Source organism: Medicago truncatula, chromosome 1 (assembly GCF_003473485.1).
Source record: "Medicago truncatula cultivar Jemalong A17 chromosome 1, MtrunA17r5.0-ANR, whole genome shotgun sequence".
Taxonomy (NCBI): Eukaryota; Viridiplantae; Streptophyta; class Magnoliopsida; order Fabales; family Fabaceae; genus Medicago; species Medicago truncatula.
Window position 1 is genome coordinate 17,305,310 of NC_053042.1, and position 71,422 is coordinate 17,376,731.

The 71,422-nt window shown below is 32.0% G+C and overlaps 8 protein-coding genes, 1 long non-coding RNA gene and 3 other non-coding genes across 13 annotated transcripts; 4 read left to right on the forward strand and 8 right to left on the reverse strand.

Moving 5' to 3' along the window:
* The first annotated feature begins 570 nt into the window (after nt 1-570).
* LOC25483026 (putative uncharacterized protein DDB_G0277255) lies at nt 571-5,400 on the forward strand. Its single transcript, XM_013611667.3, has 5 exons — nt 571-926; nt 2,886-3,680; nt 4,399-4,587; nt 4,686-4,805; nt 5,025-5,400. The coding sequence occupies exons 1-5, from the start codon at nt 876-878 to the stop codon at nt 5,130-5,132; spliced, it is 1,263 nt and encodes a 420-aa protein (XP_013467121.3). The 5' UTR covers nt 571-875; the 3' UTR covers nt 5,133-5,400.
* A 4,795-nt stretch (nt 5,401-10,195) lies between these two features.
* LOC112418639 (uncharacterized) lies at nt 10,196-19,093 on the reverse strand. Of its 2 annotated transcripts, XR_003008716.2 has the most exons (3): nt 18,869-19,093; nt 11,192-18,183; nt 10,196-10,631 (listed from the first exon to the last, which is right to left on the reverse strand). It is a non-coding gene; the product is annotated as an uncharacterized lncRNA (long non-coding RNA). The 2 variants fall into 2 exon arrangements; XR_005646418.1 differs by having other exon boundaries at nt 10,196-18,183; nt 18,869-19,085.
* On the reverse strand, nt 17,471-17,555 carry LOC112418819 (small nucleolar RNA U31b). The gene has a single exon (XR_003008899.1). It is a non-coding gene; the product is annotated as a small nucleolar RNA U31b (small nucleolar RNA).
* LOC112418818 (small nucleolar RNA U31b) lies at nt 18,280-18,364 on the reverse strand. Its single transcript, XR_003008898.1, has one exon. It is a non-coding gene; the product is annotated as a small nucleolar RNA U31b (small nucleolar RNA).
* LOC112418771 (small nucleolar RNA Z195/SNORD33/SNORD32 family) lies at nt 18,726-18,801 on the reverse strand. The gene has a single exon (XR_003008859.1). It is a non-coding gene; the product is annotated as a small nucleolar RNA Z195/SNORD33/SNORD32 family (small nucleolar RNA).
* Nucleotides 19,094-20,912: 1,819 nt separating the features above from the next.
* On the forward strand, nt 20,913-22,667 carry LOC11421208 (acid phosphatase 1). The gene is made up of 3 exons (XM_003590108.4): nt 20,913-21,326; nt 21,845-22,054; nt 22,307-22,667. Exons 1-3 carry the CDS (start codon nt 20,914-20,916, stop codon nt 22,482-22,484), a joined length of 801 nt encoding a protein of 266 aa, XP_003590156.2. The 5' UTR covers nt 20,913; the 3' UTR covers nt 22,485-22,667.
* A 1,779-nt stretch (nt 22,668-24,446) lies between these two features.
* On the forward strand, nt 24,447-28,058 carry LOC11434979 (eukaryotic translation initiation factor). Its single transcript, XM_003590109.4, has 5 exons — nt 24,447-24,690; nt 26,078-26,246; nt 26,355-26,480; nt 27,646-27,711; nt 27,786-28,058. Exons 1-5 carry the CDS (start codon nt 24,479-24,481, stop codon nt 27,828-27,830), a joined length of 618 nt encoding a protein of 205 aa, XP_003590157.1. The 5' UTR covers nt 24,447-24,478; the 3' UTR covers nt 27,831-28,058.
* Nucleotides 28,059-28,704: 646 nt separating this feature from the next.
* LOC11434471 (protein PROTON GRADIENT REGULATION 5, chloroplastic) lies at nt 28,705-30,156 on the reverse strand. The gene is made up of 2 exons (XM_003590110.4): nt 29,720-30,156; nt 28,705-28,970 (listed from the first exon to the last, which is right to left on the reverse strand). Exons 1-2 carry the CDS (start codon nt 29,996-29,998, stop codon nt 28,866-28,868), a joined length of 384 nt encoding a protein of 127 aa, XP_003590158.1. The 5' UTR covers nt 29,999-30,156; the 3' UTR covers nt 28,705-28,865.
* Nucleotides 30,157-36,686: 6,530 nt separating this feature from the next.
* Nucleotides 36,687-37,802, reverse strand: LOC11421207 (putative F-box/LRR-repeat protein 23). Its single transcript, XM_003590106.1, has 2 exons — nt 37,444-37,802; nt 36,687-37,185 (listed from the first exon to the last, which is right to left on the reverse strand). Exons 1-2 carry the CDS (start codon nt 37,800-37,802, stop codon nt 36,687-36,689), a joined length of 858 nt encoding a protein of 285 aa, XP_003590154.1.
* A 9,456-nt stretch (nt 37,803-47,258) lies between these two features.
* Nucleotides 47,259-48,319, reverse strand: LOC25483027 (putative F-box/LRR-repeat protein 23). Its single transcript, XM_013611668.1, has 2 exons — nt 47,964-48,319; nt 47,259-47,766 (listed from the first exon to the last, which is right to left on the reverse strand). The coding sequence occupies exons 1-2, from the start codon at nt 48,317-48,319 to the stop codon at nt 47,259-47,261; spliced, it is 864 nt and encodes a 287-aa protein (XP_013467122.1).
* A 9,933-nt stretch (nt 48,320-58,252) lies between these two features.
* Nucleotides 58,253-59,128, forward strand: LOC11425486 (uncharacterized). Its single transcript, XM_003590101.3, has one exon. The coding sequence runs from the start codon at nt 58,253-58,255 to the stop codon at nt 59,126-59,128; it is 876 nt and encodes a 291-aa protein (XP_003590149.2).
* Nucleotides 59,129-60,803: 1,675 nt separating this feature from the next.
* LOC25483028 (actin-related protein 2/3 complex subunit 2B) lies at nt 60,804-66,556 on the reverse strand. Its single transcript, XM_013611670.3, has 10 exons — nt 66,406-66,556; nt 64,927-64,993; nt 64,505-64,709; nt 63,880-64,046; nt 62,979-63,056; nt 62,763-62,895; nt 62,228-62,319; nt 62,072-62,128; nt 61,624-61,687; nt 60,804-61,199 (listed from the first exon to the last, which is right to left on the reverse strand). Exons 1-10 carry the CDS (start codon nt 66,462-66,464, stop codon nt 61,021-61,023), a joined length of 1,101 nt encoding a protein of 366 aa, XP_013467124.2. The 5' UTR covers nt 66,465-66,556; the 3' UTR covers nt 60,804-61,020.
* Nucleotides 66,557-71,422: the final 4,866 nt, after the last annotated feature.

Sequence of the window (71,422 nt, forward strand, 5' to 3'; positions counted from 1 at the left end):
GCGGGCTTGGCTTGGTGTCGAAGGGGTCGATTCTCATACTATGTCAGATCACTTTGTGCAATTTATTGAATATGCAGGTGGCTTGACATCGTGTCAATCATTATTTCATTTGATTTGGTTTCAATGTGTCTCGATTTTATGGAAAGAACGGAATGATAGGTTATTTCAGAATCGTCATAGTTCTATATCACTATTGCTAGATAAAGTAAAATCAAATACCTTGTGGTGGTTGAAAGCTAGTAACATAGTATTTATTTTTGGTACACATAGTTGGTGGTCGAGCCCGCTTCTATGTTTGGGCATTGACTATCCTTGATGTAATTTTGACTGTGTTGTAATCTTTTTGTGATTGTTTTGACACGTCTTGTGCTTCAACAATTACAGTGTTTTTAGTAATATATTCCATTTTTGTTTGTTTAAAAAAAAAATGTCTGTATAGACATTATTATTATTATTATTATTATTATTATTATTATTATTGAAGAAAGGCAAATGAGTGAATGAATGGGCCAGCGGAAGTGTCGCCTTGACACCCCATTTCCATGTCTATATATGCACATAACTAATTTTCTCTGTTTTTGACACCCTCATACTCTCCATCATCTTAGCTAACTACTCTCTTAACTTCTTTCTCTCTCTTCCCTCCTTAAACCATTTCACATTAATTCTCTCCTTCTATATATCCTTACATATTTCTCACTTTCTCTCCTTCCTTCCCTTTTTTATTTATCATGCATTCTTTTAAGTAGCCAAATTCTATCTAGCTTAGGAACACTTGTGTGAAACATTTCACCAAATCAAGCATATTATATTAATTTATTTGTACATATACCTAATATTCATTTCCTCCAATCCATTCAAGAAGATTCATCACCATGTTGCAAGATGTTATCCACCCTCCATCACATGATGATCAACTATCCATTGTAATTTCCTCAACCTTGTTAATTATATATTTTATCTCAATAATCTTACATGCATGCATGCGTTGGAATGGAACTATATGTTATCTTTAATTTTATCATGCATGCATGCACCTTCTCAACAGTTAATTTGTTTGAAAAGAGGGTTGTTTTTCCTTAGGGTTACTCTTAAATTTTGGTAGCCAAAGTAGTTGGTTATTTATGTCTTCTTTCAATTTATTCTATTTACATGCATTAGAATCATGCATGAATCATGAATATAGTTTTCTTATGTTTCTTACATGTTTCATGTTAATTAATTTAATTTGTCTCTCAATCAATAGTTTGAATGTTTGTTAGTTATAAGTATTAATTACTAATATTTATAGCAAAACCAGAAGCCATATACATACATACCCTCACAATTTATTGGACTATTATGTCTTCTTTCCTCTATTTATATGGTTGGCAAGCATAATATTTTCTTTGACTGGAAACAAATAAGAAGGAATCAAAGACTCCGTGAGAGTAAGGCTTTGTTCTTTCAAATACTTATCCTATTCAAGACAATGCCCTTACCATCAAAATGTCATTTTCTAAGGACAAAATAGTAAAATGGTGTAACATTTCCTTGATAGTCATTTTAGACATAGCTTTCAGTTCCTGTGGAATATATATCTCTTTGGAGCTTCATTTGTAAGCTTTCCTAATATTGATATTCTTTATTCAGTTAGATGGGAAGAAAGAGCTAAATAATGTAATGACAAAAAAAGTTCATATAGGCATAGCATTATGAAAGTGTTCCTTTAAGTGGCTTTTCATTCCCATTGAAGGACAAATTTCCATTTAATGAAAAGAAAAATAACATATAGCATGAGGTTCTTTCTTTGTTTTTACTTTGTTGTGTTTTGATGTTATTAACATTAGGTAATTTGGTTCCAAAGACACATGAAGCATAGATACAATTGCACATTTCTTTTTCACAATAAATAACTTGAAAAAGAAATCACTTTTTGAAGAATTTCTTATATGTCTATTACCAATTATGGACAATGACTGACTAGACTATGCAACCAACTAGTTATATGTAGAATGCCCCAATAAGGCTTTGCATATTGCTTTGTTTTGTTTTCTTCTTGACAATGAAGGACTAGTATTGTGTGAAAGCTATGTAACATTGACAGCTAGGATGAAAGTGTGTCTCGTGTTCGATACGTGTTAGTGTCTAATATTACTATTGAAAAAATTGTATTTTCGGACGGAACATACTATGTCGTAAGTTACATTAAATTTTAAAACATATTTATGATAAACTCGAGATGGAATAATTATTTTTTTTAATATCTATATAAAATTCGTCCGAATATTTGAGAAATATTTAGACAGATTTTAGATAGGAAGTAATAATTTTCATAATTTAAATATTTTAGCATGTACTTTCTTAAATCCATCAAAAAGATCGAGATGGAAATTAGACGTAGTAAATAACTATTTTTTCATGACATCGACACATGTTACATTCAATTACTTCCATTTTTTAAAATTATTCTCGGTGTCTACGTATCAGTCTTGTATTCGGTGTTTGAGCAGGTAGTTCATCGTGAGAAAGATAGATACAAAGATAATTGTGTTAATTGCCTTGTTTTTCACTTAAGAATACCTACTAATTGATGAAGACATTTTCAAACCAAACTTTCAATTCGATTAGAGAATATTATTAGCTTTTGAAATTTGAACTTCTATTATGTTCCAAGTGATCAGATCAGACTCATGTCTATCAACAAAAAGGGGAATTGGAATTAGATTCAGTTTTCAAACTCCATAATGAATAGAGAATCACGTATCTACCTTATGTTTTTATATACAAGCCTTTTGTTTGTTACATGCTAAACCTTGTGTGTTCAATAGTTTTTAGTAACATCCTTCAAAAAAATAGTTTTTAGTAACATGTTGCTTACATTGTTTTTATGTCACACACTGCAGGATGAAATTTCAAGTCCAATTAGTGCACAAATTTTTGAACTTTGTGACCCTAATTTGTTCCAAGACTCTCTACAACAAAATTCTGATGTAACTTCAAGCTCAAATTGTTGTCATGAAGAAAACAACAACAATTCTTCATATACCTTAAACAACATATCTCAAGCTTTAGATTTAGACAATAACATCAATAGCAATAACAATAGCAATAGCAATAGTACTGCAACAACTACTAGCACAACAAGCCCTACCACAAACAACGTTAACAACATCAACACAACAAATACCAATAATAATAACAACCTTTCCATTATCTTTGATTCACAAGAAGATCTTGACAATGACATTTCAGCTTCTATAGATTTCACATCATCACAATCTTTTCTCGTTCCGCCGCTTCTTCCATTAACAACTCATCAAGAACAACAATTTGATTTCTCTTCAACACAAACTCATCATCTTTCTGGTTTGAAAGGGCTACCACAATATCAAACTGATCCTATTTCTTCGGCAGCGCCGCTTATGAGTGCTTCATTCCCTTCTGTATTTGAAGATGATTGCATATCTTCAATTCCTTCTTATTCTCCTTCTTGTTCTTATCTTAGTAATGGCTTAGGTGTCTATATGCCTCATGGAAATCTTGCTACTGCTTTATCTGCTGATAGTTCTAGCTTATTTGGTGGAGGGATTCTATTAGGTTCTGAAATGCAGACACAAGATTTGGATTATCAAGGTGAAAATGGTGGAATTTATTGTACAGATTCTGTTCAACAGGTTTTTAACCCTCAAGATTTTCAGGTATGATCAATACTCAAACTATACTACCTTGTTAAGTTCTCCTTGGTTGCTTATTATAGAAGATATTATTGAAGCTTTTGAAATTGCATTTTGATAATAAATTGAGTATTCTGAAAAATGTCAAATATTTTTTTTAGATTTCATCTTCTCTCTATCACAACATAAAAAGTAAAAATTGAAAATGTATTCATTGTAAAGTGTGAAGTAAAGTTGTTAAAAAATTAGAAGATGCTATATCAGAAGTGTAGTTTTTGGTTAAAGCTCATACTCCAAAAATATCTTAAGCTGAAAACTCATAGGTGCCAATATACATCAAATAATAGATAGCATATAATATAAGTCCTTTTATAAAGTTAGCTGCATTAAAATAATACTTTTGATTTGGCTTAGTAGAAAGGAATAACCACTTTAAGTTAATAATAAAAAACAAAAGATAATATAGACAGCAGCATCATTAGAAAAGACCATCTTCATGATTGGTTCTATGTGTATATCTCTTTCTACAGTCTTTAATAAAAGTAGTATTTTATTACTACGAAGCACACAGACACTGACACGAACACCAAACGTAACACTGACATTGAGACTCAAATGTTGAATGTAACCACATATGTTGATGTTAGGCACTGATACATGTTGGACACAGGACACATCATCGATTTGAATTATCTGTGCTACATGTTATAATTGATCTTTATAATTGTATTTTCTTTTATAGGCACTTGGTAATGAGAATCACAAACTAGTATCTGGTGCTGGAAGTTGTTCTGCCACTTTGGCACCAGAAATTTCACACTTGGAGGACTCTAGTTTGAAAGTTGGAAAACTTTCTGTTGAGCAAAGGAAAGAGAAGATTCATAGATATATGAAGAAGAGAAATGAAAGAAATTTCAGCAAGAAAATCAAGGTATACTATATGATACATAGATTTCAATACATTCATCTATAAAAATTCATTTATATTTTCAAAATTCAGCTAATGATGCAAAAAAAATACATGTGCAGTATGCTTGTCGAAAAACTTTAGCGGATAGCCGGCCGCGAGTTAGAGGAAGGTTTGCAAAGAATGATGATTTTGGAGAGAATCATAGGCCAGGTAGGAGCAACCATGAAGATGATGATGAAGTAAGATTCCCTAGCCAAATTTATTTAACAAAACGATATTAATAATCATTTTACAACCGTTGTCGATGAGACTTAAACTTTAACCCTAGACTCCGAAATGTTCAACTTACTTTAGTCAATAAAAAAAATACCACATCACTTTCAAGCTTTTTTTTTCCTTTTCAATTATTTGATGGTATAATTCTTTAATTTAAGATTCCTTTCATTTTGTACTTGCAGATAGCTGTTAAAGAAGAAGATGATATGGTTGATTCCTCAGATATCTTTGCACATATCAGTGGACTTAACTCCTTCAAATGCAACTATTCCATCCACTCATTGATTTGAATTAATTAATTAATATAGTTTGACTAGTATATGTATATCTATAATATAATATAATATATATTTAGCTTGTGTAGATTTTTGTAGGGCCCTTTACCATCTTCAGGGCTTGATGGCATAAGGAAAGTGAATAATTGGGGTCCAAAATATTATATATCAATAAGTGAGTTAGGAACACACAGAAACTAGAAAATGTATACATTTTTGCAGATATTGTCTTTTTCTATGTTGTTGTAACTATGAACTAGTTGTATTTACCACATGAAAAAAATTCGGTTGCCCCTACAAAACTTGTATTTGGTTCTGTTTTGAATGACATGTTATGATTTTCTTCTTTTATTCTAAAAAAAAAAAAACACAGAGAAACATAATATTTTCTCTAATATAACCAATGATTTGGGTTAATTTACAGCATTAGTGTGCCATGGATCTGATTTGGGTGCTCATGATTTGGATCAAGGTATGAATGCATAAAATACTATTAAGTGTATAATTTTTTTTCTCTAGTGTAAATAAATAGAGAAGGTACATATACTTCAATATTCAAGGGAAATATTTTCACAAAGGCTCCTCAAATAGAGACATTTTCTATTGAGAAGTATCCATGTACAATTTTGATAATTTCTTGTCCTATTTTTGAACCTTCTCGCGCTCTCCATTCGGATTATAAAATTTGAAAAAATGGTGTATTTGAGGGTGTTTTAACATGTTTTGAAGGATGTTTTATGTTTTTCAGATTATATAGTCTGAAGTTCAAGTTCATAGGACGTGCGAGAAATCAATAAGATTGAAAAAACAATCTACTATTTTTTTTCTTCAATTTGTGGGCCTAACATGTTTTTGTGGGGCCAACTCTATTTAATTTTGGATACTGTTCCATACATGATTATTTTCATCCATACCCATGATTAAACACTTTTTTATATGTAAATATCAGTACCAAATTGTTGTGATATGAGTGGAAAGCAACTCAAATTTTTTAATTACATCGTCATGAGTTTTATCTCTAACTAATATATATGAAATTTCACAATTAAGAAGAAGCATCTCTTAAATGTATCATGCTTTAACTCCTTAAATAGATTAATCTATGCATTTGCACTTTCTTCTCTTCTAGTGCTTCTTTTTATTCTCCGTGTGGACATTTGACTACTCTCAACTAGGGGTCCACAAGGGATTGATACAGTTATACTTCTATTCAAATAGATTTAGTATATTTAATTTGCAATTTCTGACTAAAAACTTGAGAATAAGTTGTGCAATATATATAGCATAAATTCTCTGTCCTCGTGAGCTTAACTCAGTCGGTGGAGACAATACATAATATATGTAAGATTTGGGGTTCAAACCTCGACCACCACAAAAAAATAGCTCAAATTCTCTTAGAATGAATTGAAAACACACAGAACAAAATCATCCAATAAACAAGGAGATAATGTATAGATAAAAGAATGCAGGGGGGAGAAAAGATTAATCAAATGGTGGGCATATAGTTTTGTCGTTGGTGCAAACTCATGTGAGATTTTTGGAAATGAATTTTCTCATGTGTAATTTATTTATACATGATAGAATAAAATGTGGTCTCTCATCATTCATCAAGAGTGAAACATACTAGGAATTTAGTTATTGAGGAACTTTTTTTTTTTTAGCAAAGTTATAGAGGAACTTAAATGACAAGAGATAATACTTTATTCATATGAAAGAATAAAATGTGATATTCCACAATTCGTCAAGAGAGAAAAAACATATGTATAATTTAGATAAATAAATTTGAATAGTGAGATATTACACTTTTATTCCTTCATGTGTAAGTTACACATAATAAAATCCATTCCCTAAATTTTTTGGTATCAACAAGCATTTTTTTCCATGAAAAACCGTTTTCTTTTTATAATTTTTCATTCACTTAAAAGATGTTTTTTTTTACTAAAATTCCTGAATTGTATATCCTTATTTATTAATTGATATTTTTTCGGCCAAATATTTAATTTTATTCCTTTTTTTTAAAACATTTTAGTTCACCTTCCTTTTATGCCAGCCAGATGATTGTAGTGAAGATTCTTTCGGTATATTTGAGTCAATATTAGAATACAAGTAAAAAAAAAAAAGTATATGTTACAAGTTCCATAACTCAACCTTTCAAAAAAAAAAACCATAACCCAAAGAAATTTTATGAAGTGATCCATATAACATTTAAGTTTTCTCTCTAAGATCTTTATTTTCTTTTTATTATTTACCATGTTTCATGTACTATGAATGCAATAATAGCATATTTCATAGTTGATAGTTTGACTCACTTTTCTCTTCTTCTAAATATATTTTCAAATACATGTATGTTTTTTTCTCTTGTGATGATATATATATGTTTAGATGAAACACGGACACTGACACGGGCACTGGACATGACACTGACACGGACATGTCGATACCGATAAAATTTTGAAAAAAATAACACAATTCAATGTAATCACAAATGGCAAGTGTTGGCGTCGTGTGGTGTCGCACACGATACGTGTCGGACACCAGAACACTCCTTCAATTAAAAGTGTCCATGCAACATAGACCTAGACAAGTTATGATGATATGTATTGATTTATTTTATTTTCAGGATACTAATCTTATACTGCTTGTAGTAGTTTCTAGTTGAAGGAAGATTTAATCTAAGAGAGGTTTCTACCATTTGATGCAAATAGTTTGATTGATATATACTAGATGGAAATTAATCATTATAAGGGCCATGATGAGAAGGATACATTGTCCAAAGAAAATTCACCATCTAAGTTAAAAATGTTGGTTCATCGTGCATTCATTAGAAACTTTGTCCACCCACAAAATAGTAGTTTTTTATTCAAGGGTTTATTTTTCCTAATGTATCATGGTCACAATCGGAGTCCAAAGTATATGGCTAATGCTGATGAAATATATGCTCGTCACTGCTTGGAATTAGCACACAAAAGTTCATTGGAAACTATGTTAACTTCGGAAAAAACCTTGAATGTAGCTAACCTTATTGGTGGTGACCAATGTGATAATCTTAACAATTTGATATGTTATGATTCAAAAGTCTTCTAGTGGATTTGGTTTCTCTTCACCATATCAATTAGAAATGGAACCACCAATGATGCAAAACCATAACTTAAGTAGTTGTTTAAGTTGTTTTTCTTTTGGTTTTGGTGTCTCTTTGGGACTAACTAAAGGAACGTTTCAATGCATTTGGAATCAAAGTATCCCTCATTTTGTATTTTGTGCTGATAAGAATGAAATTTATGTAGCCAAATTGAATGAAATAGAGCCAAAAGATGATGAATCTTTGGATTATGTCTACTTGATTTATTTGACCAAAGGGAGTAAAAAGGGCAATAAGATTTTTGATAGTGATTTACAACAACTTGTTGGTAAGTTGAATGTATCAACAATTTTCACTCTTTGTTCTAACAATTATATAATGATGGAAACACATTTTTTGTTATTTGGTGACATTCAAATTCATGACAAAGAAATGCACACTTCAAAGAAAGTAGGGAAAGTGTTGAGAACATGTTCATATGGTCTAAGTGAGAACAATTTATTAGGAAAAAATGTTCCAACAAATTTTGAGGTTGGTGCTATTGTTGTCAAAGAACATGTTCCATTTAATTGTCTTGAAAAAGTAGGAGGTTGGGGATCAAAATTTCTCAACAAATTGCCTAGTGAATGTTATGGTGGAAAAAATGAGGATTATTCAAATAGCATGAATATTGTTATTCCAGGTGAGATTCATGGTGGACCTAAAAGTAGAGATGGTGGGCCAGGGCCATCTGGTCTTATAGATAGATGGAAATCTGGTGGATGTTCCAAGAAGATGAGCATGGAGACTGCAAGACACTTGATATAGTTTCTCAGGTAAGTTAATCTTCAATATGTAGTAGTTTATCCTTGTTCTCTTTGAGATGCTTAACCTATGAAGCACGGACGCTCTTTGGATTATGCGTGTTTCGTGTCGGATATGTTCGTATCTGACACCAACATATATAATTACACTGAATTATATGATTTTTTCAAATTATTAGCTATGCCGACGTGTCAGTGTCTGTGTCGTGTTTGATGTCTGTGTGTATCCGTGCTTCATAAGCTTAGAGTTAAGAGTTTTTTTTATATATAGAAAAGCTGAAAATAATTCTTAGTGGCAGTGCTATGCTAGTGTGTAGTATAAGATTCTTATACAAAATATTACATGAGGAAACTAATGAATGGTTGGCAACTACATCTAGAGAATTGTTTAGCTCATACAAAATCACGAATGGTTGAAATATCACTCCATTTTTTCTTACTTTATATAAAATAAACCAAAGTTTGTTTCCATTAAATTTTTAAAGTACACAATTTTTTAGGAGGAAAAGGATAAATCTAAGAAGCATAAACTTGAAGCACGAAGAGCAGAACAATGGCAGCAGTGAGAAAAAAAAAAACTTAGGGTTTATAGTTTGTTAAGTGTGAGAAGTGAAATGTATTGTATTGATGAATGTGTTAGAAATGACTACCAAGTTTAGGGTTTGTGGTTTTACTTGTGTTGTTTGTTCTTTTGGTGTTAGAGTGTATTAGTAAAATGCTGAGTCTCAGCTAAGTCGAAGTGGACTGGGTAAGCTTAATAAACATATCGGTCCAGTTCATCAGTTAATTAAATTTTAAAATTGAAAACCGAGAACCAGACAAATTCAGCTCGGTTTCTTTCAGTTTGGTTTGATTTTGAACCGAACCCTCAGATAAATTTCGGTTTGGTTTTTCAATTTCATCGGTTTTTATCTGAACCGCTTTCACCCATTAATCCTTGAAGCACATACACAAATACATGAACCAGACACAACACTGAAATGTAGACACTAATAATAATTTAAAAATAAATAAATAAAAAATAGAAGTGACTGAATGCCACTATATATGTATGTATTGTGTCGATATTGGACACTAACACGTGTGACACGGGACATGACTTTCATTTATGATTGATGAGAAGTGTGATTAGAAGAAATTTTTATTTATGAAAGAGAACTATTTCATTCCAATAAAAATAAAGGATCAATACAACAAAACAAAGTTGAGAACTAACATTATAGCCTCATTTGCAAGATTTTGCGCAAGCATATTGACCTCTCCTAAAAAACTTGACATAAAAGTTGTTACAAAAACCAGATAAAATAGCTCTACAACAAGCTAAGACAACGTCAAATTATGTGTCATCACGCACAGCTGAACTAAGTTTTAACAGTCCAAACCAAAGACAACTTTGTCAAAAGCTAGATTTCTCATCCACTCCATCGCTACTAACAATCCAAGTGCATCAAATTGTTGTGAGTGTTTGCAGATGATAAAACCATGTTTTGGACATTACCATCTAAGCCTTTCTTGCTGAACTGTTCTCTAGTCCTGCTATGTGCAGCAGAATTTAGCGTGTTCTGCTAAAGGAGTGCTGGTTTCAGAACATAGGGATAAACAAGGCTACAGAGTTATCCTCAACCTGAATCCCTAATGGCCAGATGTATGAAGGCTTCTATTAATGACAATTCAATTAATGGAAAGACAATTTAATCACCTATCTCAACGGATTTAATGTCCTAGCACAAATATTTGAGGACAAATGTCTTATGGGTTATGTCATAAAGAATGAACTGAAAAAAAGTTTCGAAAGTAAATGTTCCACCTAGGCAAAAGAACCTGATATGGTGTATCCTTAACAACATCGTTCCATCCTAGAACTTAACTAAATTGCAAAATCCTATGCCAAAGATTCTATAACAATATTGAAAAGGTAGTAGATCATTGTTTCAAAAATTGCACATGATGGGCATTGGGCAACATAAATTTGGTTTGGCCACTGAGTTTTACACAGAAGTGTTTATTGATTGGATTGATGATGAAAATAAAGTTTTAGCAATAATATTTGCAATCACAAAGTTTTAGCATGTTGGTATTTATCAGTTATTAACTGTGTTAAAAACTACACAAAAGCAAACAACTGGGACAAATTTAAACACAACAATACCAACAGAAATGAAACCAACATTCATAAAGGTGATATATCTAACCTGCTAACAATTTCAAGGCATGGTTGCCACCAGATGCATGGATTGAACAAGGTTTTGCTGAAGTAATAACTGAAGAATAAAAAGCACTGCAGTATAACTCAGTTGAGCGCAGCAGCAATAAACTTGAATAAGCCGCACAAATGTATTTCGGTATCGACAGCAAGAAAAATTTCAAAGTGTGTTTATTGCTTTTGCAACCAGTGTGTATTGACAGAATAAATGTCCTTTTTTAGCAAATATCTCCTAAATTATTATCAAAAGTTATTTTAATGTTAACACGTATACTCCATAAGGCTGCATAATTAAAATTAAAAATTAATGCAGAATGCATCAAGTCAAATTAACTTCTCCATAAAGTAAACGCACTACATACCCCAACATGAGTTGCACATAATAGCACAACAGTACTTGTTCTGATAAAAAATAAATAAAGAAAATGCAGCATCACCAAAAAAAAAAGGAAATTGGTATTAGAACTAGAATATTTAAAAATAGTATTATTAAAGTAGACCAAACAACCTCATCCTAAGTAACCAGAAAAAAAAACAACTTCGTCCTAAGGAGACAGATTCTAAAATACACAATAACATAATACATGAAAACATTTAAATTAAGAATCTCAAGTAACACAACATCCTCAGATGTATGCTTATCTAGATCCTTCAATCTTTTAACACATTTTCAACAACTTAATGGGAAGGTTGACACCTTCAACATTTTGCTAGTGGATGGATGAGACTATCTTGAATGCAGTACGGCTATCATCAATCGGTGGAAGTATATGAACATCAATAGCATTTGAAAAATAAGATATTAAGATTTGTAAACCCCGATTTCAAACAGATTGTTATACTTGATGTATGTTTGGAGTGGCGTTTGATGAAGTAAAAGCACATCAGCACACTGATGTAAATCTGCCGTGATTTTAAGAAGCTGAGAATTGTAGCTTCTACATTAAAGTGGATTTTGCCGTGATTTCTAGCAAAACGTGACTTGCAGCCGCCCATCCAAACAGGCACTTAGATGTTGGAATATACATCACGGTCAAACAACACAAATGACCATCGATGTTATCATGCTAAACCTTATACAGTAATTACCATGATTATTGCTTAATCAAAAAGTTATGCAGTAACTAAAACACTGAAATTAGAAAAATAACTATATACCTACAAAATACATTCAAACAATATGTCCGTTGCATTTCTCTCAAAAATATATATTAGAGTTTGAATAAACAGGTTTGCTGCATACACAGACAGTATACCACAAAATGTCATCATATGGGTAATTGGATACTAACCCAAAATGTTAGCGATATACTACATGTTTTAAGTAAAACTGTTTATCCTAACTTTAAAATGTATTTATGTTATAGGAAAGTCCGAGTTTGCCACATTTGTCTACCCTCCATTTATTGGTCAATTATGAGAGATATACAGGGGAAAGATACTAATCTTTCACTTGTGTCTGTCTCTCTCATAAATGTACAATAAAAGGAGGAAAGATAAATGGAGCAAGCACAAAATCGCTTTATAGATATATATATCTTTAAATTTCAATGTTTGTAAGTTTATGCATTATCTTTTGGAGTAACAATATCATAAGAATAGTTATTTACTCCTTCCAGTCTCAATTATTTTACTTTTAAGATACATTAGTTTAGACTTCAGATCAGCACATCTACAAAAGAGAATTAAAACTTCAATTAGTACCTGTCATTTCTCCCTTGAGGTTATAATAACACTAGCACACCATCTGCTTGTTAATAAAAAATGAACAGTGGCACCATCGGCAAAGAGAGAAACAAGTATATAGCCAAGTATTTCAAATACTAAAAACGTAGGGACAACCAGTAGTTTCAATTTCAAAATATTTTCCAAATTACAAGTATGAAAATAAGGCCAAACTGTTAGATCATATCAAAACCATTGTTACAAACAACAAGAGTTGTATTTCAGACAAATATAATTGAAATTCGCACATAGTGTAAATTGAATTTATAAAATTTAATTAAGTTGCGTTATAAATTTCTTTAAATTTTGAAACATCTGTCAGATAGCACAAACATTTTAATTGACATAGAAACAACAAATTCAACATAATCCTAGTATACAATGATGTTATTTAAAAGTGAACTGTGAATGTGGAGTTCCAATGGAGCAGATGTGAGCACTAAAATCATCACACCTGTAACGATGGACTCAGTTAATTTTCCAGACATGTAACGGTATCAACCATAGTCTGTTGAAAAAGATACCTGACTTACGTCTGGAGACAATATAAAACAAATTTTAACTTGCACCGCAAAATGTCTGAACTTGTAATGACAAGCTGACATAATTCAGGACATAGATGTGGAGTCCAAATGGAGCAGAAGTGAGCACCAAGAAAACTGTCACTTCTGTAACGATGGACTCATTAGTTTTCCAGACATGTAACTGTATCAAACCATTGTATGGGGAGGACACATGACTAATGTCTGGAGGCAATAACTATCTAGCAGAGAACAAAAAACATACAAAAATAAAAAATGCAAAAACAAAAACAGTTTTCAAACAATATTATATTTATCAAACTCATCGTTGAATTAGACAGGGATGATATGATAATTATGAGAAATCATCGGGGTAGGGGTAAGATTGGACGCACTAATATCGCTGGTCATGAGAGGTGCAGAGATATCTTTAAACAACTAAAATCATCACACCACATTACCAGCAATCATTGTGAAAAAAATATTTTGCAAACAATCGCTTAAATCATAGTAGTTAATAGCGGATAGCGGAGCGTAGCGGCCGACCCCAAAAATGCTATAGCGGGATAACACAGGGCAATGACCGCTATTTCATAGAGAGCAGAATAGAGTTTTATATAAACAAAACAGAGGATTGTTTGTACAAACTACAAACAGAAACAGAGAGACCAGAATGGGGTTTGGAATCAATAATAACAAAGAAAACTAGAACAAAAAAGTAATAGGACAACAGAGTATGAGATTGTTAAACAAAAAAAAAAATAACAGGAGAGGAAGTTACAGCAGAACAGCAGAGAGAAGATGCAGAAGATGCATTTTGCATTTTGCAGATAAACGCCGTTTTGCGTAAGAATGAAAGAAGGAAGAGAGAAGCTAAACTTTTTAGGATTTGATGAAAATGTAAAAAATACCCTTGTTTTTTTTTAAACCAAGGACAATTTTGTATTTTCTCTTAAAATGTAATAGTGGTTCCAAACCGCTACGTAGCATTGCACCGCTATCTCACACCGCAACGCTATGGCTAATTGTGTAGCGCTCCGGCAACACACCGCACCGCGCGGCCACTATAGCGCCGCTTTCGACTACAATGGCTTAAATATCAACTAATATTAAAAATGTAATGTATGAAATTGCGAAAAGAAAGATTCCACAAGAGATCCAACTCGATATATTTGATAATATTGCTTGATATAGCTGGCCACATAAACCAGTATCAAATTATTGCTCACTTCATACCAGAATTAGTGGGATGTGCATGTATCATGACACACTGCTAAACCAGCAAAGTATGAATCTTCTGAATGCAACTTGATTCAGGAAGAAAAGAGAACCAGTACTCAAACCACCCCAACTTCCTTGCATGCATTAGATAATGAAAATATTAACCAAAAAGGGGGTGAAATCAATAAGATCTTCAAATGTTAAGAGATCAACTTTGTAAAGAAATTCATACCACGCCCACTTCATTGCATGCATTTTTACAAAGCCTAGACAATTTTGAATTGTGTGGATATCAGATACCATAGGAAAACAAACACAGATGTTAAAACCAAGCCAAAAAAAGAGAGGAAAAAGCTTGATTCTTGAAATGATGCTTGAACATCAAAATATTGATGCCCAATACAATTTCTTAGGTGCAGGGCTCATATGAAGTGTAAATTATGAAAGCTCTGTCACAGTGGGAAAAAACCCAGTTCATATGAAGGGGCGGTAAGAGAAAGAGGAAGAGGGGAAAGAAGACTAAGAACCTGAGATACCAAAGCCAAACCCATTTGGTGAAAATAGTGTGGCGACACCTTCAAGTTCTTAACAACGTTGTTTTCTTTTTCTTTTCATTTCTCTGTGGACATTGATAAATGGAGAAGATCCTAACTCCGATAGAAGTTGGGTTCTGATTTCCCGATTGAATTGGGTATTTCCCACTAAAGACCTCTCTCTTTTTAATCATTGCCCAGCCAACAATGAATCTTACCAGCACAATATATAGAGCACCACCCGTTTGTAGGGTTATTTTTTTTTATAAAAATTGTCCATGTCTCATCTAAATGTTCGAAATTTTAGACGATGAGATCAAAGAAAGATAAATAAATACAAAGATCGCATGTGATGCTGTAAATATGTATCTATATCTCTTTCATTGTTTATTTTCTACAACACACGTTTCAAAGACCAAATAATTTCAATTTTAATTATTACCTTTCATTTCTCCCTTGGGGTTTACAATACCATTGGCATTATTTGAAAAGAGAATATACGTTAATGAGAGGTTGAGGAGGACACATGTTTGGAGGCAATAGCTACCTACAAGAGAACAAAAAATACAAAAAAGAAAATAAAACAGGCTATGAATCCAGACAAATTTAATAGTTATCCAACTATGGCTGAAAAATGGCAGCATATCATATATCATATTCAGAACAAGCACTGGTTTTTCAAAATGAACTAACATGATATATTCGATAATAATACAGCTTGTTATAGCTGGTTACATGAATCAATATCAAATCAGTATACACTTCATCCCAAACATATTTTTAACAAAGTGTTTCAAGCAAACAATAAATAAATGGCAGCTAGACAAAATTGTTTGCAGCCACATGAGCAGATAGTCAGGTTCTATCTGTTCCAGAGACAACAATGTCTTCTTCAATATCTATCACAGTCATTAATATTATCAGCATCAATATAGATGTTACTCACTTAACATGCACATGCACAACCACAAAGGCTTGACTCTGTTTTCCGACTCCCACGTTCTGGGTCAAATCGAACTAGATTCAATTGGACAGTTGTGCCAAAGGCGATGGTTTTCAAGACGCACACATATTTGAACCCAGAACCTCCAACTCATTTTCCCTTGGCTCAAACAACTTGAGTTACCCAACCCCCCACATACATGTAAATATTTCCCAATTCTTTTTTCTTTTATTTGAGTTTCTTTGATGTTGTTGGTTCAATATTTTAATTTAATTGATCAAAGTGATTCTTTTAAAAATTTGAACATAACGTAATAATAAGAATTATAGCTTATAAAATGTTATTACTTTTTCTATTATGACAACCATCAACTTCTCTTTCTTAAGGGTAACAAAGTAATGAAATGTCCTTAACATTTTGTAAGCTATGAATCTCAAAACTATTATGCTCAACTTTAAAAAAGGAGGACTCTTTGATCAATTGAAAAATTTCACCAACAATATCAAATCAAACAAACTCAAATAAAAATACAAAAAAGAAAAAGAAGGGAGAGAATTACTTGTGTGTCATAATGAAAACCACCGCATTTAGCACCAAAATCGGTGATGGAAAGAATCCGACTGAATCTGGTTCGAGCCGACACAAAATGTGGAATCGGAAAACATAGTCAAGCCCTTGTGCTTGTGCATGGTAGGTGAGTAAAGGAGTAACACATATATTAAATATAATAGAAATAGAAGGTATAATCGAACTACTTTATATTTATCCAAATAATTCCAAAAAGAAGGTATCACATTAGAAACTTAAATCCAACTAATTTGTAAACGAGCTGAACTTCCAAAATCAAGATAAAGAAGGAAACCATGTAGTAGGTCATGGGAGGTGCGGAGAAACTTTTATTGAAAAAAATCTCCACAAAATAAATAAAGGAAACCCCATCTTCTATAACAGAACCGTTGGATAAACATTATCATATCTACTTGAACTTCAAGCCAACAGACTATGTCTAAAATTAAACCATCTATCAAAAAACATATCGTATATGACCCATACCATCAAATCCAACATTCAAATCAAAACATCAACCCGAAAAAGATAATAAAAAATTAAAATCTAGAAAATGGGATCAGATGGTCGATGTTTCACCAAGTATGAATGAATTACACAGTAAGACTGGATGTCACATTTAAATATTTTATCCTCATATCCCACTGTATCGATGCTGCAAATTGAAATATAATAAAAACAAAAGCAAATCAACAAAAATTAATTTGATTTTCAGTATAAAAAAATTAACGCTAAGATATATGGAAGATATAATAAGAGGATCAGATAAGAAGTCAGTCACCAGGTTACACTATTATTATAGTGCAAATTAAGACTGGGGCGACAATTACTATCATCACATCCTCTTTTTCACCAATTTATAATAAAGTTATATCAAATGAGTGTTCCATAATTCAATATTAATTCCTAAAAGAAGGTATCAAACTACAAACACAATTGTTAAAATGAGCTAAACTTCCAAAATCAAGATAAAAAAGGATGTAGCAGGTCATGGGAGGTGCAGAGAAAACATTATTAAAAAAATCTCCACACAAAATTACCAGCAATCATTACGAAAAATATATCATTCATCATTCCTTAGATATTAATTAATACTAAAACATAGTTGAATTGAGGAAAGTAATATATCAATCATCATTCCTTTTTTCTTTACTTCCTTTAAAAAATTTAAATAAAGGAAAACACCTGCCTTATTCTAAAAGAGAAACGTTGATAAACATCATCACAAATGCATGCATTTCAAGCCAACAGACTATGTTTAAAATTAAATCATCATTCATAAAACATATGCTATATGACACATACCATCAAATCCAACATCCAAATAAAATGAGATGATAAATGATAATAAAAAAATTAAATTTGGTAAATGGGATCAGATGGTCGATGTTTCACCAAGTATGAATAAAATTCACAGTAAGACTGGATGTCACATTTGAATATTTTATCCTCATATCCCATTGTACCGATGCTGCAAAGAGAAAATTGAAATAAAATAAAAACAAAAATTTATTTGATTTTAGGTATAACAAAATTAACACCAAGATATATGGAAGATATAATAAGAGGATCAGATAAGATGTCAGTCACCATGTTACACTATTATTATAGTGCCAATTAAGACTGGGGCGACAATTACTATCATCACATCCTCTTCTTCACCAATTTATAATAAAGCTATATCAAAGGATTATAAACCACACCAACTTCATTCATGCATTAGATTATGAAAATATTAGCCCAAAAGGGGTGAAACTGACAAGATCAACAATGTTAAGAGAACAGCTTTGTAAAGATATTCATTCCACCACAACTCATTTCATGCATTTATTATATTAAAACAGAGAACAAATAATAAAGTTGTGAGTCTGAATTGGAATAAAGAAAATGAAATTAACCTAACATCAGATACCATAGGCAAATATACCCAGATGATAAAACCAAAACACAATTTAAGGAGAAAAATGGCTTAATTAAAGAAGATTGGAAATATGAATGGTTTCATAAACTTGCAAGAGATCAGATGGTAGTGCATGTTTGTTTCATCATCAATAACAGAACATTTGGGATAATTATCATCATATCTCTTTGCATTTACATAACAAAATATGGTTTAGAATGAAAATTACATTAATAATTTTGCAAAATATACTCACTAAAGCAATTTGGGATCAGTTGGTCGATGGTTGAATCACCAAGTATGAATAAATTCACAGTAAGAGTGGATGTCAAATCCAAAGATTTCATCATCATATCCCAATGTTGCAAACTGAAAATTCAATATAATGAAAACAAAAAGAAACCAGCAAAAATTAACGCTAAGAATTAAGAAAGATAAGACAAAATAAAATCGGAATTCGAACAAGTAAAGCAACGAGGAGTGGAATTAGGGTTTGCGATTTGGGAATATTTATAAGAAGCAAGTGGGTTCAGATTAGGGTTTTGAGATTAACGGCGGCGCACCCGTTCCAGTTAAAATCAAACGGGTGGGTACTGCTTCAGTAGCTGAGGGTCCGGCCCAACATACTAAGATTGAACATGATTTTGTTGGTTTTGCTATTTTGACCTCCCTAATTACTCAAAAATCTTGAAAAACAATGTTTTGTAGTTATATATATAGAAGCATTTTTAAACACAAAAAATAAAGTATGGGAGATGTGAACTGAAAGGTTGAGCAATTATACGGGTCCAAAAGAGAAAACTTTTTATTTTGTTACAAAGAGAAAAAAGAGAAGAAAAAAAAAAATCTTACTCAAGAGATTAGTTGCGTGCAACGGATATCCAATCCACAATAAAAAAATATAGTTCTAAATGCATCAGGCAAAATCAAGGAGGAGAGAATTGGGAGAAGTCAAAAAATTAAAGCACAACCAATGAGTCAAAACAACAACTTAGCAAGGATATTTGAGCAAGTGTTATCTTCTAGAAGAGTGTGACGAAGGTCTAACGACTCAATCCCTAGTCGAGTACTCGTGAATAATTTCTAACTTATCGGAAATTTCAATTAGACCCCAAAACCTAATTTTTCGTAATTACTTGATACACTAACATTCGCACTAAGAACCATTATATCGGAAATATCAAATGCGGGAAGGGGTAGATGAGACCGCGGGATGGACCACATACGCAATTTAACCAAAAATTTTAAAATATATTCAAAGTGAAATCATGAGCACTGAATCGTTGATGGTGGTTGAGAATGCACAAATAAAATGACATACAATGAGTCAAAATTTCAAAGCAAAATTGCAATGAGGAATTCAAAAACGAGATTCTTGTTAAGCATTATGGTACTTTTGTAAATTGCAAACAAAATCTCTAATTCTTTTCACTTTAAGGATTAAAGTTAAGAATTAGTGCAATTAAATCTAGAAATTTAAGTGTTTAAGGCACAATATATTGATTGAAAGAAAAAGGTTCATTATATAACATCATATAAAGTCCGCAAAACATAAATACAAAGACAAAAAATATAAAACACACTGGTATAAAAATAATTAAAAAACGTTTGGGGGACCATGACCTCTGTTGGTCCCCTTTCTAGCTCCGTACCTCCATAAACTGATAGGTTGGTGACGCCTCATTATATGATGTTTTTAACTATGTTTTGCAACTTGTTTCTATGCATTTGAAGACAAAATAGAGATTGTATAATGAGTTGTTAATGATTTTGAGAATGTTTTAATTTGAAACGTTGTACTTATATTCCTTTTTTAACCAGACAACTTCATATATGTTTGATACTATATGTTTTGAGTATGTTTAAACAATGTAAAACAAAAATAAGTATACCTCAATATATTTTATATCCAAAATTAATTTTAAAATAACCGTGCAATTCACCATTAATAAATTATAATCAAAGGAGTTATATAGAACGAGTATGATCAATTGATAAACCCCATTTGTCAAATGTAAGAACAAGCATATATTATTTCTCTTGTGTAAAACTTTAAGATCCTCACAGAAATCATGTAGGCACGTTTCCCCTCATAATTGACATTTCTCTAGATTTTAACCATTTTGACAACCATATACTCATATAGCATGTGACTATGTGAGTGTGGTGCATGTCAAGGTTTGTGGCTAGCTATCAAACCCATGTGACTTTAAATTTCTTAGTCATTTTCATATAATATAATTAAACATATAAAATTAAGTAGTTGGTTCCATTATTTCCTATATCTACCTATAACTACCCATGTTTACATATTCCCTTTTGCCAAAGGAAAAAAAAATGAGCAAAGCACTTGGGTGGTGTTTGGTTTGTACATGCCTTTTAATTCCATTAGTAGTTGCAGATTGGAACATATTGAAGCTATCACGTAATGGATTCAAGATTAGCTTAAAGAACTATTGTGAAAGTTGGAGAATGAATGTTGAGTTACACAACATAAGAGATTTTGAAGTTGTGCCTGAAGAATGCATTGAATACATTGGAAAATATATGAAGTCTACACAATATAAAGTGGACTCAGAAAGGGCAATTGAAGAATGTTTAGTTTATCTTAGCACAAGTTGCAATTTGAAGAAAGATGGAAGAGATGCTTGGATTTTTGACATTGATGATACTCTACTTTCAACTGTTCCTTATTACAAGAACAATCAATATGGGTAAATCTTAAATTCACTCTTTAATAATGTGCTGATTATTTGGTTACTATTCGGTTCAACCTAAGTCCTAATTCAATAGCAAAAATGCCGAAATTGTTAGGTCAGATGTTATGATTGGGGTTCGAACCCCGACGACGCCTTCACTTATGTGTGTGAGTTTATGATGCCTTTGTCATTTCGTTTATCTACAAAAAAAATATTTATATTCTGATGGTTGGATGAGATGATTCGAATCTCTTTCAATTTAACTAGAAATTTTGAGTTCCAATCCAACTTTTATAATGCGAAATGTTAAAACTTTTGAGGGGGAGTTTTGTTGTCCATTGTATAGTCAGTCTCTACACATACTCGAATCCAAATTGTGTGATTAGTCTCTGCAGTGACACACATAAAATACCCATTTTGCACACAAAAAATTAAGTATCTAGGACCTTTTTATGGTTCTTAATTCCTATCTTGACCACCTTGTAATCACCGATAATAGTTCAAAATGATGATGTTTTTTTATTTGACTATAGGGGAAATAAATTGAATGTGACATCTCTAGAGCAATGGATGAGAAAGGGTAAAGCACCTGCTCTTGATCACTCATTGAAGCTCTTCAATGAACTTAAGTCAAGAGGTATTCAAATCATATTGATCACTGCAAGGAGGGAACATCTCAGATCAGCCACAATTGACAATCTTCTCAATGTTGGTTATTATGGGTGGACTAGAATTTTCTTTAGGTAAGTAGAATAATTTGTCTATAATTTATCTCTTTCATTGAGGTATGGAAAAAAAATATCTATTTTAGTTGGTTCTATGTTTTTAGGGAAACTTAAACATGCCCTATTTTTTATTTTATAAAGTGTATTTGGCTAAGAATTTCACCAAACTTAGGTTTATTTAATTTATCAACTTATTTCAATCAAAAGAGATGTGTCCTAATTTGTTTCATTTCTATTTCTCACTATTTTTATAATTTTTTTCATTTGCAGAGATACAGCTAATGAATTTGTATCAGTGAAAAAGTATAAGTCTGATGTAAGAAGAGAGGTAATGAACGGAGGTTATCGCATTTGGGGCATTCTTGGGGACCAATATAGTAGCATTGAGGGGATTCCAAGTCCTAGAAGGACATTCAAACTCCCAAATCCAATGTACTATGTTAGCTAACTAGTGTGTAGGTGTTATGCATGAAATGATTTTTGTTATTGAAATTATTTATTTGTTTATTAAACTTTAAATATTTTAATTGTATGCAACTATTTATTTATTTTTGACAGAAAAAATTATTATTTTTTAATTGCATTGTATTGGTAATGATATAATAAAGGTTGAAATATTGTTAGTTTTTTTAGAGGGAAATAATTGTTAATTTGTAGAGTATATTTATTTGTAATAAGCGTATAAAATTTCTGTAAAAAAAATGCAAAATTCCTAACCAATAACTGTAATAACACTTATACACTGAAATCAAGAAAGCTAATATTATGATCGCATATCAAAACTCATGCAATTTTTTCTTAATTGGATATCATATGCGTGTAACTGCATAAAGGTTTAACACTTTTGCATCATTAAGTTGGTAAAGATCTCTTACTATATTATTCAAGTGTGAGTATATACAAAATCCTTTGTATCAAACAATATTATTTGACATTTCATAATCTTAACTTGTGCCATACACGGGATCACAGGTTATGGTTGTGTGCATTGTGCAATGCCTCATTTTGTCGTACCTTGATAAATCTTATGAACAATTTCAAAATCTTCCGCACAAAGTTCAAAAGCACCTTTTTACCAAGTATGTCTCGCTTTCTTACGCTTTTTAAATCGGTATGTCTTCAAGAATCTGTTCAAGTAAGGGAGTCCACAAAATAACAAAAGCTATGTAAGCGTTGAAAACTTATTGATCCAACTTTTGGTTCGAAGTCCCGCGCGAAATATCAATCACACTATGAACATTTATTTTAACATGGTTCGTGGCTAAAATGTTGTCGTCAATACGATCACAACTCAATAGCCTTGGTTAATCAAGAATAAAGAATAGAAGTAATTGAGCCAATACACGTCCCTTCGAAAAATAGAATGAGCCCAAAAAAAAAATCCACTAAATGAAGCTCGGGTTGTGACCCAAGTTAGTTGTTAGGTAGCTTCGAGTATGGAAATGCATTGCTTTGAATAAACGAGATACCAAGGGATTGATTTGGTTATGTCTAAAACTACCAACCCTGTTTACCCAACATTGCCAAGATAAAAGCAGTAAAGTCCTTAAAACCCATATCACCAAGATTTTCGTGCATCGAGAGTTTTCCCCCAGACATCCAATGAATATCTCGATTATTTAATCCATTGTGACCCCCACATGAATGAATTGATCATATTCTCAATAGTAGTAATGAAAGAGCTAGGGAGAAGAAAAAATAGCTATAACATAAGACATAATAACATATAATACCGATTTAATCATAACCTCTTGACTGACATTGAAAAGGCATTTTCTGCTTCAAGCATTTACTTTCTATCATATACAATCTATATTAAAATTGAAAGTTGATGCTCTGTTTCTACCAATCGTGGACGACAAATCCAGATACTTGCTCGTATTGAGCATAGACTGAACCCCAAAAATATTAGTGATGAAATTCTTCATAATGTCAGCAACATTCCTGCTACAATAAATTTATGATAATATTTTTCATAACTTGCACCTGGCTGACGCTTCTCAACTTTACCCACCACTTAATTTTTTTTTTTTAAGTAGCCTAATGACTAGAATTCATTTTTAAGATAAAGAATAAGTGATATGCTCGAGATTCGAACTCTAATTCATGCATATGACAATGTATTATCCCTGCAAATTGAGCTATGCATCGAGGACAACCACCACTACATTGTTAGCAAAGAACTTGTAAAGATTAAGGGATGAAAATTATATTATGTCCTTCACTAAAAAGAAAAACTATATTATATCCTTTCAATTTTTTATCTCCAAGAGCAAAAAAATAAAAAATAAAAGAGGAAGTTTCATCTCACTTTTTTTTTTCTTTTTTATTTCCCTTTTGGGCCAAAGTAAACGGGTAAAACCCAAATCCAAACCCGTAAAAAATCTCCCATAACACAAACAAAACCTCGCTGATCCTCTTCTCTTCTCGACACAAAGAAACATGGCAACAACAGAACCAATCGTTGAAGGCGCTACCGCGGCAGAGGAAGTGGCGGCGGTTCCGGTACCCGCTCCGGAGACAGGGCTAAAACACAAACTAGAGAGAAGATGGACTTTCTGGTACGATAACCAATCCAAACCTAAACAAGGTGCTGCTTGGGGATCCACTCTTCGTAAGGTTTACTCCTTTGACACCGTTGAAGAGTTTTGGTGGTACGTTTTCTTTTTAGGGTTCTTCCGTTTTTTTAATTTTCCTTTGAATTTAAGGTTGCAATCTGAATTATTGTGTTCAATTTTATTGAATTTATATAAATGTTTCTTGATTTTTGTAGATCTTAGGAGGGAGATACTTAGGGCATATTTGTAACAGGAATATTTGATAGAAATTAATTTTTGTAACTGAAAAATTATTTTTTTATGATTTTATTTGTGGGGTATGTTTGTTTTTGTTACTGATTATTTCATAGTGTTTGTTTAAGCTTTTGAGATGAATTAGAATCTAAAAGATGGATTTTTTTTTTTATTAGAATGATGAGTTGTTTTTTAGTAGCTTGTAAATGAGATGAGAATATTGTGTTGGATGCGTGATAAGACTAGACGAGATAAAATTAGACATTACAATATTAGGGAGAGAGTTGGGGTAGTACCTATAGTAGAAAAGATGGTGGAAACTAGATTTAGTGGTTTGGGCGTGTAGGGAGAAGACATTTAGATTCTGCAGTATGGAGAGTAGATCAGATGAAGAGTGGTCAAATAACTAGAGGCAAAAGAAGACCTAGGAAAGCGATAAGAGAAACTATTAAGAAAGATCTAGTGTTATGATATATGATAGAACATTATGGCGGCGTTTGATCCATGTAGTCGACCCCACCTAGTGAGATAATGCTTGGTTGTTGTCGTTTGGTTTTGATTGTGTTTGTTTAGGTTTTTTAAGTTAATCAGAATCTAAAAGATTTGAATTTGTTTGATCAATTTGAGAAGTTACTTTTAGTAGTTTATATAAGAATATGTTTTTAACGAGTGAATATATGATGAGAATTTTAAAAAAGTAATGAAAGTACAGGATATGACACAACAAATCATTTTCTTTTATGGCGTTGTTTGATCCTTGCAGCTGACCTCACCTAGTTGGATAAGGCGGCTTGGTTGTTGTTGTTTGGTTTTGATTGTGTTTCTTTAAACTTTTGAAATTAATCAGAATCCAAACGATTTGATTTTTTGTTTAATTTGAGCAGTTGTTTTTAGTAGTTTATAAAAGTGTCTGATTTTAATGAGTGAATATATGAGTGAGAAGTTTAAACAAGCGATGTTTACATTCACTATTGTAAATAAACACAAATTAGCTTATAATTCAAATAAAAGTATATTTTTTTTTATTTGATAATAATTTAGTGTAGTCAAATGTGCCTTTAAAGGGTTATATTCTTCTGCTTGTTGGTAAAAATTTCACATATACACTGAACACCGGGTCTTTTTATTCATTTTATTAATTGCTGCTATATCATATTATTATACTAGTATTGTTATTATTATTTGAATGTTCAGGTTTTGGTAAATAATGATGGAAATTTAACGAAATTGTGATTTGTGAATGTTGTAGCTTGCATGATCAGATATTCAAGCCCAGCAAGTTGCCTAGCAATGCTGACTTTCACTTGTTTAAGGATGGGATTGAACCAAAATGGGAAGATCCCGAGTGTGCCAATGGAGGAAAGTGGACTCTCACCAGCAAATCAAAGGGCAATCTTGATACCATGTGGCTCGAAACTGTAATTTGTTTTTATCACTAAACCTGTTTTTTTTTTTTTTTTAAGAATATATGGGGTGATCTGGTTTTTATGATTGTTGTCACTAATTATGGTGGTTTTATTAAATAGTTGATGGCTTTGATTGGCGAGCAATTTGGAGACACTGAGGACATTTGCGGCGTAGTTGTGAGTGTGCGCCAGTGGCAAGACAAACTTTCATTGTGGACGAAAACAGCCGCAAATGAGTCGAACCAGGTGTGTTGTTATTGTGATCAATAGTTCCTGCAAATTGATATGCTATTGTAATTTATGTTATTTTGTTTGGATATGATTTTCCATTTCAATTGTTGTAACTAGACAACGGTATGCATGAGAAAACCATCTTACTTCAGCTAGAAAGCCTTCACAATGTGAAGGAAGTGTCAGGGGAGAATGTTGGTATTGTTAGACTTAGGGTGCATCTAGGTTAAGAGTTTAAATAAGGATTTACTCAATAAGCTATTTTAGGGAGGTTAGTTAAGGTTTATTCTTAACCTTTTTTTTTTCCTGTTAAATTTATTGAAATATAAGCACAAAACTACTTAATGAACATTTCATTACTTGTTATTTTTAAACACCCAAGTGTTTATATCATAAATAAAATAATCCCAAGTAAGCTCTTTGAAATGCCCTCTTAAAGCATGTTAGTAACTCTCAAATGTGTGAATGTATTATATGATTTTTAGTTCCAGAATTATGATGGCAATATTATAACGAAGTGCAAGTTCCTACCTGAAGTCATCTATGCACTCCTCTGTAGTTATTAGTGGCCAGTCGATATGCAAAACTCCGTTGCATCGCGGTTTTGAGCGGTGGCCGCAGCGCCACCAATTGCAGCTGCTACAGTGATACTAGTAAAACTCTGATACGTCTCTGGGCTTCCGTTTTTTTCTCTGTTTTTTTTTTTACGAATACTTTTTTAGCCTTTAAAAAAACCTTAAGATAGTTGTTTTTTGCCCTCAACTTATAGCTGTTTTTTCCGTTTTTTTTTGGGCTTTTCAACCTTAAATTCTGAATGCAACAAAATGGGACCCTCCTGTCCTGTCATTTCCTCTCCGAAAGGGCTTCATCTCCGCTCCTCATCGTGTGCGGTGTTCTGATGGCCTTTTCTGCAACTTCCTAGCAGCCATCCCCACCTTGGAGGCTAAAACTTAATTTATGTTGATTTGAATGTTGGTACTAATGGACGTTTATCATTAATGTTGTGATTTTTCTACTTTTTAGCTCATGTATGGTATAAATTTCTTGTATTGTTTCCTTAAACATTGATGTTGATGTAGCCGTATCGCTACTCGGTGAACTATATTGATGTATTCCCGCCACCCAAAAACTCATGAGATGGCATTTGACATGAACTTTTGTTTTGGGATTTATAATGCAGATGAGCATTGGAAGGAAGTGGAAGGAAATCATTGATGTTAGCGACAAGATGACATATAACTTTCATGTAAACTTCTGCTCCTAAACTTTAAGTGGCTACTGCATAAATATCTACTATTCTTACATGTTCAATTGTTACAGGAAGATGCTAAAACCCGAGGTGCAAAGGCTCGATACACTGTATAAACACTACCAGAGCATTTTTCCGCGCTTGTGCTGGCAATGCTGTTGTATGCCATTTGTATTAGAATTCACTTCCGTTTGGTTGAGGTGTTAATTTTGTTTTTGTTCGGTTATCCCACTTTTGGGTATAATACTACTAAACCTTGTTCCAATTCTTGACATATTCACAGTTTCCTTGTAACGTTCTAAAAGCATGAAATTTTGAATATTTTTACCACAGTTTTCCATGGATTTGATTTGTGTTGTTTTTGCTTGTACAATCATAATAGTGGGTTATAAGCCCTTGTGAGTTTATGACACTGAGCCTAAAATTAGAGAGTCTTAAAACAAGCCAGTATTGTAGAGTGGTGAAGGGAAAAACTAGATGATTATGTGCCTGTTTGGTGTAGTGGTGGAGTCGATGCTGCCGTGCGGTGAAGGAGAAGTTAGAACTTCCAGCTTCACAAAATCACGTTAAAAGCAGCATCGGGATGCGAGAATTGTGATTTTGCCGCCAAACCAAACATGCACTATGCAAATCTAAAACCAGGAGAAATGAGCACGGCTTCTGTTTATTTTAATTTAGTCTATATATTAATTTATGCCACTGTATTCTTTGGACTACTTGGTTCAGGTGACAACAAAGTATCAATTTCGATATTACTAGCACTAAAAAATAACATCCATACTAAAAAATAACTCCGGATTATCACATGAGGGTTAACACCAAAGAGGAATCAAGGAAAGATGTTAAACTGGGATCAACTTTTTTCATCAATGGTTCACATAAAAGGCAATGGAAAATTTGTGAAAACTATGCTTTTATACTAAGTAACATTGATCTATTTCTTGATAGAAAACGTCCTTAAATTTTATAACATTTCATGTATCTAAACTCTAAAGAACAAAATAAGACAGCAATTATATAAGAATGAAAATTCAAAACTAGAGATGAGTTCTCCTAGTTTACATTCTGCTGTCAATTGAAAACCATCAAGTTTTTAAACATGAAAGTTTATGACATTGTAATTACAAAATGTGGAGCATTTGTTAAATTTATCATGCAAGAAAACCAAGCCATTCTCCATTCTTCTTAGCCAACCTGATCAACCCTTGTCTCTGTTTTGCATCTGCTCCTATTGATTTGCAGAATTCAGTAATTACCTAGCATTTCAAAATATGAAAGTTAAGTACAGAAAAGTTATGCTGCATATGCTTACATCAAATTATATTCAAAAAAGTGCTAACCAAAGATTTTGAAACAATTGCTTCCACACAATTCCCAATCTCTTATCATATGTTAGATAATTAGTAGTTTCTAATTGGTCTTTCAATATATAAATTACATAAAATGCTTACCCTATCTTCCATTTATTATCCTGTCATAGAGGAAATTTAACTTTATTATTAAATTTTCACATCTCAATATTTAACCAAGCACAAACCAGATAAAATCAAGGTTTTTGATGTATCTAAGAGTGTAATACGACTTCGATTATGGCAACATCACTCAAAGTGTGTCATAATCAAAGTCATATTATACTCTTAGATACATGTATCAGCCGCATTTGACCGTAATTCTACACAATATCCACAACGCGACCACGACTATGATTTACTCCAATCCTACAATTTTTATCTTTATTTTGTCTTTTAATATTCCTACTTGAATCTCTCTGCAACAAATTTCATAAAACCCTTCAATCTAACCAAACAAACTTTGAAACAGATAAACCACATAAAATCATAATTCAAGAGAATCATATAAAAAAAAACAAGTTCCTAGTTGTAATACTAAAATTTCCAATTCCTCACAAACAAAATTCCAAAAGAGATAAACAAAAAACTTGTAAAAAAAGTATGCAAAAGAATAGTAAACAACACAAACAATAAGAACTTAGAATTAAATTCACCTGAGAGTGTAAAGCAATGGCTTTGCCTCTAAGCTGATTGAAACGTTTCTTTCCAACAATATCACGAGTAACCACAACAAGTGGAGCAAAAATACCTTTCCCTTCATTAACATTCTTCATCATAGGTTGCAACCTCACTGGTTTACTAACTCTTCCAATACGAAGTTGCGAAGAAACTGACTTAGCCAACATGGTGTAATCTTCACCAACTATAGAAGTTCCCCAGCTTCCATAGAATGATGAACCAACACAACCTGTTGCAGAAATTGAAGTGGCCATTTTAGTTCCTATGATGATGTTTTTTTTCTATAAAAGAATAAGGTTCTTTTGTTTTAGCTTGTTGAAAAGATTAGCTTCAATGCATGGTTGTAATGGTTTATAATATTTGTATGTGAAGGAAGGGATATTTGGGTGTAAATTGGAGAACCAGTGGTTTAGAATTGGAGTATAGTGTGAATCATAACTTAGAAATATTAGGAGCCACATATATTGGTGGCTTTTATTTTTGTTTTTGTTTTTCTTTTATTGAAAGTCTACAACACAAATATGACTTGTATTGTAAAGTGTTACAGTGAGGTAATGGTCCCTAGCATACTTGGAGGAGATCTCAAACTCCAATTCTACTGGGTTGGTCGTATTTCTAGGGCCATCATTTAATCCAACTATTTACTCTTCATCAATAATAACAATTTTAATTGAATAAAGACAATTGGTTCTCATTTTTCTTTGGCATAATTTGAGTAAGAGGAATGCTAGCAACACTCTCTGTTGAACATTTTCTCTAATACTCACTCTCTTATTGATTTAAATCATTGTGGATCTACGCGTCTTAAAGACGAATCTCTCCAATTAAATAGGACCACATGTTCAAGGGTTTCAATAAATCTTTTACTGTCTGAGTTAAAAACAATTGGTTCTTAGATTAGAGATGGAGTTAGAAGGGGGACCAACAGAAATCATGGACCACTCAAATTTTATAATTGTTTTTCTTCTTCATATTAGTACTCTATTTTGTTTTTGGGCCACTATTTTTATTTTATGTGAGCTTTATAGGATAGTGTATAATTAACTTTTTTTGACTCCATTTATTTAACCTTGAACAGTTAAATTTCTAAGCTTAATTACACTAATCGTTGACTAGAGTACATAACAATGAAAAATTAAGTAATGTTTTGTTTCCAATTTACAAAAGAACTTTAAACATTAACGAATATCAATTTATGATTCATGTTGCAATTTTGCTCAAATTTTGACATTGCATATAGTGTTATTTTAGTACTCTCATACCAATGATTAATGCTCGTGATTTTATCTTGAATGTATATTCTTCTACCTTTGCATATTGTTGTTTATGTTTTCTTTTTTTGCTATTCAAAATTCTTCTTTGAACTTGTAGTATTCAAGCAAACCTCAAGGAACTCATCTTTCTTATATTTTTAATTTTTTTTATAATTTTGGATACATATTAACTTTGGATATATCATATAATTCCTTAAATTTCTTGTATATATATTATGCATATAAAATTTCGTATACTCTAAAACTCGGTCCCCCAAAAACTAATTTTTTTGGCTCCGTCCCTGTCTTAGAGCATCTCCAATGAAGTTGCTTTACCGTTTAATTGACACCATCACTTTGGTACCTCTATATGTGTATCATTAACAAGATTAATTAACAAAACAAAATGTTCTCACAAGTGGTCTCACTCTTCACAGGTAGTTTTTTTTTTCTTCATAATTCTGGTCATTCTATTTCTAAATTCATAAATTTGATCTTTCAATCTTCAATACATTAGACTCTTTCCTCACATGTACATTTTAACGCTGATTTTGATGACTTGAAAACTGCTTAATACAATTTTTAGAGGTTAATGATTGAAGATATTAAATATTGTTAATGAAGTATGAATAAATAATGTCTTATTAGAACTTTGACAATATTGACTTTAAACCTTGCATTGTACATGTTGAATTCCAGCATCTTGTATAACGTTCTAGTAACAAAAAGAAAGAACCTTGTATAGCTTTAATGTGAACATCGTATTTTGTTGGAGTGCTTACCAACGTTAAATAGGTGGCAACATGCGATAAACGAACATGTCCCATTCTCATCCTCATGATTTTTGAGGTCATAAATAAGCACATGTTCATTCAGAGGTTAGTTTCATACTTTAAATACGAATCTTCTCTTCATTCTCCACCGTCCGAAAATGCATTTTTTTTTTATGTGAAACAGATTTTCGTGTAAATTTGTAAAGAATAAAAAAATTTAGTGTCCGTTAACATAACTTAGTTGATAGTTAAGATATTACACTATGCAGAACGTTTGAAACCAGATAATTTTTTACTTATTCACTTTACGGGTGAATTTATAACCATTAGCTACTAAATAAAAAAGATTTAAGTAATCGATCCTCGATGATAGTCAGTGTAGAATTTCTTACTTTTACTAAATCGACAGTTAGTTTAGAAACGGATACTTGATCAAACAACCTTGCTTTCCGAGCACAAAGACATGCGAGAAAAAAGCCAAAGAAAAAAGAAGTATCAGTTAACATATAGGAAAAGCGAGAAGTGGCAAAAAAAGACTTAAAATAAAGCGCTTGTTCAATGAGCATTCGGATGAGTTTGAAAAAGAAGTAGCACCAACACCATTTACAATATTCACCAAAAACATCATCGATGATTCAAGCAATTTCAATCGCTCCTTGTTCAATGAGAGAACATACACAACCTCACAATTTTCTCTATGTAATACTTGAGAATTTCACACAAGTACGCGTCTTGGCCAACAAGTAAATAGGTGTGGATTCCTTAAAAGATAAAGCACGCGTTAAACATGACACATAATCAGGGCATACAGAACTGTACCAACATGTTGAAACATTTTGTCCAACATCTTGCTTGAATATTTGTTTTAACAATAATGAGGCCAATATACAAATATCCAACAATTGTGTCTTTTGTTGACCTCCTCGTTTTATTTCTCCCCAACTCTTCTTCTGCTTCTTCTTCATTAATTACTCCATGCCTTTGTTCTTTGTCTTCCATCGAACTTTCATCAACACGAAAGTGATAAACTATCCCTTTTCCCACCTTTTTACCGCTTCTTGCTGTAAAGGATACACAATATTCATCTATTCTTTGGACATAACATCCATCCTTAGTTGTATTGCCATTATGAATGTGTTTGTCTTATGTTAATGTGATGATTACACTTACATGAATTGGCACTTTGAACAACTAGTTGTGGAATGATCACAAGTGAAAAATAAAGAGAACGGCGAACAAGGATGCAGTTGATTTGCCCTTTAAGGTCCTTGATCTATTGTAAAACTTTGAATTCTCAAACGACGTTTCTTCTGCAATGTGCATGAGCGAAACTTTGACTCATTATATTATGAGCGTTCAACTGACATCCTTTAAGCTGAACTTTATGGCATTCATCGAAGGCTTATAGCTCTTGCGAAGGAGATGTGTCTCGATTATTCAATGTTGTTGCATCAACTTCTTCCCCTGTCTAAATCTTATTGACTTGCTATCTAACGGTTTTCATAAGCATGTACGTTGTTGATTCAAGACATCAAAGACATTTTACGCGAGAATTGCCTCTTCCGTATCATCCACACTCTCTATAAAGGCATTCAAAGAGCTGATTTCATGGTCGTTGTTTCTTCCGGCCCTGATCTATTGGTTCACGCTTCTCTTCCTCCGGATCTTAAGGACATCCTTGTAGCGGATGCAATAGGAATGTTCTTTATAAGATGATAGTTGTTTCCCTTCTTCTATATGTATTGTCACTTAGACATTTAATATGTACGAAGATATGATAACATGTGAGCATTAAAGCATGTGACAATAATTTAGAACATGGTATAATACATTTAAGACATGTTATCAAGTAGACATGTATGTCAAAAAAAAAAAAAAAAAAAAAAGTAGACATGGATGAATACATTTATATGTAAAGGCATTACAGCTCCTACCAGAAAAGGAAATGATAAACAATGGATGATTTACTAGTAATCTGAAGTAATTTTTTTTAGTAAAAGTTTGGTTTAAGTTGTGGGTGATTGGTTTTGAGTTACCTAAGACTGATACACAAATCGATTGATATTGAGTTTGATTGATTTGGTTTGGACTCAATCGGACAAATTTAATTGTCTGGATTGGATTTTCGAGTTCTTTAGATCATTTATTTGGTTCTTAAGCCCCTTATTTCATTTGATTCTCAACGAGTGTTATTTTTGAAAAAATAAATTAAAATAAAATGAATATCATTTTTCAACTTTTAATGCAATATTAATTACGTTTATCGAATTGTTTCCTTTAATTAACGCTATACGCAACATTTGTAGAGATAATTCGGCAAAAATAACTTTTTTTTTAATACGTCAATTCAGACATTTTTTATGACTTAGCAACAGCCTTGCAATTTGTTATTTGTCATGGATTTATGGACCAAGTAGCTGAGAAGATTTATGGACTGTATACTCATGTTTGTGTCATGGATTTTGAATACGATCGAACCATTCGCTCAATTATATAGGTACATGGAGGAAACAAAAATACCTCTGAGACGACATAAAAGAGCAATTCTTGACGGGCAATGCACCTTCTTTTCGGCAACTCAAATCGAAGTTGGCTGACTGAAAACAAAGGGGCATGCCAATCTTAGAAAACTCAAAATGATTCATGAAGAATTAAGAAACTATTAACAGTATCCAACATCAACGTAGCGGGTGCAAATGCATCATTAGTGCGGAGTTGGATGAATCACCATATGCATTGTTCAAGGTTGACAATGGTTCAATTAATGCTTAAGAAATTTGTTCAGACAATGTCATATGTTTAATATAATGGTCAAGACCCTTCATTGTTGAGATAAATTCCAAGAATCTCTTTTTAAATTGTTTTAATGATAACAAAACATTTAAATTATATTAAAAGAATTCTGAGATCATTTGTTATTTAACATGTGTTTTAGAGTGTTATTAAAGATAGGCTTAAAACAAACAAATATTTTTTCAAGAACATTCTCGGAACAAAGCTCATCACAATAATCTTGGTATGCCACGCCAAAGTCAGCTCAAGCAAAGACAAAATAAAAGATCTTGGCTTTTAAGAAGAAGTTATGTGTTAAGGATCCTTATGGAGATATGGAACAAAAGGATCAAAGGTTCTATGCTACAAAAGGAACATATTTATTATGATATACCTTCAAAGGAATGAAGAGAAATAAATAAATATATATCCTATGAGAGAACAAAAAGGACCCATAAGAATTAGACAACACATCAAGAATGAAGTTCCAAAACCAATAAGAAATGGACAACACATCAAAGTAAAGGAATAGATAAAATCCAAATCTCTTGTACTTGCTTTCTTTGTCTCCAAGGCGTGAGAATTTGACAGCCCAACAAAAGCAATCTTGGTTGCCAACTAGCAAGCAAGAATTCTGCATGGTACTATTCATGATGTCACACTTTAATACAAGCTGTCCAAAGCAGATTTTTGAGAACGTTCTCAGAATTTCGAGAACAAGTTGCCAAGCAATTTTTCACAAGAATTTTTCACATTGATGAGTTGGCAAGCTTTCTTTACTCTTCCTCTTATGCCCTCAAGAGCGTGTTTTATTTACTACAGCAAGGGACTCCTTTTATCTATAAATACAAGGGCTTGCAAAGAGGAAAGACATTGAGTCATAAAGCAAATATAATTATACTTGATTCTCAAAGCATCAAGAATATTTCATAGGCTCTTTCACCACAAGGAATAGCAAAAATCCAGCTGCAACTCTTTTACTTGAGTTCTTTACAAAGGCTTCAAACATTATACAACAAAAGCAAAGATATTTGAAAAGGGTCACTAAAAGTGTTTAGTGATTGTTATTTGTAAAAATCTAGTAAGTGAAACTAGTGCAAAGCCCAAGGGGTAAAAAGAAAGATTTTGTATATATCAAGTAAGTGATCTAAAAAGAAAAGGAGGAGTTGAGGTTAAGTTTTAACTCAACTACCTAGTGGATAATCTCACAGTATTGTGGGGACTGGACTAACCATATTGGAGAAACCAGGATAACTTCTTGTGTGTGATTTTTTCTCTCTCAGTCCCCACAGTATTGTGGGGACTGGACTAACCATATTGGAGAAACTAGGATAACTTCTTGTGTGTGATTTTTTCTCTCTCTATCTCTTTTACTTTAAAACAATATCACACACTTCACAATATTATTATTTCATCATCTAACGCACTAACCAAATTCCAAATATTTATTTGAGAATTTTTATTTGGTAATTTTTATTAGATCACAATTCAAATCCCCCATCTTGTGATATTATTTTACTTCATTCATAACACTACAAGAATTTTGCATAAACTAATCTTATAGGACATAACTCTAAGTGAACAAAGCCTATTGATTCTGATTTTATAGGACATAACTCTAATATGTTCATGTGCAACTGCATAAACTAATCTTTCGGTTGGAATAAAATTACATAATCTAAGAGTTTTAATGGTGCTATGCTAGCCGAACTCAAACTGAATAGTTTTGATTAAATTTATATTAAAATACATTGTTCATAAGGTCCAGCCTAGTCGGTTAACTCTCATGTTTCCTGCAAAATTCAGTTGTAAGTAAATTGTTCATAAAATTTATTCAAAACATTTGTGTATTTTCAAGAATTACCATCCGAGTTTTAACAAGATGAAAATTGACCACAAGTTACATCATCAAGCAAAAAAGATATGAATTTAACAAAATTCCTTCAAAACATTTGGGTATTTTCAAGTATAACTTCATCCTAAATTCTACGGAGTAGGATACTCATACTACGAGATGAACCATCGATAACTGGCCACAAATTTCAATACCGTCACTTAAACAAACCTCTACGACAGGAATAAGTAAATATCACAACAATAGTTCGTTCGAATTTTCAAATAGATATCCTAAAGAGATGATCTCTTTAGTCCTCTTCATAACCAGATAGGTTCCATTCGAACATTTGTAAAAATTTATGAAAATCTATTGGAAGTTTACAATCTTTGATTTGATCATAACACCTTTTCCTCAAACTTTCACTCAAATCCAAACTAAAACATAATCCTAGGTCAAGCGATTCAAGAAGAGGACATCCATTTAGAATGGCAATTAGAATCCCATCAGATGAGAGCTTATTTCGAGAAATTTTAAGATGACGTAGTCGAGGCATTGTTTTAGCGACAGCCAAAAACTCGTCATCAGATATTTCTTCCTTATCGAAAGTGAGATGACATTCCAGTGATTTCAGAAGAGGACAACAACCACCTACAGCTTCAATAGAATTCTGGGACAGTTTGATGGGATATAAAACTTCAAGCTCCTCTATCATCGAAAGTTTCTTCATGCCTCCAATAAATCCTTTTTCTGAAAGGTTATCAGCAGCATCACAAGCTACAAGCCGGATGCAACGCAGGTGACTTGCACTGAGAAATGTAAATTAAAACATTATTATAACAAAAATAGTAGTCATGATTTTAGATTATTATAACTGCAACTTTGGTGTCATCAACGGCATACAATCATGTATCATAGTAAAAAGGTTCGCAGCGTAATTTCAACAACAAACACAATTAAAAATATGTTCAACAATAGAAATAAGTTTATAAAGAAAAATAAAATAGAATCAAATACATGATTAAGCAAAAAGACATTAATACTTGAAAGAGTCTAAGGTTAATCACCAATCAGCTATGTATTTAAAGAGATCATCGGTTAAAAAAAACTCAATATCAATCTCTTGAAGTTGACCACAACTTCGCTCAACTGCATAGCGGCAAATCATCTCCAAATCCATATGTAACCATTCCGGATAGTGATAGTGTGAAGACTTGATCATAGAAATAGTGCGCCACATGAGAGGATCCTTGCAAATATTCCACCATAAAGGGCACACTTGACATACACTTGTGACAATTTCAATAGTATCAAGCCTCTGGAGAATGTTTATTGCCAAATCTTTTGGTAGTTCAAGCCAATTTGGCTCTGCTGCTGTGCTTTCCCTTTCTACTCCCGTTGATGGAATTGAAGAAGATGCCGTCATGCAAGTGGAACGAGATGGTATTATTTGATCACTCGTTGATGGTATAACCTTTTATATAAAGAAATCTATTGAAAAGTTTTGAAAGCAAAATGTAGTTTCCAATAAACTTTGGAAAAGATAATTCTTATACCATTAACTACATCTTGTATAACGCCTTTATAAACACTAATCAGAGACATCTAAAGGTTTTGGAATGTGAAATGCCAGGGATAAGTCAATAGCTCCACAAATGACATTTAATACTTTTTATAATGTCCTTTAAAAAAAAATATTCTTCCCTCTGCCTCAAATTATAAGTAGTTTTGGAAAAAATTGTTCCAAATTATACGTCGCTTTAAAGTAACAATGAAACATTAATATTATTTTTTAATTATTTATTACTCTCACTTCTTTTAATTTTTTAATTTATCTTTCTCATACTCCCTCCGTCACATAGTAAGAGTCATTTGCAAAAAAATATTGTCAAAAAAAAAAATTGATCAATTTCATTTTTCAATGCAATATTAATTACTTTTTTCAATTATAACTCTAATTAATACTACTTTTACAACTAAATTGATTGAGCTTCAATGGCAAGGAGCTCCTTCCAAGGACGTACCCGGGGAATACCGTGTTCGGTTCTCAGGGGTAACAACGTTTGACCAGTGCGCATGCCTCTACGCACGAGCCGGATTAGTCACTCACCTTTGGTGGGTCGGAAACCAGTGCGAAAGCAAAAAAAATATATTCTACTTTATATTTATGATAAATAAGAATGCACAAATACTTAATAAAGACACTCAAACCCATTTTTCTCTTCCTTTCACTTATACACTTTTTCTTAATATGTGTCAAATGAGCCAAAAAAATTACACTTATGTACAATTGTACATTAGGAGCTTACTTCCTTAATTGGTTTTAACACTTGCAATTTCATAATTCTGGTCTATGTTAAAGTCACAAGTGCTGAACTTCGTCTAACTGTGAAATAGATGGCAAGCCATCATAAATTGAATGCGGGGTATTTTAGAGAGCTAGCAAAATGACGATCGTTATTGCGAACTCACGCATATAAATTGAGGATCTGAGATTCAAACCCTGATCGTGACGTCCAACCTAACAATTTTGACATTTTGTCAGTTGAGTTAAGACTTTTAAAGAGCTACTCTCAATAACATTCATTTAATTTTAGAGCTTCTTGAAAAATCATCACCTATATGCTACTTTGGTTTAAATTATTGAGTGGAATATTAGGTTGCAAAAAATGTAGGGGAAAATAAGTGTGCTGACTTTTTCATCAAACTGAGAGCTTTTCAACATAAAATGACTTTTTCTTAATTTATGTGTATGAGTTCGCAATGACGATCGTCATTTTGCTATAAAAAAATAGCTCTCTAAAATACCCCGCATTCAATTTATGATGGCTTGCCATCTATTTCACACTTAGACGAAGTTGGGCACTTGTGGCTTTACCATAGACCAGAATTATGAAATTGCAAGTGTTAAAACAAATGAAGGAAGTAAGCTCCTAATGTACAATCGTACATAAGTGTAGACACCACATAACTGTTGTTTTACTGAGTTAATTATGATTTGAATTATATCGGCTTTTTATATGTTCCGTCGTTTCAATCTTTTGCAAACAAGGTTAGGGTTCATAAACTAATTCTTGCGCTTTAACCGACTTATAATATATGGCTTTTGCTCAAGTGTCTTTAATTCATTAGGGACCCCTTGGGTATTAGGGTTAGATATCTCATGAAGTGTAATTCCTTATATGACAATTTAGGAGTCGCACGAGATATTTCAGTAAAAGGACATGTTCATGGCTTTCATAATTGAGTTATGAAGGTTATGGATATATAATCCGACATCTGTATGAATATTCTTTCTTTAGCAAACCATTGTTTATGTAATTCTTAAGTCTTAATTAATAGGTACTTTGAATAAATCCAACAAAGAAGAAAGAGGGAATTTTAGGATTCTCTAATTACAGTTACACATCTGAATCACACAAACCTTTCTGTTAAGTTAGGATTGTGGGGTGAACATGTAATGCTGCCATTACCAAAATAGAATTTTTAGGTACTGTAGTAAGAGCCGGAGCTGAAAATTATTTCGAGGAGCCGATACCATCCTAGTTCTCATTTTCCACAAATTTTTGAAGTACGCTTCGGTGCTGGTGCCTGCTTTTTGCTACGATCAACTTTATCCAAAGCTTACTTCAGCATTATCCAGCGGCAAACAATCACATTATGGCTGTAATTTGACAGCGGCAAACAAAAATCAGGCTTCCATTCATATTCAACTGCTAATTTGAATGCAAACCCATCTCTTTCAACCACAATTTCATCTAATATACATCGAGAAAAATCAGCATCCACTAAAACCCTCGCATAGTGACCGAAGATTTTATTTTGATTAGCAGAGTCAATAATTAAAGGAGTGCTAATTGCTCTAGCAATTTCACTAAGAATCTGAATACTCCAATCCTCTTGAGGTAATTCCAACAATAGAATTCATACATGTGTATGAGTTTACCTTTGGGAGTATGTGTTAAAGTCCTTGTCCATTTTGAGAGTTGAACCAAACCTGGTTTCATATTGATTGTACCTTGTTACCAAACTTCCCTAAGATCCTCAATTGATCCAAATGTAAATTCGAAGAAACCCTTGCCATGTGAGATCAGGCGCCAATGATGAACTGTTTTTCAAGTTTTTAATAACTTCAAAGAGACTGACTTTGTTGTATATCGTTTATCTCCTTTGCTAAGCATGAATCTTCCGTGAAATTTTCGCTGACAATCCTTCAAATTATTTTCATACTCATGTTGAGTTATCTTGATACAAAGGGAATCACCTTTAACTTCCAGAAGAGGAAGTGACTCATTCTATCCAACATCAACATTCTAAACAACCTGGACAAAAGATTTTGTGGCTAATGCTACCATGGTCGAGGACCTTTAATCAACCATAGCAGCACACCAATCCAAGAAACAACTATAATTTAGGCTTAAATGATCCCTTAACTTGATTTCAAGTGTCGGTTTGGTCCCATAAATAATAAAAGGTCCATTTAGGTCCCTTAACTTTATTTAAATTATCAGTTTGGTTCTGTTAATTTAATTCAAAAAAGCGTTAAGTTTAGGGACTAAACTAATACTAATTAAATAAAATAAGGGACAAAACTAATACTATTAAAATAAGTTAAGAGACCAAAATTTAACGTTCTTTTGAATTAAATTGACATAAAGGATCAAACTGATGCTTTAAATAAAGTTAAGGGACCTAAACATAATTTTTATTACTTATGGGACCAAACCGATACTTGAAATCAAGTCAAAGGATCAAAAGAGCATTTAAGCTTATAATTTATCAGCACTAAATGAAAGGTTGCTTTGAAATAAAAAATTATCTGCTTGGAAAAATCCTTGGTGGCGACTATCAACAATTGTTTGAACGAATTGAAAGCCCCGCAAAAATTGATATAAAATTCAGCACCACAATTCCCAAACGGTGGAAGCGTGCGACGGATCCAAATTTTTTGAATAGTGGGAGCACCATATATAAAAATTTATAGTATTATATCCTGGAAACGTTAAATGATTTTATTCATTTTCAATATCAATAAAATATCTCTTTCTCGCTATATATATATATATAAGGATAGGATCAAATAACACCAAGGTGTCAAATTAAATTTGACACTAAATCCTAACCATTAATCCACTTTAATCTGACGTCTCTCATCAAATCATTAAATGCTCACATGTTTGAACAAATAATCCAAATTTTAATTTTAGAAATAATTTATTCCTTCTTTTCTTGATTAATTACTTACCGTTTTCATTATATTTTGCCATTTGATTTCTCCTACTAATTTTTTTTGGAGATTCTATTTTTTACTAATCTTTGTATCGGGTGTTCTAGCATTTGTGTTTTGCTTTCGCTTAATAGCATATGTTCTTTTTAATTTTTTGGTGCAGTCATTCAATAATTATCTCTGGTGCTCTTTATAAATCAATTTCTTTGGGTTCATATAAGAAAAATAAAAATAAAAAAGGTTTCTAAAAAAAACAAGGATGACGGGGAATAGTGTAAATAAATCATAATAATACCATAGAGAATTTTTGGTAAATAATTAATCAAGAGAAGAAAGAAAAATTGTTTCTAAAATTAAAATTTGGATAATTTGATCAAGCATGTGAGCATTTAATGAATTGATGATAGACGTTGGATTAAAGTTGAATTAATGGTTATGATTTGGTGTCAAATTTAATTTGACACCATGATGTCATTTGATCCTATCCCATATATATATATATATATATATATATATATATATATATATATATATATATATATATATATAAGGATTTGCTAGAACACACCCATTAGTTTTTATGTGGGAGTGTTTTAGCAAGATATAACTAAAAATTTAATAAATACACCTTAAGGTGTATGTTGCTATAACACACCTTCTAAAAAAACAAGTGGGTGTGTTATAGCAAATCATATAGGCATTTGCTAGAATACACTCACTTATTTTTTAGAAGGAGTATTTTAGCAAGTGAATAACTAAAAAGTGGTTAAATACACCTTAAGGTGTAGCTTTGCTAAAACACTCCAACATATGTGTTCTAGCAAATCCCATATATATATATATATATATATATATATATATATATATATATATATATATGTGTGTGTGTGTGTGTGTGTGTGTGTGTGAATAATCATTTAACCAGTCATCTTCTATTCGACTTTGCATTCGATTTTTTATAATATTCATATTATCAAGAATTGATTTGAGATACAAATGATGATAGGTGTGGACCAAGAGAGAAGAAATTTTTGATAAGCCAACACAACATACAACATACATCGGTCCCTGGTGGAAGCAAACCCTTTGAAGGATGTGGATACAATGGACATCACACCAACAACTGAATTTTTTAGCATGTACACCATCCGGTCACAAATATAAGCAAAAAAACAGTGATATAAAACCTGTTAAAACAAAAGAGATTCTACATTGACAAATGCACCTGTCAAAATACATAGCTTCAACATTCTTAACAATTTTGGTTGAATTAAACAGAGCATGCCATTCTTTTTACCACTTTTTATTCTCAAAAATACCATTGTTTGTTCAATATAACAACAAAATACAAAATTCACTTAATTTAACGTTAAATTAAATAAACATAAATAAACCCAAATATTTAATTCTAAAATTAACAAATTAGCATACATCAGATTGTGATAGATTGAATACCTGGAGAAATGGAATTAGGTCAGCAAAATCAATGTTTTTTCATGGGTTAAAACCAACAAATCGAGATGCAGAGGATTTTGAGATCTGGATTTGATGCGAGATGAATATGAATATGTTCACTCTCGACTCATGGTCTCGTGGTGGTTTACGGAAGGTGGCCGGAGCTTGAGTCGATGAGGATGAAAAAGAGCAGAGCATCGACTGGGAGAGGAGAAGAGCAGCATCGACTGGGAAAGGAGAGGAGAAGAGAAGAGCAGAGCATTGACTGGGAGAGGAGAGGAGAAGTGACTGGGAGAGAATGAGAGAGAAAAGCCGTGTTTTTTTTTTGGTTAAGAGGCATTGAGCGTGTGATATAAGGATAACGGGAATGTAATGCATTGGAACCGCATCATAGACTATATTTGTCATTTACAATGTTACTTTTAACTTTACATGGGAACTGCTTTATACACAACCATATAAATGTGCATGAGAAATATGTAATGCTTTAAATGGCATATAGTGAAGGGATTTGAAAATGGCATTAAGTGAGGTATTAGCAAAATTTTCCCGCTCAAAACATAGGATTAGGGTTTTAGATGTTTTGTTTACATTGTAGTTTAGGATTAGATGATAAGGATAAGGATAAGGATGGGCACTCATGCTAATGGAAGAACCCTAGCATAGCGTTTTTTGTTGCCGAGTTATTTCCATTACCCTTCAAAATGCTCCACGAGTAGTCTCCATTTCACACAAGTCAATACACAACTTTAATTATTAATATGTATAACTGTTTATACTAAATCAATTTAAAAATTGATATTTTAGAAATATACTAGAGAAATCGAATAACTAACATTTAACTTTATATATTAGTAAGAAAATACGATCAGAGTAGGTTATATGAATAGAAAAGGCTTAATTGCTATTTTTGTCCCTTAACTAATTTTTTGGTATTGCTTTGGTCCTATAATTAATAAAAAGTCTGTTTGAGTCCTTTAAATATGTCTTCGTTACATAAATTGGTCCCTTCCGTTAATTTTATTAAAAAAATGTTAACTCAAGCACACATGTCATTTTCGCATTGGTTGGAATTTATATTCATCTTCAACAAATCTTCATAAACCTTCATACAACCCCAGAAGAAGAAAAAAAATTTACCTTTATCATTTGATTATTTTTTTCTCTTTTTCTTCATCTTCTTCCATCATCTTTTCATCATCATCAAAAACATCTTCATCAATAAAATTTTCAAGAAATACAAAAAATCAAAATAAAATAAAATTAAGTCTTATTCTTTAATGACTACACCATCAACACACTTATTCTTTATTGTATTTGCCTATCAAAACCATTCAGTAACAATAGGCAAACTTTCTCAATCACAACCATGCAATCTCATCATCAAGGTTATGAACACCAATTATATGTTTTGTTGTTGTTCTTGTCTTGAACTCCAATTTTCATTATTTGTTGACTTTTAACACAAACGCGCAAACACAAAGCCAATATCAGCGTGCATCACAAAACCAACACACATCACACACAAATCTTCATTAACATTTTTTTTCTTCAAATTTCAACATTCTTCCAATCTTTATTTGTTGTTCCTCTTCTTTCTTCCTCTTTGTTTCTGTTCTCTTCTTCCAATCTTTCATAAAAAAACTCATTTTTGAATGCCAATCATTCATCATCAATATCAATCCTTTCAAATTTCAATCTAAACCCATTTTTGGATCTAATCTAAATTCTTCCAAATCCCAATCTAAACCCATTTTGTTGTTGTTGTTGGGGAGTAAATTTGGACCAGATTTATTGTGTTGTGTTGTGTTGTTGTTGCAACATGATTTTTTTTTCTCTACAGATTGAACCAAAAAGAAGGAAATTTTCTGCAGATTTAAGTGAACAACAAAACTCATCAGATAAAACTTTACATTTATCATATGAAATCCAAATCTAAACCCTTTATCATGGTGATGGGTTTAGATAAGAAAATGAGTTTTTGTGAAGGATTGATGATGATGATGATGATGATGATGATGAAGGTTTTAGATTGAATTTGAAAATGAGTTTTTTTTCTCCATTTTCTGTTTCCATGCTTAAGAATCAATTTGTTTTCTTCCAATATCAATTTCAAGGTTTGATTTTTTTTTTTCCTTTAGTTTTTTGTTTTGCTGGTTTTTTTCATGAAGGTTGATGAGGAAGAAGAGGAAGAAGTTTAATGAAGGTGATGACTTGTACAAACCCTAACAGTTTTTTAATAAAATTGACGGAAGGGACCAGTTTATGTAACGGAGACATATTTAAAGGACTCAAATGAACTTTTTATTAATTATGAGACCAAATCGATACCAAAAAATTAGTTAAGGAACGAAAATAACAATTAAGCCAATAGAAAATATGGTTAATAATTCAACTTTTGTTTTAAAATAAACATATACTACGATACTTCAGCAAGAAATACTTGATTGGTCATAGCTCCAAATAAAAATTACTTGGATACAAATAAAACTACATTTTTAGAAAAAAAATTCATTACTTAACTAATTACATTACTTTTTAATAAAAATTTACTTCATTTGGTGCTTAACCAATGCTCCGGGGCACTGGTTAACATTCTCCAAATTCCTTTCACTTTAACTAAAACCTAAATATTGTGTCCAAATATTGAATTCACACAAAACTTCCTCTACTTCGGGAACAAAAACAGAAAATGATAATCCATTTGATTAATAAAGGCTTATTAGATCGTTTGGTCTTTTAATTAATTTCATGTTTTCATTTTGGTCCCACAATTAATAAAAATGGTGTTTTAGTCCCTCATCTTTTCCTCCGTTTGCCAAATAAATGCTGACTGTTAACTTTAACTCTAAATGTTTATGATGGACCAACCTTAAAAGTGGTCCATCATAGACCTTATTAATTTTGTTAATTTTAACCCTTCGATCTATTTATCATAAAAGGGACCATTAGATCTTCATCTTCATAAAATATAGCTAAAGATATGAAATACCTAAAATATCCCTAATGAAAAATAAAAAATTCCAATTTATTTTATCCTCTTCTTCTCCAGCGATTACAACCTTCTTCTCCATCCTTCTTTTCCAGTCTTCATCAACACAACACAACACACAACATGACAACCCACAACAACAACAATTTATCTGTTCCCCTTCACCGCTAAACAATAATTTGTTTTAGGGTTATAACATGAAGCAGATTATGATGTAGATTTCTGGAAATTTCATAATTGAAGTTGGGTTTTTGCAATTTAAACACAGTACATACGATCTTAGCAATTGATTTGTTGTTTCTGGTTTGCTTTTATGTGATTTTTCAATTTAGGGTTTCACGATTTTGGAGTTCCTGTTTCTGGATTTTGCGATTTGAAGAACAAGGAAGAAGAAGATGATTTTATTTTCTGGGTTGGGTTTCTGTCTGCTATTTGCTTTCTTCTTTCTTGTCTTTTGCAATTCTTTTTGAAGAAGAGGAACAGATAAATGGGTTATGAGTGTGGGATGAAGGATTCAACAGTGTTGGGAGAAATGGGTTTGAGATGAAGTGATGAAGGTTTGATAAAGAATTTTCTGGATTTGTTGTTGTCGTTGGATTAACATCGATGATTTGTTGCTGGATTGTTGGGATGCTGTGTTGTTCTTGGTGTATTGTTGTGTTATTCAATGAGAAATGGAGTGTAGAAGAATAGAGCAGATCAAATTGTGTTATTGTATTTTTGTGTTGTTGTTGATTTTGATGATTTGAATATTTTTATGGGTTTTGTGAAGTTCTTTGATGAGTGTTGATGGATGTGAGTTGAAGATGATGAAGATTTATAAGGTAGAAAGAAGATGAAGAAAAGGAAAAACATTTAGGTGTTGGTGGTACATCGTAATATAAAATAGACCTGCGTAATACAATGGTTCTCTTTTAAAAGAAAAAACAAACGGTTGAAATTAAAATAATTAATAGGATCTATGGTGGACCACTCTTAAAGTTGGTCCACCATATACATCATTTGGGGTTAAACTTAACCATCGGAATTTATTTGATAAACGGAAGAAAATGTAAGGGACTAAAACGTCATTTTTATTAATTGTGGGACCAAAATGAAAATAAGAAATTAAATAAGGGACCGAACAATATTGAACCTCTCATGAAGATAGTATGAGAATACAAGTACTCTGGTTAAAAAATGAATAGGCTTCCATGACTTCAACAAAATTACTCCAAAACATTAGTAAGCAATCTTAAAGAGCTGATCTCATTAGTCATTTTCATAAGCTGATAATCTACTGGAAGTTTAAAATCTTTGATTTGATCATAGCACCTTTTCCTCAATCTTTCACTCCAATCCAACCTAAAACATAATCCCAGGTCAAGAGATTCAAGAAGAGAACATTCATTAAGAATGGCAAGAACCCCATCAGATGAGAGATTATTTCCAGCAATTTTAAGATGACGTAATCGAGGCATTGATTTAGCGATAGCGAACAGCTCATCATCGGATTTTCCAGTTTTCATATCGGAAGTGAGCATACATGTCAGTGATTTTAGAAGAGGACAAGATCCACCTACAACTTCAATGGAATTCCGGGACAGTTTGAAGGGATATGAAATTTCGAGCTCCTCTATCATCGAAAGTTTTTTTATGCCTTCAATAAATCCTTTTTCTGAAAGGCTATCAGCAGCATCAAAAGTTACAACCCGGATGCGACGTAGGTGACTTGCACTGTGAAATGTAAATTAAAACATTATTATAACAAAAATATTTGTCATGATTTTAGATTATTACAGTAAAAAGGTTCAAGAAAAATATGCTCAGCAATAGAAATAAGTTTGTCAAGAAAAGAACAATAGAATCAAATGCATGATTAAGCAAAAAGACATTAATAACTGAAAGCGTTTAAAGTAATCAAAGTTAATCACCAATCAGATATGTATTTAAAGAGATCATCAGTTAAAGAGAAGTCAATATCAATGCCTTCTAGTTGACCACAACTTCGCTCAACTGAATAGCGACAAATCGTCGCCAAATCCATGCGTAACCATTGCCAATAGTCATAGTGTGAACACAGGATCATAGAAATAGTGTGCCACATGTGAGGATCCTTGCAAATATTCCACCATAAAGGACACACTTGACATACACTTGTGACTATTTCAATAGTATCAAGCCTCTGGAGAATATTTATTGTCAAATCTCTGGGTAGTTCAAGCCAATTTGGCTCAGTTGCTGTGCTTTCCCTTTCTACTTCCAATGGTGGTATTGAAGAAGATGCCATCATGCATGCAACAAGATGGTATTATTTCATCTCCCGTATCCAATAACCATTTATATAAAGTGAGAACTACTTTTGAAAAGTTTTGAAATATAAAATGCACAAGTTTCAAATCAAAGTTATCGGTTTAAATTTCTTAACATGTTCAAATATGCACATGATAGAAAAACATTTGTAAATTTTATGTAGAAAAAGTTCATTTTTGAAGTTTCAATGTGGTGAGTACACAATTTCCAAAAAAAAAAAATTCTTCTTTTGACTTGTAAGTTAGCATTTCCCAAAAAAATATATTACTCCCTCTCCCTCAAATAATCTATCGTTTTGGAAAAAAATATGTCGCTTTACAATAACAATGAAACATTAATATTATTTTTCATATTATATCTTTACATATTTATTACTCTCACTTCTTTTAATTTATCTTTCTCATATCATTTATTAAGAACAATTTTGTAAAATAACTCATAAGATCTCTTTTTTACCAACAAAATTAATTACATTTCTTAATACATGTAAAATGGCCAAAACATCATATATATATATATATATATATATATATATATATATATATATATATATTTTTTGTGGTGGCCGGAGTTTGAACCTCGAACCTTGCATATATTATGCATTGTCCATATCAACTAAGCTAAGCTCACGAAGACGGCCAAAACATCATATAACTTAGGACAGAGGAGTAGTACTTTTCTAATGTAATTTTATTTTTTAAGAAGGTAAAATTTATTATATTACTGAAACAACCTGAAAATTTCAATAGAAGAAGTGCAAAAAAAAAAAAAAACTAGCGGAAAGTGTATCAAATTACATAAAATAAAACAACGAGAAATAAACATAGAATGAAGAAGAGTTAAAGCCACCCATTACAAATAGATACCCAAACAAGGTAAAAGATTAAGCCACCATGCATGATAAGAGAAAACAAAATTAGGTCGATTCTCTTTCAGCTACCAATATTATTGAAACTGAATTTGTCGAGCAATTGTTGTAGTGAGTCCTCTCTTTTTGATGAAATAATCGATCATTTCTTTCAATCCAAATCACTCACACACATTAAAGCCAAATGAGGGTAAAAGCTAAACATATACTTTTTGAAAACTCACCTAAGGTGCCAAATTGAAATAAATATGATGTGACACACGTTCAAGGTACACTGTTTGGAAACTAAGCCAGTTAGAAATATTGGGCCAATGTTTACCCAAAATATCACAATAAAGGAATAAATGATCTGCATCTTCCATCATGCCACATCCACCCACACAGAGCTGAGCATTAGGTTGTCAAATTTGTCTTTTAATTATATTGTTTGTTGTTGGTAACCGAATATGTAGCAGACGCCAAGCAAAAAGACTAACTCTTAGGGAAACCTCCTTATTCCAAATTTTTGTTATGCGAGTAGCTACCAAGTTGTTGTTGACCAATGAGACCAAATAATTGTAAGCACTTGTTACGTTATATTTTCTGAACGCATGTAAATGCCAAAACCACCTGTCAGAAAGATTAGGCTGCAAAACAACGTTAAATAAAAAGTCTCATCACTCGCGTACCTTCTCCTCCTCCCAAGCTAATAATCGGCGCCTCCAATTCCAAGTGCCACCTTCCTCCCCCACCCAAGCGAATACATTTCAGCCATGTTGCCATTTTATTAAAAGCAATATCAAAAAGGCGACTAAAACTATTCTTCATAACCATGCCATTGGTCCAAGGATCCCACCAAAATCATGTTTGGGTACCAACACCTACTTCCCGCCCGACATTATCATCAAACCACCGACCATATCTCACACTAACCCTTTTAATAATAATCATATTATTCCACCAAATAACGTGAGCCCAAATTCATCGTTTATAGAACAAGAACAAATCTAAATTTAACAAATCTTGGTTGAAGCAGTGGGGACGCGTTTGAGGACAAAACAGTCCATGACAGTGGCCGACAGCTGTTTGAGGGTGGAGCTACCAAGAGGTTAAACCAACTTGGTGAAGACGCTGACGCCGCATTCAAATCCAACCTTAGCATAAAAAAGATCATCAGCAAGAAGACGCTCTTTAAAACCACCAAACTGAAGCAACCATTGAAGCCTTCACTCTTTTACTTTATATGTTTTTGATGATGTTCTTTAGCTTTGTTTATCTTTTTTATAATTACCTTGTGGTTAGCATGTTAAAGCACCCAGCATCTATGTGTACGTCTTTGTCTAGGATTCACTTGTGTCTTGTAAAAAAGTGTCATTGTTCATCTTTTGGCTTGTTGAATCGATTCATCATACACTGAATAGACTCATCCAAGTCTCTGACTTCAAATGAATCGATTCACAACTCCTTGAATCATATCACAATTGAATCGATTCTTCACAGTTTGAATCATATCATAAAACTCTATGACTTGCACTGAATCGATTCAACTGAAGGTTGAATCACATCATTCTTCATCATGGGCTCACTTGAATCGATTCACTTATGCACTGAATCGTTTCATCCTTCATGTGTTCTTAGCTTGTACTTTTGATGTCTGAATCGATTCACTCATTTAGTGAATCGATTCACCATGTTGTTTTTGTACGAAAATTTTGTCTTGTCATTCCTCTCTCTATATAGTCTCCTCCTCATAAATCTCAAATCATTGAATCATTTGCATTTATTCTCTTTAGGTCTCAAAAACTCATTGTTCATACATTTTTCAAGATTAAATACTTTTTCTTAGAATCACTTTGTACATTGAGTCACATTGATTTGCTAGGGTGCTAGTAGGGAGTGTAAGTTGGTCCTTTCAAGGAAATTGATTGGGTTTAATCAAGGTTCCAAAGTGAAGTGAATAATCTCATTCCACCTCCAAAGGACTTGGTGGTCTTTCTAACCGTTCTTGAAGTCAAAGGGGATTCGTTTACCGGACGTAACATCAAAGACTTGAGTGAAGATTTCGATGGGGTGCACAGGTAATCAAGGATTCGAAGATTCAAGGAGCACAAAATTTAAAGGTTATTTGAAGTTTGGGGGAGTGTTTGCCTAGGGGTTGATAAGTTAGGTTTAATTTCAAGGAACTCTTGTAAACACATTGTATTCAACATTTGTTACTTAGCGGATGACCTTGGTGAAGGTGTACTTCATCAAGAAGAGTATACGTAGCTCTAGTGAGGATGAGAAATAGCGAACTACTATAAAAATATCGGTGTTATCTCTCTTTCCCTATCCTCTTTACTTTTCATTATTGCATGTGATTAATTGAATAATTGCTTTTATTGATCTAAGTTGTTTTTCCATCAAAAGTTAATCTAATTTGTTGAATTAGGTTTTTATAATTTGCTTAGATCAATTGAGTGCAAATTCTATTCAATTACTCAATTCCATATACATTGTGTTTTCAATTGATAGCTTAGTGATTTTTGTTCATGTAGGTTTGGTTTGAAATTGTCTAAAATTTTTGTAAATTGTTCAAGGTTTATTAAAGTTTGATTGTGTATAAGATTTGTATCACGAATTTCTCAATTCTAGATTGAATTTTATTGCACATAGGTTTATCCTTTTGTTTATTGTTGTGATTGTTCGCACATGATTTCAATAGTCGATTTTATTAAACTCACTTTTTATTAACTGTGAAAAAACTTTTCAAAAAGCTATTCACCCCACCACCCCCCCCCCCCCCCCCCCGACCATCGCATAAATGAAAACTTCTCAAGCTCCAAAAACCTCGCAACTATAGACGCCGGAATTTCCCTTCCTTGATAGCCAAAGCTAAGTCAGCCGACACACTCTCTAACGACCTCCCCGCTTGTGCCAACAACAACAACACCTCATTCAATCCACCGCTCTTTCCGTCATTGCTTTCTCCATCTCCAGCGCCACCATCTCCGTGTCCTCCCTGTCCATCATTCTTTTTCCGCCATCACCATCGTGTCCTCCGAATGAATATTCGCCGTCCCACCTGCCCCATGTCTGTCATTGTTCCTTTGGCACAATGAGATTCAAAACCTTCAGAAGATGGAAAAGAACGCATACTACCAAACGTGGTGGTGGTAATGGTGGTTCTGTTCTTGAGGGTAGAGAGAGGAGAGGAAGAAGAAGAAAGGAGAACCAGGGAAGAAGGCAGGGGTATTTTTGTCTTTTGAATTGATCTGATAAGAAGAGGGATATTTTTGTCCATTCCCATGTATATTTGCTGACTCACGCATCTGGTTGGCCAATGAAGAGAGCCACATCATCAAATTACTGACATGGCAATGATTAAGTGGGGAGAGGGACGAAATTTTAAATGATTAAATTTTACAGTGGCAAAAAACAAAGATTAGCAAATTCAAGGACCAAATTTTAAATGTCCCCTATTTAGAGAAGGGAAGTCATAGGGAGGTGGGGATAGAGAGTAAGTGATTATGTCAGCAAGAGTTTGACCAAATTTTAATGCTGCTTCCTTTAAAACTGTATCTAGACATTTGTTTTGCCGAGTTTCGGCTTGTGTATTATTTTGTACAAAAAGCTACTAAGATTATCACAAAGGTATTCAACCAAAAAAAAATAGAGGTATGATACTTTTGGAATTTCATTTATTCATTTGACTCGTTTTATGAAACTTTTTAATATACGTAGCTTTCTTTTTGGTTTTCTATAGGCTCGCGCCGTTGAAAGTAATCTTGTTCAAGACATGCTCAAACAATAAATACGGTACCTCTTCCAATTGAAACCTAAATCTTGGTTTATCGGCTTGTGAGAGACTAGCCACTTCTACCGAATTCAAGCTCAACTTGTTCCTGCTCATTCGTCTTAACTCAAATTAGGATATTCCATGACGGGTCCATGCGTGCATTGTGGAATTAATGGTAAGTCATATCTTATCTTGAGTTTTTTTTTTTCAATAGATTCCCTTTACTCGGGGAAATCATATTCAAAGTATGGATGATCACATCCAAACCGATCTAAATTAAAACAAGCAACCGGTCTAAAAAAATAAAATCCAACAAAACATAGATTTATTGGATCTATTTTGATAGACTTTTGTAAAAGCCGCTCTGATTAGATCGTGTATTAAATTTCTTTTTCAAAATCAAACCGAATCACATACACAAATATTTATTTTATTTTATTTTTTTATATGTATAAAATATAGAATTAATCTATTAGTGTTTGATTTTAAATTTTTTAACTAATACTTATTAGTTAATTTAATTCATTTTTTTTTACTATTTCATGTGTTGCAAACATAATCGATTTTTTCCTTCCTAATTGTTAAATTTTAGTATATTATATGTTATATTTTGCATAAAACCTATGATTTTACTGTGTCTTTTATGATATTAATTTTAAGGCTAAACTGCACTTTTTGCCTCCATGTTTAGGGATATATGCTCTTTAGACCCCCTAACATAAGGGAAATATGACCTTTTGACTCTTTATCTTCTCAAAATATTGCGATTATGACCCCTATTTTGGGACACATGGCGTTTTCTTAGCAATTTTGGAACGAAATGGGCCAAAATTGTCATTTTTTTAATAGGGGGCTAAAATCGCAACATTTTAAAACTTAGGGGGCGAAAAGTGCAGTTTAGCCTAATTTTAATAGATTTTTTCATAAAAATACTCTCATTAAATACTCATACACCACCATCTTAATAATTACCTCAAGTTACTACTAACTCGACTAAAATAACTCACCACACCAAAAGTACTAAAATACCCTTCAACTCAAAGATTATTAAAATACCCTCACCCATCAAATGACCAAATTGCCCTTAGTCCTAAAATGACTAAAATACCCCTCTCTTCTAAAAAATCCAGTAATCCCGAATCAAACACACAAACAAGCAATTAAACACAATAAATTAATAAATAATCCTAACGAAAAATGAGGTGTTAGACATTGCTTAAGTATGTCTCGAATTCAAGGCTTGTGGATGAAAAATGTGGCTGAAGAGTCTCTAAAATAAATATTAGTCCTATACAAAGTTTGTGTATGTTAGTCCTATACGTTTGTGTATATTTCGCATCAATAATATGGTTACCAAATAATATAGGATGATCCCTAAAATATATAAGTTAATGGCAATTTCAAAGTTTTTAACGGAACTTTTACTTTATTTTACTTTAACGCAACTCTCATCTTACATTATGACCAATCTTGTTTATTTTTATGTTAACATGGTTTTGACAGAAACTAAACTTTGGCGTAAAGGACCGTATGAGAAGCCAGTGTTGTGTAATGCTTGTGGACTACATTTCAAGGCTAAGGGAACCCTTGAAAACTATATCCCAAAGACAGCCCAGCAAAATCTGTTATCAGACCCTGACGTTGAAAAGGCATCTGAAAGTGATCCCGAGCTTTCAAACGAAGCTCCAGGTAATAAAAAACGCAATAAGTTAATTACATATAAAGGATTATCCATGAATATGTACTGTGTATGATGTATACATATATACTTTTAATTTTTGTAGAAAGGACACCATCGATTGTGAAGAATCAAATGGAGGAGTTTAAACTAGAACTTCGAAGTCTATGGGAATCTGAAAAAGAATCAAATGAATCATCTCCAGATGATATTTTGTTGTTTGATAATATGAACAACTGTATACCAAGCAATGAGATAGGACTTGGATGCACTCTACTAAAGACAGATGTTACTTCTAAAAAAAATGCTTGATTCACATATGCATAGATAGCCTGGTATATTGTGAATCTGGCATGACAAGTTTTAAGGATGGCATATGATTTAGGGTTCAACTCAACTTGTTCTTTTGTTGTTATTATCTCTTAAGCGTTTGAATGGTTGTAATGAATAAATTACAAAATATGTATGTTAAACAAAAATTATTATAAAATCGATTTATAAGATGAGTATCATCGACTCCCAACTTAGGGATGTGTTTAGAGAAATGATTTAGGAGGAGAGAGTTGTTAAGTGTTAAATCCTTATTTTGCTATATATTCAATTTTTTGAAAAGAAAATCAAAATAATAACGTGATAGATTATCATATAATATTATTATATTACCATAATATTTCATTAATTTTTAAGAATATTTTATGGCGTTCTCAATTTTAAAAAAATACAAAATTCTCCCTCCAATATTATCTATTGAAATCTATTCTTGATGGTTAGGCCGTAATATTTTGGGTGATAACAACAATTTTGTGTATTGGGAGACCGATGACTACCACGACTTCATCATCCACCCTATTCAATATGCAACTCATGATAACTAGAGACAAAACTATAAAAGAATAAACATACCCTAGAGACTAAGGTTGAGGAGAGACTCCCTCCTCCCTTAAAGATGTTAGTTCTTGTCTTTCTTTTGAACTACTTTGTTATGAATGAGTAACTATGAATGAGATAAGTTGTAACTACTTTGTCCATGAAAAAACAACAATTATTTTTTATCTATGCAGGTTTGGGCAAAAATCACAAATTTTCAGCCCAGAGGACTGGAAACTTGCCTATAAATACAAGAGCTTTCAGTCACAAATTCTCATTCAGAACTTGACGGTTCAAGAGGAAGACAAAGCAGCATCAACGGAGGAGTCTCTCATCAACCTTTGTTGTTAGAGTATGATTTATTTCTTTTATAATTTGTTTTAGTTACCATGAATAACTAAACACCTATTGATTAAAGTTATAAGATAAACCTCTATTTGTTTGTTAGATTTTATTAACGCTAGTCTTTTATTCATTTATCTATTTAATCTTTGTCTGGCATTAAAGATCAAGGTTTCTCTTTTTTCTCTTAACCATCGACTAAATGTGCAAGTTATTAATTTGGTTGTTAGCATTAAGACTTTGAATTAGTAATGCCCTTTTGTTTTCTGAACTCCCATTGTGTACCATTTCCCAAAAATTAGCTGGCTTTACTATTTGTGTTGGTCGTAATTTGTGGAAGGGAAACATTCCTACACATATTGGTCATTCTATTTTGTATCTTTCTTTGTTCAAGTTAATGAATGAGTATGTTTATTGTCAAAACAGAATATACACTTTCAAGATTAAATTGATCTTTTGATCTTTTAAAGACAGAATACAAATTTAGAAACCAATAACATATAAAAAGTCTTTCCTAATCATACAAACTTGATGCTTAAGAATGCAAATCCAAATTCAACAAAATTCAGAAAATATGAATTCTCATATCAGTTAACATGTAACTAAGAGTGCAATAGAAGTGATAGCTGGCTAACAAATATACTTAAATGCCAACCATATTCAGTGTGTATTACCAAATCATGCACATAAACCCTATTGAATCTAGTCCTATGCCAAAACCCTCTACATCATCTTTTTCTTTTTCTTCGGAATATATTTTTACTTGTTCATGTTCTGGAAATAAATAAAGTCGGTCAAAATTAAAATTTGATACGGATTTTTCCAAAAATTTACTGGAGCTCCAATAATTAGACAATTCATTATCATTATAGGAGATTTTATCTCTTGTGAAGAGATCCATTTTTTTTTTCCATGATTTTCATTAGATGATTTTTCTCATTCCAAGTAGAATTTTTCTATTTGTGGTATTTTTTTTTTGATAATGACAAAAAGAGGAGAAGTTAAAGATGGATTGTGTGCTCCATTTTGTCTAAAATTTGTATGGCCTTGTTCAGGGGCGGAGCCAAGTAGAAGGGTTTGGGGGCTGGTGCCTGCACAAACTTTTGAGAATTTTTATTTTTAATACTAGTATATATGTTGATACATTGACTAGGCCACATCCACCAATCACACCCAATAGAAATTCAACAAACTAAGAAGATAAAGAGTTTATTTCCTATAAAATGTCCTCATGGATGTTGTTTCTTCCCATATGTTCCCTGTTTCCTCATTATCCACTTTTATCGGTGTAGTTAAAACTAAGAAATTAAAAAGTTAATTCTTGTCAATGAAGTAGTATATGTAAGTATAATTTGTTTCCTTCTAAATTTAGCCACTGAACATCTTGTTCACAATTATGAAGTTTTTTTTCTCTCTAAGGCACAATTAAGAAGTTAGGAATTAGGTTTTATTGCATATGATATGAGTTATACAATGTATGAGTATGAATTGTAACATAGTTTTAATTGTAATTTTATATATTTTTTCTAGCAATAAACAATGGAAACATTTTTTTAAAAGAGAGTGAAGTTCATAGCAATCATCAATTTTTAATCCTCAAACACTTGATAAATGTGGAAGTATAAAATCATCAAGTTCATTTGTCAAAAAGAAAAAAAATGGAATTTGATTTGATGCCCCCACTATTGAAAATTCCTGGCTCCGCCACTGGCCTTGTTGACCAAAATAAAGACAAAGGTGCACATTCTGAGAGGGTATCTCTCGAGATTGAAAATTTTCATATTTAGTGGAGACTAGACTAACCCAGTTGGATAAGGCAAAAGTTATGGTTCATAAGTTATTTCCTTATGCACCGTGTATAAACACATCACAACCATCAGATTTCTTTTATTTTGAACAAAAAATGGTTTTGGCTCACTTTGGGGGTGTAGGAAGCAATTATGTTAGGATTTATGCACGGTGCATAAGGATTTCCTTATGCACCATAACCACTCCCGTTGGATGAACAAGGATGATTGTTGTGTCATCTTCTCTATCTCTTAACTCTTTTATTTGATAGTTCAAAAGCACACACGACATTCAACTAAACTCTTTTATGCAATAGTTATTTCTACTAGAATTTTCAATTAGTTGAAAATATAAAATAAATAAAAAATTAAATTTTAAATATTTTGTGATCTCTCTCATGTTCTAAATATATCTATTATCTTTTATTAAAAATTTACAATAAAATATTTTAAAGTCGCCAAAATCACTTAAATTTAAAAGTCACAAAGTATCTCTTGTAAAAAAAAACAAAAAGTCAAAAGAAAACAAGGACCAATTCACTCTTACCAAAAACCAGAATAAGTCATGAAATGAAACAAGAAAACATCAACAGAAAAAACAACCTTAAAAAATGGCATCATTAGCAACAAATTTCTGCGGTTTCATCTTCTTCTTCCCCATTGGTCTCCATCGTTTACTCTCATCTTCCTCTCTCTATCTCCACAACCCTTCTCACTTCCGATCCAAACTCTGGTATCTCTCCGACCCAAACTGGAAAAATCTTGATCTCTATCTTCTCCTCATAGCCTTACCAATCGCTTCATTCTCAGAATTTTTCATCTTTCTCTCTTTCTCCAACCACCCCACTTTCCGTTTCTCATTCTTCCAACAATCTTTCACTCTTTTAGCTTTCTGGGTCTTGATCATATTGATCATTGGATTGGAATATGTTAACTCTTTGCATGTTAGTGATAGTTTTGTTTATGTTTTTGGTGGTGTTGTGTTTTTGATGGAGTATGATGTTATGGATAAAGGTGTTTCAGGTGTTGCTGATGTTGTTTATGGTTTGTTAGGTGGATTGACACTTGTGTGTGCTTCTGCATGTTTTTATTTGTCTGTTAAACCTAATGCATTTTTCGCGGAGTTTTTCTTGTGTTGTGGGATGGTTTTTAAGGGTACTTGGTTTTTGCAAATTGGGTTTTCTTTGTATACTGATTTGTTTGGATTGAAAGGGTGTAAGAAGATTTCGGTTTTGAGTTTGAGTCCGCGGATTGAGAATGTCGATGTTTTATGTGATCTTGATGAGGATAGTTTGAGAGGTATTGCTATGATGGAGCTTTTGTTTATTTTGCATGCTATTGTGGTGTTGATTTTGGGTCTTGGATTTTTTGGATTGGTATCGTGGGGCGGGAATTTGAGAGGCGGTGATGTGAAGGGACCGTTGCTGGCGGATCTTGAATCCACAAGTATGAGATTGTGTGATGCTTCAGAGATCGAGATGGGGTGACATGTGAATGGTTTTTGTTTTGATGGAAACAATGAAGGAAAGTTTACAATGTGAATCACTAATCATCATCATTAGTGTTTTTTGAAATTCAGGTTAGGAAGTGCTTACCGACTTTTCTTTAGTTGGTTGCTTAATTGATTTTTGTAGCAATGTTTCATGTCAGATATTTTGAACACTATATGTTTACAATCAATGAAAGTTATAAAATTTGAAGAAAGTTTGATGATTCTCCTCTTGTGCTTACATCTTTCATATTGAGTATTTATACCTTTTGTTGTATTCAACATAGTTGTTGCTTGGATCATTTGGATTCGTAATATAGTATTTACATTGAAGCTAAAATGAATAACTAATTAACAGCTGCATAACAGAGTTATAAAGGCTAACAAGCTGATAACTGTAATAATAGAAAAACAAACGCACAAGAAGACAATATTTGATCACGGAGTTTGGCTAATTGTGCTAATGTCTTTGACAGTAGAGTGGCTGATGTAGTTTTCTATTATGCAATACTTAGGATTATAGAGAGTTAAGAACTCGATTATAGGGTACGAGTTGTGTTTAACTACCATGGGCAGATTATAAGTTTACCCTTGAGTCGTCCTGCAGGAGCAAAGAAGCTTTTCAGTCCCTTTGCGATGCTTAAGTCAGTCGATAGACTAAGAAATAATACTAGGAATAAGTGTGAGATAGAGAGAATGTTTTTACCTTCATAATGAAAGGTGCTAGTGTTTATAGGCTTGAGTTAGTAACCAGGAAGAGCTTTAACCTTAGATTGTAAGTGATACCAAAACTCTGTTTCTGCTTCATGCCTTAGGGATCATCGTAGAGATGTACTATAGGATTCTTCAATGAGGGAGCATATTTGAGACGTAATATTAAAAAAAAAAAAAAAAAAAAAAACTATCTATGTGCTTTCACCTAACAGCATATGCTTTGATGAGGATTGGTTCATGACATTTAGCAATTCTAAGGTGGCAATAAATAACATTTCTTCTAGACTACATTTCTTGTAGATCATTGGTGAGTTTACATAAATGAAGCACTGACACATACGCAAACATCGGACACAAATGAATCTTCTGAGGTGAAAATGGCAATGTTATTGCGTCTATTTATGAAGCACTGACACATACGCAAACATTGGACACAACATTGATAAGTAGACGTCCATTATAATTTAGAAAATGAAAGCGATCAAATGCAACCATATATGTCGGTGTCATGTTGAACACACTTTTAATCCGAAGTGTCGGTGCTACATCTATCCAAAACTTTTAAGATTTTGCCTTTTGTAGTTAAGTACATGCCAAAACTTTTCAGAAACAAACAAAGGTAGAACTTCAAGCAGAACTGAGATTTAAAACAGCTAGAGTTGTTTTGTTGCTTTCAAATATAGTTATTATGTCAAGTATCTGATGTAGGAAACATGCCTTTAATAAGGATTCAGATCCAATAACACTATCTCTTTTTTTGTACATCATCAATGACAGTATCTAAGGTAAGAGACTTGTTGTAGCATTTCACTCTTCAGACTTACACATTCTGAATACTTAAACCAAACAAACATTATAGCATAACCATTAAACTTTTGAAGGGATGCTCTTCATATTTTGTGGAACATTTCAGCATAAAATTTCAAAATTATATCAAGACATTAATGTTAATCTTAAACTTACACCATCACAAGTTTGTTAGACATGTATTGTCTAGATAAATGAATATCCTCTCTTTTCTTACAATAATCAAGTAGTTTAAAGTCTGATATAAGTTTTTTATAACTATATACAATAATACACTTGAGCAAACTGTTTTTGAAGGGATATTCCAGGTTCTTCTCACTTAGTTGGATTGGAGTCATATTACACAAGAAATAATAACTGCATAAGTATCTACTCTAATTTTGTATATTTTGTTGAAGAATTTTTTTGGAACCAACATTGACGAAATCGTGTAAATCCATGAATTTTAAGTCGGAAAGAAATTCTCTTTATTTTTCTGCCCAAAGTGTACCATCTTTTCTTCATGGTGTGTTTTGACGATCTTACTAGTTTCTTGGTACTCCTACGTCCTGCATGTTGAATAGAAATTGTAGATGAACAATATGCACTCTGTCTGACAACTTTCTCTTTTTCTTATTTTATATTAAATTTGTTCATATCTATGAAGAGTTTAATTTTGATACACTGTCAGTGTAAAAAGATTTACACTGTCAACAAATCACAACCAACAATATATGTGACTTTAGAAGTTATGAATGAAGTCAAACATTTTTAAAAACCTAACGGTTTTGATTGATTGACAGTGTAAACAATCGTGCACTGACAGCGCATATAAGTTAATGTCTACTTACGAATGTAGTTGTCTAGTGTAAACAAAAAATTAACTGTATTCCCTATAAGGGTCATTTCTGAAACAAGTTAATAGTATCATCTGTCTTCTTATGTTTTAAATTTTATTATCAATACTGAAATGTGTTTAACAGAAAGCAAAACCTTGATGTTGTTGTTTCACTTGTTTGGTCTGTTCGATTTCTTCTGAGTTTGTTTGGTGCAGAACCTGCATGTAAGAAGAAAGAATTACCATTTGTCAAACCACGTCTAGCAATTTAAAGTGAATGTATGTCTGTTGCACAACATTATTGTTTCTGGTGTAGGAAATATATGTAGCACCAACCAACGCTTCAGATTGAAGGTGTGTCTGGTGTCCGACACCACATCAACTCATGTGGTTACATTTAATTATTTATTTGTCAACTCATTACTAGTGTCGATGTGTCATTGTCTGTTTTTGTGTCAGTTCTTCATAGCATAACATATATTTTAGTAGGCACTTTGAGGGATCCCATTGAGGTCTCACTGTGCACATAAAATTTCAGCGTTGCATGTACATGAATCTTTGTTTAAACAATAAACGTATTGTGCAATTCAGGTGATTGCGTACCTCAACCAGATTTTCCAAACGTTTCCTCATCCTTCTTTGAATGAAACCTTTGGTGCTCTGTAGTACAAATGTCAGTCGAATATGTCAGAAAAATGTGATTTTCAATTGGAAGTAGTCCTTATGAAACAATATTATTATTATTATTGTTATTGTTACCTTTACATGGTATCTAACATTGGCATTAAAATTTAATAGATTCCAGACAGTTTTGTCTAACCTATTGCCTTCAATATGCCGAGAAGAGATATCTACAAAATACCAAAAGAAAAATGTTAATAACTTCGCGGATGTCTTGGAATCCATCTTCCTCAACATTTCTTGTCTCGATCTCATTTTATTTGATTTTAGGTCCTGTTTGGATAAACGGCTTGATATGCTCTTGTAATATAAATACTTATCATATAAGTGCTTATGTATAAGTCATTTCTACAAAAAATGGTAAAATAAAATCAATTTTTTATACACATAAGCTATAAGCTGTTTTCATTAGCTATTCTGGAAAGTTTATGAAAATGTCGTAAGTTGTTTCCATAAGCTCTCTCAAATAGTCTCACAAGTACTTATGTTGGTATATAAGTTCAAATAAGTCAGTCCAATCAGATTCTTAGAGTTCAAAACTATGATCATGTAATCAAGTTATCGCTTGTAGAGAAGTAGTTCATGGAGTAATTGCTGAAAGAAAATAGTATACCAAAAGAGACAAACCCTCCATTTGTACTCAAATCCTCTAAAGCTTCTCCTGTCAACTCTGGTGGAGGAATGGCTGACCAGGTGCAAGGTGGTGTCTTTACCCATTTATCTGAATTTCCAACATCCACGAGCTCCTATCATAGGTAGTAAAACAAGTGAGCTGAGAGTATATTGGGTTGAAACTAGATTACATATTTTTGATTTCTTAGCTGCAAACCTGAAAGAAAGCCGTGGCAATAACGACGTCGAACTTTTCTTTGAAACGAATTGGGAATATTGCTATGATTCTCTGTTGCTGTATGCAGTATATGATCAATATTGAATCAGTAACTTGTAAGGCATTAGAATATGAACAACTTTTGCTGACCAAATACAATGGTGAGCTGTCTTTGGTTACTAGTGTATCATTTTTTGCTGGAATGTAACTAAATTCGGAAATATTTTCTAAACACCTACAAAATATAAAAGGAATAGATTTTCATAAATAGTTTTGTTGACTACTCAAACTGTGATTTATTTAGAATCAGTAACTTACTCCAAGTTGAAATAATTGATTGATGATGTGATGCCTCACAAGTTTACAGTATCAATATCATCATTTCATGTTGGTCCTCACAAGTTTACAGTGTCAAGCCAGTGGTAAGGGTTTGACCTATAACTTTATGGGATGTAGTTCGAATCCCCTTGGAGACCGTTGTAAAATGACTATTAGTGTCACTTTGATGATTAATAATAATGTTTTAGGTTGTTTGTATGATATCATTCCATATAATGGTAATCTTGTTCATTTTATTCAGAAGTCTGTTTAGAATCACTTATTTGAGTTTACCTACTGACAAAAACAGTTGTGAGACTATTTGAGAGGACTTGTAGAAATTAGAAATAGTTTATGACATGTCCATAAGTTGTTTTTAGCTTATTTATATAAGCTCTCCATGATAGCTTATGATAACATCTTAAAGTTTTTGTAAAAACAATTCCACTTTATTTTATCTTTTGTTATCGAAATAAGTTATACATAAACACTTATATGATAAGCTCTTATAGGATAATTAAGTCTCTTATCCAAACATGACTTTTTTATGACAAGTTCAAAGCTTTGATTACATAGAAATTACCTGCCTGATGACAAAGAAGGGTTCTCTTGGATGATAAACTAGTTTGATGGGTTTGTACATCCCCTGAGATGCATCATCAGAATTCACATTACACAATATTTCTTTCAGCTGTGAACTTATAATTACTGATTGAACTGTGGAAATATCCTCAATGACCTTGACATAGTCTGGAAACAAGAATTTTTCATCATCAGACAGGTTAAAATTTCAACTTAGCTGATGTGAAAATCAAACATTAGCAAGCTGTATAGACTATAGACCCAAAATTATCTGAATCCACTAAGCTTTTAAAGGGCATTAGTTGAACACAAATGTAGCAATATTATCAATTCTGCACAGCTCATGAAATAGTCTGTTGAGTATAAATGATGTCTTTAGTTTTGAGCCGTCCAACCGTGAAACCAAACACGGTCTAATTAACATAATTTTCAATTCACTAGTTAATTCTCATTTGAAACAAAACTACATCATCAAACATCACTTTGCAAGTTTACAAAATGAAAACTTAGAAGCACTAATGCATATAAATTTTTATTATGCAATGTCATGATTATCATTGGTCTTGCTTTTTAACAAGTAATTATTATGCAACCCAACCACTGAAAGTTAATTAAGGCAAACAAACCTTTGTTTCTTGGAATCTGATCTAGGTTAAGCTTTAGAGTAAGCTGGTATCCTTCTCTAGCAGGTTCTTCAATCTCCACAAGGTTGGGACAAATTCCCTTCACCATTTCAATGGTGTATGGTGAAAGATTATTTGGTAGGTTTCCATGGTAAAGCGGTGGTGTTGATATTGACAAGTAAGCCACCAGTGGATTAGTGGCTTGAGACTGTAAAGTAAGAGAAAAATTATCAAACTTTAAACTGAAGCGAATTTCTTTTCTCAGCCCCTCATTTCTCAGAGCCGTCTGGTTGGTCCAGATAATTCAGACCAACCAGAGGCCTTTGAGAAGTGCAGGGTCGGAAAAGAAACATTGCAAAAATTATCAAGTAGCCATTAGTAGATCAAATATCAAACTCGTATAAGTGAGTGGAGGAGAGTTTCACCTGAATGTGGTATTCCACTGATCCAAATTCGTATAAGTGATGATCAATCTCTATAGACTTCTCAGCACTGTAATAAAGTGATGAATAAGCATTTCAGCAACATTTTCTAAATGAAGCATTGCAACAAATCAACTATCCATCTTATTCTAATTTGAGCATTGATGCTGACATTTAGGCACATACCTAAAGATATTTATCAATTAACTATTTGAAAAATACATATTTAATTATTCATTTTTCTATCTTTTCTTAAATATGTGGGCACGCCCAAGTGAACTGTCTAAATACTTGTAATCAACCAAATATTTTTCTTGGTAGTCTAAATCACTTGTTTGATTAGGAGTTTGTGTTTAATGACTAGTGTTATGTTGGTGCTTTGGATGGTGATAGGGGTGGTGTGTTTGTTTTGTGAGGATTTCTCCAATGGTCACACAACCATTTGAGCACGATATTTAGACACGCTCACATATTTAAAAAAAAATAGAAAAGAATTAAAAAATGTGTATTTTAACACAATTAAGTGTGTACTCAAATGTTGTGTCTAAATCATTGTGACCATATAAATATTTTCTTAGTTTAGTGCTTGCAAAAATATCTTAGTTCTCTTCTCTTATGTGATGTTGATATAGGGGAAGCAGTTGGTTTGATAACAATTTTGGAGTATACATCAAATCTTCAATTTGATAACATAGATTTTGCATTAGAGTATAAAAAGGGTGTGGATGCTTTTAGAACAGATGTAAACGATAATAGTGAATTTGGTTGTATAGTAGATACATGTAGACAGTTGTTTTAAAATAGATTTCAAAACTCTCATGCCGAGATTAATAGAAGGCAAGCTAATGAGGTTGTTCACTAGTTAGTTCAAATAACCTTATATAATATTATTTTTTTTGGTAGTGAGCCTCATATAATACTAATGAAATGCATTGAATTGCTTCCTTAAAAAAAAATCCTAATTTAATTATTGTTTGGTTTTGGGTGTTGCGTGCTTCTTAAGTTTTGAGTTGTTTTGTTTGACTTTTCATGATATAACATTTTTATTTTTCTTAGCCTATATTGTACTTCAAATTTGAGTATTGATACATTCTTTTGACTTATTAAAAAATTCCAACTAAGATTTAAACAATAATTTATCACGTACATAGAAGAGCATCTTCTTACTTTAGAACAAAAACAACTTTCTCATTCCTCTATAAATTAAATACGGCTATATCTATATTTCAAAACGATAGATATAATAAACAACTTTATTCTTCATTGAAAAATACTTTATTCTTATGTTCCACATTTTATTAATCTTAAATTTAAATTCTTTTATCTTTCTCTCTTTCTTAAGCCAAAACAAAGAGGCTAGATATAATAAACAAAAAGAAAAGAACACAAATAAATTACAAATTTAAACAACTAAACCTTGACTTTTATTTTTATTTTTTAAATACTAAACCATGAATGAACAAGTATAATGTAAACACTTACCGATAAAGCTTGAGCAATATTTGTTTTAGAGCAGGAGATGATCTCTCAATGCATGCCATTCTGATAAAACTGTCTTCTTTCTCTTCTCAAACTGTGTTAATACACATTTTATTGTTTATTATGAACTATATACAATATGAAATTCTCAACTGTTTTTTGATTATGAAGTTTGAGTGAAATGCAAGTTCGGTGTTGTAATCATGTTTGGTAATCTTTGAAGCAAATCCTCATAGCCACCCTCTTCCACTCAACATTCTTTTTCATTTGCTTTTTTTTTTTTTTTTTTTTTTTTTTGTGTCATTTTCCCTTCTATTCGACTCCTTCATTTATATTAGAGTTAATAGTGTTTTTTACCCCTGTAATATATGTCATTTTCGGTTTTTGCCTCTATAAAATTTTCGGTTTGATTTGCACCCTCGTAAAATTTTTATTTTCCGAAAAACACCCTTAATAGGCCATTCAAAAACCAAAATTTCTTGAAATTTTTTTTGAAAAATGGCCTATTAGAGGTGTTTTCCGGAAAATAAAAATTTTACGAGGGTGCAAATCAAACCGAAAATTTAATAGGGGCGAAAACAAGAAATGACATATATTATAAGGGTGAAAAACACTATTAACCCTTTATATTAATTTGTCCTAAGTTCATGTAACTAACTGTAAATTATTATAAATCGTAATAAAACAATTTTTTTTTTTTTGAAAGAATAAAACAATTATTTAAATATATATAGAGATTCAATTACAAATTTTTTAGTTCAAGAAACTAATTAATATAGTATTGATAATTTTAGAGACAATCACAAGCTTTTTTAACATATTTTTTTAGAAAATATTTTATATAAATAGATTTCAACGGGTCGTTAATTTTTTTTTTTGGTAGATAGAAGAAATGGTAAAACCATCGTAAACTCATATATACAAGATGGAGGTACCGAGGTTCGAACCCCAATCATCGGTCTAACAATTGAGGTAGGATTTATGAGACAACGGCTCGTTAAAGTTAACAAAAACAAAACCGAAATGCAATTCCACACATGCTTTTTTTTTTTTTTTTGGTCAAGTAACCTAGTGGCTAGAGAAATTCACCTTAAAGATGAATAAGTTAGGTGTCCGGGGTTCGAACCTCAACCCCTGCACATTATCCCTTACCAAATGAGCTAAACTCATGGGGATCCACACATGCTTTTTTTAACAACTGTTGAATCCTCTAAATCTCCACTTCTACCACACGCATCCAAGCTAATTGCAAGCCTTCCAACACTCCCCGATAATTCTACCACATACGTAGAGTAGCTTCTTACAAACTTACTTGAACCACATTAGATTGACCTTGAAACAAAATAAAAGTAAATTAATTAATAGTACTCTCTCTCTATTACATATTTTTCCTTTTTTTTTAATCACATATATCTTATTTTGTTTTTTTTTTTTTTTTAAACTTGATATCCGATCCAAGAATCGACTATTTTGAGGGGATCAATCATTCTGCCCATGCGGGGATTCTATCTTGCATTATATGAGACCTTAAGAAGAGTAACCTTCAAGATCCCAAACCAAACATTAGGTCAATCCCAAATGGATTTTGAAAATGTTTACTATTCAATTTCCTACAGTTCAGTTATTTACGATAATAATATAAATGCATATTTTTTTTTAATTTCGTTGAAATGATTAATAATAGACTAAAAAAATAATTGTATTTTTTTTTTATAGTTCTTAATATCAATTTTAATTAAGATTTTACGAAATTGTGACAAAAGTGTATAGTGTAATAGAGTAAAAAAAATTGTGATTAATATCTTAACTACTTTCTTGGTTACATTATAAACAATTTTTATTTTTTTCAGATTCATTAAATAAATTATGTATCTGGACTATATTATATTTTAGATATATCATATATTATATTTTAGATATATCAATTATTTAATAAATTTTAAAAAATAAAAATTATTTATAAATGTGACCGAAACAGAGACTACTATTTAACTAAACAAGTAAAGTTTCCAAACAAAAAGTTTAAAATTAGATTTAAAATAGAGAACATCAAACATACAATTGAATTGTAAACAATTACTAACTGAGAAATGATATTTGAACATTCATTTGGTGATAATTATTGTGACAACTTTCTCTCTCATACTCACATTATTTTTTACTTTATCTTTCTATTGCTATGATTTCCGTGTCAATACTACTTTTTCTTTGTAAATTTTAATTGTCAAATAAGTTGTCACCAAATTAATTCTTCAAATAACACTCCTCTACTCAACCACAAGACAACGCTCATATTTTCTTTGCTACCTCTCACACCAGACATAGAGGTGTGTGACCTAAGAAAATATTTGTTACATATTATTGAAATGTAAGAATCTTGTCATTTAATCATTTAATGCAGTATAGGAATCTTGCGTCCATGTTCAGTGGATTACCTTTTAGGTCAGTGCAAAAGAAGCCAGAAGGGTTCCTCTCATTGCACAACGTATGAACCCCACTTTTTATGCTGAAAATGATAGTTTGTCGCAAAAAGGATGATGATAACAACACCACACCATTCTTCTGTCGCTATTAAATGAGAAAATAAAAACTAAGAGAAATGATATTTGTACAATTATTTTTTAACAACTTTTAGACAACTTTCACTCTCATACTCAAATTATATTCTTACTCTCTCTCTTTCTTTTTCTCTCTCCATTGTTTTTGACCAATGAAAAGAGAGAAAAAGGAGGTTGTCATAGAAATTGTTAGCAAATGGTTGTTCAAATATCATTGCTCAAAATCAAAATAGCCTTATAACATCAAGAAAGAATGAATTGTCAAGAAAAAAGACATCAACAATGATATATAAAAAAAAATCTTTTTTAAATCGTTATTTATATTTAATTAAATGAGAAATTGCTATAAATTATAGGGTTAAATATGTTTTTGGTCCCTATAAATATACCAATTTTTTCGTTTTAGCCCCTCTAAAATTTTCCTTCAACTTTTAGTCCTCCAAAAATTTTCCATCTTCACTTTTGATCCCTCTTTTAAAGTAAACTCATATGTAGAATTCACATTTTTAAATAAAAGTTTGAAGAAAAATTCATAATATTATAAGAATCTCTCCTAAAAAAATTTAGAATTTTTTAACAAAACATGAATTTAATATGAATTTTTATATTTTTGATGGTTAAAAATTCATATTAAATTTATGTTTTGTTAAAAAATTCTAATTTTTTTTGGGAAATATTTTTACAATATTCTACACATTTCTGCATAATTTAATTAAAAAAATACTAAAATTAATTTAAAAATAGGGACTAAAAGTAGTGATTGAAAATATTATAGGGACTAAAAGTTGAAGGAAAATTTTAGAGGGACTAAAACAAAATGTTGGAATATTTATAGGGACTAAAAACATATTTAACCCTAAATTATATTTGTAGACAAATTATTGAAATATAAAAGTATATCTTGACATATTTTTACTTAGCTTAATTGAACTTTTTCCCCTTCTATTTTACCATTTTAATAAGATTTTTTTTTTTTGACAAACCATTTTAATAAGATTGATTGCTCCATTTTTAAACTTAATATTTTGGCTTCTCTATTTTCATTTTTTTACGATTTTTCCCCAACCATTATTTCATCTTCAAAAATTGTGATGTTTAGGGTGGATAAAGATAAAGACATGTAGAATACATTTTATTCTTATCGGGTTATTTGTAACAACAGTGACGAAGATTTTATGTTTAGGTCATTGGTCGAAAATATTAATGTGTTATATTATATCTCTATGTTCGTTTCAATTGCAACTGTCTAGATTGTGAGTAGAGATTTGATGTCATTTTGTGGGCTTTTAACTTTATTTGTGTATTGTTGTGTAATGTTTTTTTTTTTTTTGACAGAGTGTATTGTTGGGTAATGTGTTGCCTAATGCAACCACTTTTGTTGAATTTCAATCATTCGTGTAATGTTCACGTGATGTCGAATTGATTTAATCTCATTGAATCATGAAAAGTTATGTAATTTTGTTGTTTATGACTTGATATAGTATTGGTTTTACTTCCTCTTGGATTGTCATTCTTAATTACAAGTTATAACATACCGAAAATGACTTGGTTTTATAATGCAGAATGCGTTGTCTACGTTACTGATAACAACGGTAGTTAACTACTGCTAGAAGAACGGTAGTTAACTACCGTTGAAGCCAACTTTAAACTGCAGTTAACTATCGTTGAAATAATAAAACGGTGGTTAACTACCGTTGAAGATAATTCCGTAAATTCCATGTGTTTTTAAACAATTACACATGTGAGAAAAGCTATTTTCTCATTTAATTTCGGTGTAGTTTTCTTATTTGTAAGGCCTTAATTAAGCCCACTTTGTAATATAAAAAAAAGGAATGGAGTGTGTTTTAAATAACAAGACAGTAGAGTGTAATATCTCTCTATGTTTCAAGGAAGATAACCGTAATTTACTCTAATAATAATAGTAATCATGAAGAAGATGATAGCTAACCATACATCATGGATTTCTTTACATGTAAAAAAATATTTCTTTAAATACAGATCTAAGTAAAAAATTGCAGCCTTAGTTAACAACTTATATCCTTGAATTCAACCAATAATTTGAGCGTCAAGGTTGAAGATCCGGAATCATGTGAATTTCAGTGACTTAGGTTTTATCATATTATTTGTAGGCATTTTGCCGTTTTATGCTATTAACTTGGGTGCTGTGAGTTTGTTTGCAGATTTACCATTTACGTTTTTAGTGATGTTTGTATATGATGTAATCTATCGATTTGAATGAATGAATATCGTTTTGTTTTGGTCTGGAAAAAAAAATTCCTTGAATAGGTAATAAACCCAATATAATAAAACCCGTGATCAAATTTAATTATGAGAAATACTTACTTAGTTATAACCACAAATAATTTTATTTGTATACACTCACACAAATAAAAAAAAATAAAGAAATAAACATTTATCTATTTTGTTATTTTAAAAGATGAAATGATTAGTATTTTATGTGT

Coding starts and splice junctions, on each gene's coding strand:
- LOC11421208 (XM_003590108.4), top strand. CDS start 20,914: ATGTTTACATATTCCCTTTTGCCAAAGGAAAAAAAAATGAGCAAAGCA. Junction 21,327..21,844: donor TACAAGAACAATCAATATGG/GTAAATCTTAAA, acceptor ATTTGACTATAG/GGGAAATAAATTGAATGTGA. Junction 22,055..22,306: donor TGGACTAGAATTTTCTTTAG/GTAAGTAGAATA, acceptor TTTCATTTGCAG/AGATACAGCTAATGAATTTG.
- LOC25483028 (XM_013611670.3), bottom strand. CDS start 66,464: ATGGCATGCATTGAGAGATCATCTCCTGCTCTAAAACAAATATTGCTC. Junction 64,994..66,405: donor ATATTGCTCAAGCTTTATCG/GTAAGTGTTTAC, acceptor ACTTTATTACAG/TGCTGAGAAGTCTATAGAGA. Junction 64,047..64,504: donor TCAGATTCCAAGAAACAAAG/GTTTGTTTGCCT, acceptor TCTTGTTTCCAG/ACTATGTCAAGGTCATTGAG.
- LOC11425486 (XM_003590101.3), top strand. CDS start 58,253: ATGGCATCATTAGCAACAAATTTCTGCGGTTTCATCTTCTTCTTCCCC.
- LOC25483027 (XM_013611668.1), bottom strand. CDS start 48,319: ATGGCATCTTCTTCAATACCACCATTGGAAGTAGAAAGGGAAAGCACA. Junction 47,767..47,963: donor TTTAAATACATATCTGATTG/GTGATTAACTTT, acceptor TACATTTCACAG/TGCAAGTCACCTACGTCGCA.
- LOC25483026 (XM_013611667.3), top strand. CDS start 876: ATGTTGCAAGATGTTATCCACCCTCCATCACATGATGATCAACTATCC. Junction 927..2,885: donor ATGATGATCAACTATCCATT/GTAATTTCCTCA, acceptor CACACACTGCAG/GATGAAATTTCAAGTCCAAT. Junction 4,588..4,685: donor ATTTCAGCAAGAAAATCAAG/GTATACTATATG, acceptor ATACATGTGCAG/TATGCTTGTCGAAAAACTTT.
- LOC11434471 (XM_003590110.4), bottom strand. CDS start 29,998: ATGGCCACTTCAATTTCTGCAACAGGTTGTGTTGGTTCATCATTCTAT. Junction 28,971..29,719: donor CCATTGCTTTACACTCTCAG/GTGAATTTAATT, acceptor TTGAAATGCTAG/GTAATTACTGAATTCTGCAA.
- LOC11421207 (XM_003590106.1), bottom strand. CDS start 37,802: ATGACGGCATCTTCTTCAATTCCATCAACGGGAGTAGAAAGGGAAAGC. Junction 37,186..37,443: donor TTTAAATACATAGCTGATTG/GTGATTAACCTT, acceptor TACATTTCTCAG/TGCAAGTCACCTGCGTTGCA.
- LOC11434979 (XM_003590109.4), top strand. CDS start 24,479: ATGGCAACAACAGAACCAATCGTTGAAGGCGCTACCGCGGCAGAGGAA. Junction 24,691..26,077: donor ACCGTTGAAGAGTTTTGGTG/GTACGTTTTCTT, acceptor TGAATGTTGTAG/CTTGCATGATCAGATATTCA. Junction 26,247..26,354: donor ATACCATGTGGCTCGAAACT/GTAATTTGTTTT, acceptor TTTATTAAATAG/TTGATGGCTTTGATTGGCGA.